Genomic DNA, 72089 nt, shown 5'->3' with positions numbered 1-72089 from the left:
GTCTCCTCGGGGTCACTTGAGTAGTGCAAATGGGTGTGGAGCCTTCTAGGTATTTCCTTCTTGGTACGTGTGCAAGCCATTGTATTTCTTGTGGCAGTGTATGGAAGTGAAAGTTGAACTTTGAAAAAGCAGTACAGGAAGAGTACTGTATTGAAACACATCAACTTTGGTGGTGAAGACTCATGAGAATACCATGGACAGCTAAGAAAGCCAAGAAAATAATTCAGTGGATCATTAAACAAATCAACCCATCGTTGTCACTCAAGAAACAAATGACCAGGCTCAAATTATCCTATTTCAAGCATGTTTGCCAAAGACCTCTGGAAAAGGCGATAATACTAGGAAAGAGGGAAAAAAAGAGACTAGGAGGACCGGTAGCCAGATGGATGGATTCAGTTACAGTAGTGATAAATGTACCATTGGGAGACCTGAAAGAATAGATTAAGGACAGATTATTATGGAGAAAATCTTATCAATGTGGTCACTAGGAGTTGACCATGGCTTGGTGACACATAATCAATCACACTAAGGTGAATTTTAAACTTGTGTTCCACATTCTGCAATGGAATATCACACGTGTCAATATGTCAGGATAAGAAATGGCAAAAATAGTTGTTTTGATATATCATGCATGGCTCAACATATTGTTTGTTTGGCTTCCTTTCTCTAAGGCAAGGGTGTCAAACTCAAGGCCCAGGGGCCAGATCCAGCCCACAGGGTGCTTAGATCTGGCCCATGGGGCTACCCTGTAAACAATGAAGGATTGGCCCACGGGGCCTCTGCTGGTGAAAAAGGGCTCCTGAGCTCCGTTTTCACTGGCAGAGGGTTGCAGGAAGTCGTCGCAGCCAAAAGTGGAGCTCAGGAGCCTGTTTTCAGCGGCACAGCACTCGGGCCACCATAGGCAACCTTGACACAAGTGACATCAAGCTGGCCATGCACCCCCAAAGTCAAACATGACCCTGATGCAGCCCTCAATGAAATTGAGTTTGACACCCCTGCTCTAAGGCCACCAGAACTACAAAAATCCAAGCAGAGCAGAGATATAGAAACATCTGTGGAGTTTCATCAATATTTTAATACCTTTATTGTAAAGAGTAGTTCTGTTTGAGTCTGTACATGTGGCTTCAAATCAAACCACAACATAGCATTATTGGTGAGGAGGGTAGGGTATTCTAAGAGCTGATAATTCAACAGGAAAGCAGTTGAATATTTATGTGCTCTAGTAAGCAGTCAAAATAATCTCTAATTGGAAACCTGAGAAATTCCAACTTCTTCTTCTTTTTTAAAGAAAATGCTTACTCTTGGACACATTGAAGTTGGATATTACTCAGGCTGCTTTCTACAATTCATATGCAGAACGATTTTCCTTTATCTTGAAGCGAAGAAAGAGATAATTCTAAACAAAAACAAATCTTTTCCATTGCCTGCAGGGTGCAGACCTTTCTGTAACAAAAGCCTTCGCTGCTCCAGCTTTTTCAAAGCCTCAGATACTTGATGAGCTTGTGAGATCACGGAGAGATAATTTTCTCACCTGTTCCACCAGGCCCACTATATGGATTTTAAATTTCACAAGCTGTTTCTATCACGTGAGTTCTTTTTCTCTTGATATTACCATTTGAGGGACTTTTAGAAGAGAAACCGAGAGATCGCTTTGTATGTAGGGTTTTACGATGAAGCACTTTAAGAGTGGCTTTTCTGTGGCATTTGCAGTTGCTCTGGAAAGGCAAATTAGCCAGTGCAGCTATTTTCCTAAAACAGAAATCAAGAAGATAGCAACTGATGTAAATACACAATGCTCTACCTTCGCTACCATTTTGGAACTGGGAGCGTGCGCGCATACACGCTTGCTTTGCTTGAACGCAACGCTTCTGCATATGCACAGAACCTTCTGCACATACGCAGAGCATCTCTGATTATGTCTGGGTGGGCGGGTGGAGCTTCCCGTCGCAGCCACTACCGGTTCTTCTGATGCTGTGCATATGATGGGGGGGGGGGGGATTCGACTATGATTAGTTATAATATTCATTACAGGATTAGCTGGGCTTAGTCATAGATTGATTAATGGCTCAGAAACATAAATTGCTTACTATCCTCTAGAGGTTATTTTCTGCTGGATGAATTGTGCTCAAATAGACTTCCTATTTTCATTCATTCATTCATTCATTCAATTTATATGCTGTCCATCTTGCAATTCAAGGCAATTCTGAGCAGAAGCAGAGGGTTCCAACTATATTTATGGCCATATCGCCAACATTCATACTGATTGTGAGTCTTTTTTAGGAGATCTTAATATCAAGTCTCTAGATCAGGGGTGTCAAACTCGATTTCATTGAGGGCTGCATCAGGGTTGCGTTTGATCTCAGGCGGCTGAGGTGGGCGTGACCAGGCTGGGTGTGGCCAGCTCAATGTCATTTGTGTCGGTGGTGCCTGTGGTGGCCCAAGTGCTCCGCCAGTGAAAACAGATTCCCGAGCTCCGTTTTCAGCTGTGATGGCCTCCTGTGCCAGCAAAAATGCAGCTTTGAGAGGGCCATGTGTGGCTCTCCCAAGCTCTGTTTTCACTGGCAGAGGGACCACTGGCTGGTCCTTTGCTGTTTCCAGGGTGGGCCTGCAAACCAGATATAAGCACTCCACGGGCTGGATTCAGGCCCCAGGCCTTGAGTTTGACACCCCTACCCTACATCCTTAAAATATCTTGTATGTATCACTCAAATTTCTAATGCTACTGATTACACACCCATGCCCAAGGCAGGATTAGCATTGTCCAAAGCTTATGCATACCTGCCACCTCAACTGCTAGGTATCACAATGCCACCACCCCCATTGGCATCCAACCCCCCTCCCACACACACACACACTTCTGGCTTGTCAAAATGCAACATTGACGACCGATCCCAAGCTAAGTTGTGTTTTAAAGTGAGTGTGGAAAACTTGACAAACTGACGTGCTACCACAAAAAGCTAAACCGCTCCAAAACTGCCATGATGAGATGCCTTCCCCAAAGGGATTTTTCTTGTGGGAAAATTGTAACATGATAGAAGAGCAGTTATTAAATTATTCTGACTGCATTGCATCCTAGAATCGTTTGCATGAAAAACTTTGATATATATTATGTCAGGTGGCCAAGAATTGACTTGGCAAATGAAAAGAGTATTAAGACTGGGCTATTTGACATAATCTCTCCAAGGGCCCTGGAAAATAACCAAAATTATTTGATTAAGATTCCTTATTAACTTACAATATTTCAAGGAATGAACTTCCTAATTGCAGAAGACTGTCCTTCAAAACAAAAGAGATTTTAGTCATCTCACAACCATCGCTGCGCACCAAGACAACTAGACACAAGGACATTTTTTTCCGAACGCCATCACTCTGCTAAACAAATAATTCCCTCAACACTGTCAAACTATTCACTAAGGCTGCATTATTATTACTATTAGTCTTCTCATCGTTCCTATCACCTATCTCCTCCCACTTATGACTGTATAACTGTAACTGTGTTGCTTGCATCCTTACGATTTATATTGATATTGTTTCCTGATTGCTTATTTGTACCCTAAATGAATGGTTGCAAGTCAAGGATTACCTGAGATGGGTCTCTATTCATATCAAAGAAACTTAAGGGTTTTACCTAGACCAGTGTTTCTCAACCTTGGCAACTTGAAGATGTCTGGTTGAAGTCCAGGCATCTTCAAGTTGCCAGGGTTGAGAAACACTGACCTAGAGGGAGGCTTCAAAATTTTTAGCAAGGATTTGTCTGTCCAGTTGCTGGGTGGGTGTGGCCATGGTGGGTGTGGCCTAGTCGGCCTTCTGTATCTTGGGGGGGGGTGTTTTTGCCCTCCCCAGGCTCCGGAGGCTTTCCTCGAGCCTCCGGTTGGGCAAAAACGGCCTCCCTAGGCTCTGGAGGCCCATTTCCGGTCTTCCCAAATTTCCAATAGGCTCATTTTCCACCCTCCCCTAGCCTCCGCATGCACCTTGCACTTACCTGCCTCCAAAATGGGCCATGTGGGTACTCCTGGAAGGGGAGGGGCCAGCCAGGAGTGGGATTTGGGGGTTCTCCGAACTGTACAGAATCTTAACTAGAGGTTCTCCCGAACCCCTGCAAACCCCCAGCAGTCCACCCCTGGTTTTACCTGAGCCCTCACAATTGCCTCCAAGAAAATGGCCAAGCACTTTTTAACAATTTTTTGGAAGTTTTTGGTTTTTAATCTGAAGTGAGGACTCTTCCTCTTTTGGTTGAATCAAATTGAATTAAATCAAATCTTTATTATGCCTATAGACCAGGCGTTTCTTCTCTATAGGTTGGTTGCTGGGGATTTCTCTTCGTTTTTGCTTTTAAAAACATGGAGGAGCAAAAAATATATTGCGTTTTAATTGGATACTGAATGTTGAAGTGGCTTGAATTGAATCACCGCACTTTGAAATCGGCAATTTAAATGAAATCAAGGCTGAATTTCACCAGTCTGTCATCTCTCTTATGCTCAGCCAAATTGGAATTGTCCAGATTTCATATAAGATTAGGTCTCTTTCTCAGCTTCTGCACGGAGATACTTTCTTTTTTTTTTTTTTAATATATTTTTTATTATTTTTTTATCTGTTTTCCACCTAGCCTGTAGTTGACCATACTGAAACCACGTTTGAACTACCTTCTCTTCTTTAAGTACCTCTAAAGATTTTAGTTGCATCACCCCTCTTTCTGAGATAAGAAGTTGTCTATAGGTGGTTCTATCGTGTTTTTGTTCTACATTCATATTTTCAATTGCATGTCTAGGAATTGCCCACATGCCCTTTCATTTAATTTATGTTGATATTTTTTCCAAACCCACAATAAAGCATTTCTTAAGATGTGATTTTTAAATTTCTTATCCATTTTTTTGTTAAATAACAGGTAAGCATGCCAACCATATAACAAGTCATATCCCTCGATATTCAAAATTCTGTCATTAGTTAGATGAATCCAGTCACTAATTGCAGATAATGCCACTGCGTCGTAGTATAATTTTAAGTTAGGTGATTTCAATCCTCCTCTTTCACGTGCATCTTGCATTATTTTCATCTTTACCCTCGGCTTCTTTCCTGCCCACACAAATTTGTTGATACCCTTCTGCCATTCTAAAAGATTCGCATCTCTTTTAAGTATTGGTAACATTTGAAAAAGAAATAAAATTTTTGGTAAAATGTTCATTTTTACTGCCGCTATTCTACCCAGCAAGGACAAATGCAGTTTTTCCCACCTTTTCAACTCCAACTGTATACTATGCCAAAGTGGTTCATAATTATGCTTATATAATTTCCCATTTGAGATTAAAATATTAACTCCAAGATATTTAACTTTTTTAACTACCTCACATCTTAGCATCGCCCCCAGTTCTTCCTTCTGTTTGATAGTCATATTTATAGCTAATATTTTGGTTTTCCCTAGATTTATTTTAAATCCCGAGACTTGACCATATTGATTGATCGTATTCAATAATACCCTACTAGATTCCTGCGGTTGTTCCAATATTATAACCAGATCATCCGCAAATGCACGGACTCTATATTCTTGCTGTCTAATTTTAATCCCTTTTAGACCGCCCAAGCCCCGTATCTTATTCAACAGTATTTCCAAAGTTATAATAAACAATAATGGGGACAGAGGACAGCCCTGTCTTGTACCTTTTTCAATTTGAAAGGAGTCTGTCAGACTTCCATTGACAATGATCTGGGCTGTTTGCTGCTGATATATTGCACCAATTGACCGTAAAAAGCCATCTCCTATCTGCATTTTTTGCAATGTCTTCAGCAGGAATTGCCAATTAACTCGATCAAAGGCTTTCTCCGCATCCAAAAATATGAATGCGGCCGGGATTTGATTGTTCTTTCCCAGGTATTCTAAAGCGTTAATAATTAATCTAACGTTGTTCTTCATCTGTCTGCCCTGTATAAAACCAGTTTGATCGGTATGTATCAGTTGTTGAATTACCCCCATTAGCCTATTTGCTAATATTTTAGTAAAAATTTTATAATCTACATTGAGTAATGAAATAGGTCTATAATTTTTTGGTTGGGTAAGGTCTTGGTCTTCTTTGGGTATCAACGATATGAACGCAGTCTTCCACGAAGGGGGCACTTTCCCTCCCGATTGAATTTTATTGAATAGTTCTCTGAGGGGTTCTACCATTTCTAACTGTAAATTTTTATAATAAACAGCTGTTAAACCATCTGTGCCTGGTGCTTTCCCTAACTTTAATTGTTTAATTGCCTGCAAAATTTCCCCAGAGGTTATAGGTTGATTCAGCTTATGCCTATGTTCTTCTCTAACTAGGGGGATTTTCTCTTTATCTAGGTATTTGTCTATATCTCCGTCCTTAATTTTATCCCCTTTATACAACTCTGTAAAAAATTCCCGAAATACCTTTTGAATCTCTTCCTGTTGAAACACTTCCTTCCCTCTGTAACACAATTTGGATACATTTCGAGCTTTCCTTTTTTTTCTAATCTGATAAGCCAACCACCTACCGGGTTTATTTGCATTGCAGAAAGTATTATGTTTAGCATATAATAAACTGGTGGCTACCTGGTCAGAGATCAGCATATCAAACTGAGATTTTAATATAGCAATTGTTTCCCTAATCTTTGTATCTCCTGGATTCAATGTTAATTCTGACTCTTTCCCTTTAATTTCCTCTTCCAATTCTTTTCGTTTTTGCCCTTGTTTGTGTCTATGTATATTGTTTATATTTATTAATACTCCTCTCATATACGCTTTGCTTGCATCCCATACATATTCCAAAGATGTACCCTTATTCATATTGAGAACAAAATATTCCGATAGCAATTTTTTACAATCATTAACATACTTTTCATATCTAAATAAGTTTTCATTCAACCTCCAGGACCTTCTTGCCTGGGCTACCCTTCCCAATTCCATCCAGACTGGATTATGATCTGAAAGAACTCTCGCCATAATCTTTGTCTTCTTCACCCTGCAAAGTAAATCATTTGTAATTAGTATAAAATCAATCCTTGAAAGAGATTGATGTCTGTTGGAAAAAAAGGTAAAGTCATATTCTTCTGCATGCCTCTCGCGCCAAGCGTCTCGCAATTCAAAGTCATCCAGCATGTCAAAAAAGGGTTTGGGTAACTTAGCTCGAAATTTGGTGTTCGGGCAAGCTGTCTTCTTATCTCTTTTGGTGTCGATCACGCCATTCCAGTCACCCAATAATATACAAGACTCAAAGTCCCACTGTACTAATTTAGCATGGAGATTTCTATAAAATCCATCTTGTTGTTGATTAGGAGCATAAATTCCCAAAAGTAACGTCTTTTTCCCTTCTAAGATTAAATCTAATGCAATATATCTTCCAAAGGGATCTGCTTCAATTAGCTCAGCTTTAATGTCTTTTCTTAAGTATACTACTATGCCATTTTTCTTTTCCATGGCTGAGGTCGCAAAATGTTGGCCCAGTTTGGGGTTAAACAAATATTTTTGATCGGTTGATTTGATATGAGTTTCTTGCAAACAAATTATGTCATTCTTAAACTGTTTGAGATAATGAAATATTTTCTTTCTTTTCTGTGGAGAGTTCAGTCCGTTAACATTCCATGTCAAAATCTTAGTTGTCATTTTTGGTTGCCTGAAGCTTTTTTAGAGCCTCCCGCAAGGCCTGTCTCACCTGTGGTTTGGCTCCTCCCACAGCTTCTGAGCTTGTTGCAGTAGCTCCTTGATCAGTGGCCAACGATTGTTGAGATTGTTGCATAGTAGCTTGTTTATCCGTTTGTCTGGTGGTCTTACGATTGGATCTTTTTTCCTTGACTCCTTGCCCTTCCGGGAGAGGGAGATGATACATTTTATCTGATGGTTGTGTGGTTTGCTGTTTATCTTGTTCGTCTCGTGGTTTTTCACCATATCCCGAAGGTTCAGGGTATCCCATCTTCAGAATCTTATGATAGAAATCACGAGCTTTCCATACAGAACTGAGACGATATCTTTGTTTGTCCATTGTAACTATAATACCGAATGGGGCATCCCATCTGTACTGTATCTGACGCTTTCTGAGCTCTTCCACCAGAAAAGCATAATCTCTTCTGGCTCTTAGCATCTGAGGTGGTATTTCTTTCAAAACAATCAGGTCCTGTCCACCAATTTGAAGCTTAGTATTATAAGACTCTTGTAATATCATATTTCTAGATTCTCTTGTAACAAAGTATATTACCACATCTCGGGGAAGTTGCCTTTGTTTTGCCGCCCATGAGTTAACACGAAAAGTCTTGTCAATCTGCCAATCAAAATTGGATCCCGGTTTTCCCACCAGACGGTCAAAAGCTTCAGAAAACATTTGCTTTAAGTTCTCCTGCTTTTCTTCACGCAGCCCCCTCACTCTTAAGGCAAGCTCCATCTGCTTATACTGTATCATAATAATTTGTTTTTCAGCATTATCAATTTTTTGTTCCACCACTTCAGTTTTGGATATCAGGTTAGTTTTAGCTTCATTGAGAATTTCTAAATTATCTTCCATTCCAGAAATATATTCTGTTATCACATTTACAATTCCCATCATATTATCATTCATTTTAGTGACCCTAGTATCAAATTTGTCATATAGAACTTCCATCTCATTCCTTATTTCATCTTTGAAATCTTTAAGCATTTCTAGATTCTGTTCTCTGAATTCTTTAAACATTTCTAAGTTCTGTTCTCTGGATTCTTTGAACATTTCCAGAAAAAAATCTTTTGTTAGTACGTCTCCACTAGGGGGCATAGATGGTGGGGGCTGCAACTTTGTGCCAGGTATGGGAGACGTTTTCGGAGGTAATTTCACAGAGGTTGATTTGGATGCCATTATATTTTGGTTTTAATTATTTATTCTAAATTGCTAATCCACTGTGCTATGTGGAGAAAAAGAAATTCCTCCCCCCCTTTTTTTCTTCTTTTTTTACAAAGGGTTTTACAGAGGATTTCAAAAGAGAAAGTCCGTTTGGAATGTTTGGAATGTCTCTGTATCAACAACAAAGAGTCTTTGAAAGCTTTAAGGGAGTAGCTCTAATTAAATTATAAGAGGTTGTTTCTTTGATTCTGTAGCAGGAAGCCGGAGATAACAAATGCAGAAGCTGTAAACGCCATTTTGAAGACAATTAAACAAAAGAGGTTTTTATAACATTGAAGCTGGTATTTCAGATAGAGAAAGGTTTTAAAGTTCACAAGTTTGGTCTTTGCTCGTATTGATTTTTAATAGTCTGTTTTCTAAAGATTGTCCTAAGGGGGAGGGCTTCCTGTCTTGTGCTGTAAATAACAGCTGCGAAGTTCAGGTCGGAGTTGAATGACTCAGCTTTGGGTTGATCCTCCCCCTCCGTCCACAGCCCACAAAGAAACAAACTGTGAACTTCAAAGAAGATTCTTACCAGCTGAGATTCCTCACTGCTTTTTTCTTGTCTGAAAAAAGAGTTATCTTCTTGATATTGAGTAGATAACGAACCTGAACTCTGGGGGCAGCTCTGTTAAGCTGCCGACAGCGACAGGCCACTCCCTGGAAGCCCACGGAGATACTTTCTATATTTGACATGTAAAAGTTATTCCATTGAAGTTCATGATCAAACATCTTCCAAATTTGCTGGGTTTAAGATGCATGTATTTTTTTTTAAAAAAAAGGGAAGTGTTTTTATGTAAGAACTCATGAGAAAAATATTTGTGGCATGGGACTAGGGGGGAAAGTCTGAAAGGAATACACAAATATAGTTTATGTGAATATTGTAGGCTTGTTAAACTCAAGATCTTATTTCACCAACATAACTAGATTGCTCTTTTCATAATATTCACTGTGGGTTCCTTTGAATAATAACTGGTTAATCTTTCTTTGTATATTTTTAGAAGCTCTGCTTAAATATTTGTAACATGAACCATGATAATCGTTGCTCTGACAATTATTCAATTTGCATTCACTTTTCATAAGAGAATGCAAATCTCAATTTCATATCTCGAGGCAGAAAATAATAATACTAAAACAAAATAAATTATAACACTGTCAGAACACAGCAGTCTGATAAGGCAGCAGTGGGCACCACGCAACCTACAAGCAGGGGTGGGATTGAAAAATGTGAGCAACCGGTTCTCTGCCTGGTTGCTGGGTTGGAGTGGCCATGGTGGGAGTGGCCTACTTGGCCTCCTGCACCACGGTGGGGATGATGGGGGTGTTTTTGCCCTCCCGAGGCTCCAGAGGTTTTCCTTGAGCTTCCAGGAGGGCAAAAACGGCCTCCTCGAGGCTCCAGAGGCCCTTCAGAGGCCAAAAACAGGCCAATTTGTGGACTTCCAGTACTTCTGGTATGCCCATTTTTTCACCCTCCATAGGCTCCAGAGGTTTTTCCCAAGCCTCCAGAAGGGTTAAAACGGGCCCATTTCTAGACTTCCAGGAGGCCCATTTTTCGCCCTCCCAGAGCCTCCATACAGGCCCTGCACTTACTTGGCATGATGAATAGGCCACACAGAGACTCCTGGGAGGGGAGATGCAGGGTGGGTGGGGCCAGCCAGTCCTTGCAACAACTAGTTCGGCGAACCAGTGCGAACCAGCTGAATCCCACCCCTGCCTACAAGCCATAGGTAGTCTGTCTCTATGGTGCCTATCTCTGTGGTAGAATCTCCAACTAGACTGGAAGGAGGTGTCAAGAGAGGCCTGTGATTAGAATCTTTGCACTGCAGTAAGTGGTACAGGCCAGAGCTCTCCCAGAATCCTTAAAAGCTTATCTTGCTGTTGCCAAGGGAACGCAGTCAGTCTGGTGAGATTCTCGTAACACAGTTGACTAGCAATAAAACTTCTGTTGAGACTCTTCACCAGTGGCTCTGGCTGCTCTTGCCTGACATTATTCTTGCCATGCTGACTACATTTCTTTGGGAACCATAAGAGAAGCCTTCAAGGGTTCTGAGGGAGTCCCAACCTGTGCCACTTACTGCAGTGCAGAGACTCCAAACTGGAGTCCCCATTGACATTGTTGGAAGAAGAATCCAGATCCAGTTCCAAGCCAGGAATAAAATGGAGGCTGATTGGAAAGTAAGATTCTGTTTATTGCTAACAGAACCAATATACGCACAGCGTGGAGTTCTGGGACAGCTGACAAAATGGAGTTGAGAGTGGGTGGGATTTATACCTTTGTTGAGCTTTGTATTTGAGCTTCCTGTTCCTGTTCAAGAACATGTCCTTTAATATTCTAATGGCTGTTGTCAGATTCCTATGTGGTCATGACCAGTGGTGGTATTCAGACTGTTCGGACTGGTTCAGGTGAATCAGTAGTGGCACCTGCCCGGCTCTATGTCGTCCTTTTTAACTACATTTTCTAAACTGTACGCATGCATGCAAGCTGCATGCGTGAGCAAAGCACATATGCGGAAGACCACGCACATGTGCTCACAATTTCAGTGCTGGGCAAACCGGTGGTAAAATTATGTGAAACTCATGACCCATGTCTGGTCATGACTGGCTCTCTAGGCAGAAAGGGAAATGCAGGGGTGTTTCTCTGAGTTAAACTTGCCAACCTAATTGCTTATCTGGAGTTTCTGTCTGGCCCAGTCTTTCTGAATGGATTACCAATTCTGCATTTTTAAATCAATTTCTGCTTGGGGCAGGGAAACTGGGGCTGTTTTCTGCCTCCCTCAAGATTATTTTTTTCATTTCTCCTTTAGGGGAGATGTTCTATCCTGGCTTTTTAATATCCCCCAAACTATTTCATTTTCTAGGAGGATGGGTGGGAGCTGACTCTCTACAACCCCGTTTCCAGTCCTGCTGGAGATTTTATAACAATTTAGCGGCATTAATTTTTGGAAACTTGTCCTTTTATATTTTTAGCAAAACAAACATTAATCACTACTCAAAATATCTGCTCCCTGAAAGGAAAAATATGCCCACCCTGATCCCCTCCAATGATATTGCTGCAGAACCAAGAAGTCCCTAGAATCCTTAATTAGAAGATGGTATGGTGGTTAGAGTGCAGTGCTGCAGGTGACTTCAGCTGACTGCTAGCTGTAGTTCAACAGTTCAAATCTCACCGGCTCAAGGTTGACCCATCCTTCCATGCTTCCGAGATGGGTAAAATAAGGGCCCAGATTGTTGAGGAAAATATGCTGACTCTGTAAAACCTTTTAGAGAGGGCTTAAAAGCACTATGAAGCAGTATATAAGTCTAAGTGCTATTGCTATTGCTAATTATGCTCCAAAAATGCATAAAAAGTTGCCTATCAATAAAGTCCTAGTAAAAATATTCCTGGCTTGTTACAGGCCCCGAACTCAGATTATAGTTTTATTTTCTTCACATATAGTAACCATGGTGGAGTGGATGGTGCACATATCTTACTACAACGAATAATGACCGAGTGTGAGTAAAACTTTGCTTGCGCCAAAGAATTCGATGTTTGTATCTTTAAATCTGTTGAAGAACTCCACCGTTTAGAAAACAGACATAAGTAAATACCACAACACGTGGAAGTTGCTAAAAAGTTACAGGAGGTTGACTCACTCTGTTCTATGTTGTGCTCCAATTAAAAGACTATAATTTGGCTGAGCTGCAGCCATCTCCGTGGTTACCTTTAGCTTGATGGCTTGTTTTGAAGCAGCAGCGAAAGTTTACCCCAACGGCCTACGATCCTCGGTCACGCCTCAAGGGCCGTGTGCTCTCAACATTGATTTCTTTGCTCAGTGATTCATACAGGTGACTAACTCCAGTGTCTGTCTAGAGCACAGGTTCATTCTTGGTGTTGTTACTGTCAATACCGTGGATTTTAAGGAAACAAGTGATGGTGCGTAGTCTGGGAACTATTTTATATATGTTTGGGCCATTTTTTAATAGCTTGTTTACAACCTTATCCAGAGCCTTCCAAATTGTAGAAGTGCTGATTCCCATCACTCTGACTAGCCCTGATAGATGGGGATGATGGGAACTGTTTGGAGAAATCTGGAATATGCTATCTTGAGAAAAGTAGGATTAGCACTGTGAGGGCTGTCACGTCTAGTTGCAAAAATATCTGTATATAATAAAAATTTTCATTCTTTGCTGTCGTGCAAGGATCAGCTGGCTTTTAATTGCCCAGACACAGCAGCCATAAACCATGACAATCTGGCTGAAGCCACATTATCACATTTTCAGTGCTTCCTGGTGGGAATAGTTTAGAGTTTAGCTGCTCACGTGATTACTATTTGTATTATGAGTGCTTTTTAATCCTTTCATTGGTCAAGCACAAAGCAGTTTACAAGTAAGTCTTCTTTGTTGTACCACAGGGTAGCTGTTTTTTCCCCCCACTCAGTCACACAACGACATCTTAATATGCTTTCTATACAGCTTCTTAGAAAACATATCAAGATGTCATTGTGTGACTGAGGGAGGGGTGATCATTTTTTGATATACTTTCTATTCAGCTTCTTCCACAGTGACACGGTGGCTCAGTGGCGAAGATGCTCAGCTTGTTGATCAGAAAGGTTGGCAGTTCAGTGGTTCCGAATCCCTAGTGCCACATAATGGATTGAGCTCCTGTTTCTTGTCCCAGCTTCTGCCAACCTAGCAGTTCAAAAGCATGTGAAAATGCAAGTGGAAAAATAGGAACCATTTTCGTGGGAAGATAACAGCGTTCCGTGTGCCTTCGCCGTTTAGTGATGACAGCCACAGAACCATGGAGACGTCTTCAGACAGCGCTGGCTCTTTGGCTTTGAAACAGAGATGAGCATGGCCCCCTAGAGTCAGGAACGACTAGCACATATGTGCGAGGGGAACCTTTACCTTTACAGCTTCTTGGATATTGCCTCATCAGTAATTTCGGGATGCTGCATCTGAAAGCATTTCCACACAAATACACACACACACACTCACACACACACAAATGCTTTTTGTGGTTCACTAACGTATCTTCATTGTTCATTTTTTTTAGCAGATTTTTTTTATTTTTTTCCCTTCTACACCACCTTACAGTCATTACATCAACATTGTCAGGTCATCATATCTGTACATGTATATAATATTTCGCTTCTATATTTACATACTTTTTACACAGTTCTACATATATTTATATATATTGTTTTTTGGCTTGATTAATTTTATTCTTGTTTTGCAGCCATTTGTACCAATTGTTCCAAATTTCATAATATTCCGACTCTTCTTTATCTTTTAATTTCAGTGTTAATTTGTCTATCTCTGCACAATCCAAAGTTTTGTTTTTTTCATTGTTCATTGAGAGAGATTTTATTGATGTTAAGTCCTTACCTTCATGTTCAAACTTTCTGAAGTTAATCCACCAATCTGACATGGCAGGAGGCTGTTCTGCTTTTCTCCTTTAGTCAAGTGAGGAATTTGCCCATCATTCTAATATTTCCCCTTCCTCACTACAACCCCAGTTAAATTTAGCTTAAAGGTAAAGGTTTTCTCTGTCCAGATATTCCCAGGGCAGTGTTCATCTCCAATTGGTAGCTGATGGAGCCAACTTTGTCTGAACACATTTTTGTGTTCCTGTGGCCAGCCCGCCTATACACTGAGGTGCACGGCACGCTGTTACCTCCCCACCAAAGTGGTTCCTATTCTACTCGCATTTGCATTATAGGTGGATTGCTGCCGGTTCAGCCTGGTTCAGCCGAACCAGTAGTGGCAGCAGCGGGAGGCTCCGCCCACCTGCCTGGACGCTTCTGGGCATGTACAGAAGCGTTGCAATCACAATTATGATCAAACTAGTAGTAAACTAGTTAGCAACCCACCAGTGATTTGCATGCTTTCGAACTGCTCGGTGGACAGGAGCTGAGGCAGGTAATGGGAACTCGCCCCATCATGCAGTGCTCGGGTCTCAAACCCAGGCTGCCAACTTTCCAGCTGACAAACTCAGCGTCTTTAAACACTGGGCCATTGTGCCCCCTTACAATAGGCAAATAATTGTTGGGAAAAATAAACAGGAATGGTTAGCTTTCAATTCCTTTCAGTTGTGGATTGTGTGGTTGCCTCCTCATTCATTCCCCAATGAGTGATCAATCAATTTTGTACCCTCCTCATTCACAAACTGTGATGATGGCAACTTAATACAACACATGTTTTACCACTAGCCTCCTTGATCTCTTGCAAACACCAAAGTAGATACAGTTGGTCCTCAACTTACGACCACAATTAAGCCCCAAATTTCTGTCGCTGAGTGAAACAGATGTTAAGAGAATCTTTGCCCCATTTTACGAATTTTCTTGCCATGGTTTGATCATCTCAAAGCAAGAAGTTAAGAGTCAACAAAATATGGGAGCCAAAATGTTGTGATTAATTAACAGTGATTTATTAACAGTGATCTGTGTGTATGTGTGTGTTTATATGCACCTTAAAATGCTACCACAGAGGATAAAAGCAACCTGTTCCCAAGGAACCAGTCACTACTAATTAAGTCTGCATTAATGATCCCAAGAATGCCTGTCAGCCATGTGCTGTGTTGTGTTGTGTTATGCTGTGGTAGGTATCCCATTGCCCACACATGCTGAGAAAGACTCTGTGGGTTGTTACTCATAGTGGTTACAGTGAATACTCCTTGGAGGGGAACACATAAACATGTCTAAGAAATTCTTCTGGGGGCTGAAAACATTCTTCTGCTGTGGTTATTTATGAAGAACGCAAGAGAGCAACAGTAGTTGGTTCCTGTTGATGTGAGGTAACAATCAAAGTCCATGTTGGGTGAATATCAGCACTTGACAGAAATTGGTTTAGCATGCTAACATGGAGGTTTTACATTGAGCTGACGTATGTGGGCATTGCTTTGGGACAACTGAGGAAAAAATCCAAACCCCAAAATGTACTGTATTTTTCGGAGTATAAGACTCCTTCGGAGTATAAGACCTTTTCCCTCAAAAAAGAGGCTGAAAATCTGGGTACGTCTTATACACTGAATACAGCATTTTTTGCTTCCGAAACACCACCCCCTTCACCAAAATGGTTGTGCAGAGCTTGAAGGAGGATTTCAGAATACTCCTGGGGCTGGGGAGGGCAGAAATGAGTGAAAAATGGGCCATTTTTTGCTCAATTTTGCCTCCCCCAGCCCCCAGGAGCACTCTATGAGCCTCCTTTCCATGCCCTTTTTTTGACAAAAAATGGGCCCATTTTCGCAAAAACAGGCTTTTTTTGCTCGTTTCCCCCCCCCCCCCAGAGCACTCTACAAGCCTCCTAAAGGCTATTCATGCCCTTTAAAAAAAAAAACACAGACCTGTTTTTGAGAAAAACGAGCTGTTTTGGGGAGGTTTGCAGAGTGTAAAAACTTTTTTTTTTAAATTTGCCTCTTCAAAACCTTGCTGCCTCCAAGCCTTCCAGCTGATTTTCTTTTTTTGCCCTGAACAGGTGGAAAGCAGGTTAGTGGGGTGGGGAGGGAATGGGGATTTTGCAGTATCCTTCCCCTGCCATGCCCACAAAGCCACGCCCACAAAGCCACGCCCCCAGAACCAATAGTAAAAAAAAAAAAATGAATCCCATCACTGGTTTATTTGTTCAAAACAAACTGTTACCTCCCAGAAGCTGGGAGTCTTAACTCTGCCAGACTATAGGTAGTCCTTGATTTATGACCACAATTGAGCCCAACATTTCTGTTGCTAAGCAAGGCAATTGTTAAGTGAATATTGCCCCAGTTTACAACATCTTAGGACCTTTCTTGCCACGATGTTAGGTGAGTCACTTGAGTTAGCAACATGGTTGAAAGCGGAATCTGACTTCCCTTTTGATTTTGCTTGTCAGAAGATCATAGAACAGGGGTGGGTTTCTCCCAGTGTTACTGCCGGTTCACTGCATACTGCCGTTTTGCTATGTGCCTATGCGCAGTTGCTGAGAAATCAAAAGCGAAGTAAAAACCATGCCGGCAATGGAACTGGTTTGTGGGTGTGGCCAACCTGCTGTCCTACTGATTCAGCGACCCAGTTGCAATTTTCACTATCAGTTCACCTGAACCAGTGCCAACAGGTAGCAACCCACCTGGTATGATTGTTGTGTTTTTTAACTATGTATGGCTTTTTATGTTTTTTGTAATTTTGTTTGTATTTCCCCTCCCTTTTGAGTTGTGAGCCGCCCTGAGTCCCCTTAGGGAAAAGGGCGGCATACAAATAAATTAAACCATAAATTAAACCATAACCATAAACCTCTGTCGAAGGCGATCAGATGACCCCAGGACACTGAAACTGTAATAAATAGATGCCAGTTGCCACATATCCTAATTTTGACCATGTGATCATGGGAATGCCGCAATGGTCGTAAGTGTGACAAATAAGCCATTTTTTTTCCAGTGATGTCTATGGAGATTCTCAGTCCTCCAGGTCATGATTGTCCCAAAGGTGCTTTTCTAAGAGGCTGCAAAAGGTGATGAGTCCAGACCTCTGCAGCCATCATAAATACATGCTGGTAACCAAATACCCAACTCTTGATCACATGACCATGAGGATGCTGCAATAGTCATTAGGGGGACGGCCGGTTATAAGTCACTTTTTTAAAGTGCCATTCTAAATTTGAATGATCGGTAAATGAATAGTTGCATACCGAGGACTGTGTGACTCTGAGCCTCTAAATTTCAAAACTGAATAAAAATATAGTTTAAAAAACCCAAGAGATTTGTTAAAAAAAAAAAACACCCCAAAATAACATAGAATAATATAGCAGGCAACACATCCAAGGCAGTGGTGGGTTTCAAAAATTATTGGAACCTACTCTGTGGGCATGGCCTCCTTTGTGGGAGTGGCTTGCCACCCATGTGACCAGATGGGAGTGGCTTGCCACCCATATGATTGGATATGAAATTATGAATTAGTACTTAGAAGCAATCGTAAAGCAAGATATGGAATTAAAACCAGAAATATTTTGTTGGCTATTTGAAAGGGAGTATAATATATATTTAATTTTACACATGTTAGCAGCTGCTGGAATTGTGTGGAAAAACAGAGATATGTAAATGAATAAATATTACAATGTGCAGGAATAAATAAATTGACAATTAAAATCAAGAAGGCTTTGAATACTTTTTCATATGGGATTGGTTTTAGCAATTGCCAACTAACAGAAACAGAAATTAGAAATCCAAAAGTATGAAAGAAAACACCAATTATGTAAGGAAAGGTCCCTAAAATGTATAAGGAAATATTACTAGATCATTATTAATATAACTGCAGGACATTACACACACACACACACACACACCAGTGGTGGGTTTCAAAAAAATTTGGAACCTCTTCTGTAGGTGTGGCCTGCTTTCCGGGTCCACTGGTAGAACCTCTTCTAACCAGTTTGGTAGATTTGATGAACCGGTTCTACCGAATAGGTGCAAACTGGCAGGAACCCACCTCTGATCCAAGGTCAAGAAACAGTGTCAGCCTCTACTTCGCTTGCTTGCTATCAGCTGCCATAGAAACGGAGAGGGAGGGAGCTTGGGGTATTTGGGATGGGAAACTTATGGTGCTGGAGGGAGTTATCAGGAGGGAGTTTGGTTCTCACCATCTTCTGCGCATGCTGATGGCCTGTGTTTGGACTTGGTCAAGGTCAACCGTCTCTGCATACCAACTGAATGAAGATGCACCCCACATGACACCTTTGGGAGTTGCAGATTGGTCATTGGGTTGGGGGGATTGGGGGGGAGGGTGCTGGGTAAACATTTGATATGTACATGCTTGTGCCTTTTTGGCTCAGATCTTGCTTTACTTTTGCTGCTCTCTTTTCATAACCAGTAAAAGAACCTTTAATTCCACAAACCATGGAGTTGGGAGTTTTCTTTCTTGGTTATTGAGGGAGGCACACATGACAAACAAGCTCATCCGTACCATCAGGAATCCAAGCTTGATGGCAAAATCAAGTTTTCAATGTCTTGTGAAAGGCCAGCAGCATCAGAACAAGTAATGAGAATGATGTTCCAGAGTACAGAGCTATGGCAGAAAGGTTCTCTTCTTAGACTCTGCCCAATGACACTCCTTTATGGACAAGGCTCAGAACATGCCTCTGTCAGAGTTTGTTGCAGAAATCACGTTCAGAAAGCACACACAGATAACTGATACAGCAGGATTCATTTAGCTTCTTTATATACATAATAACAGATGAATAAATGTACAATACCAACAGATTCTTCCAACATGATAGAGAGTTACAAGCAAAACACAGGCAGAGGAGAAATTGGTTTCCAGTTTCCAATTCAGAGAGCAGATTAGATTAGTTCTCTTGCACAGACTCAGAGTTACATAGGTAAGCCACGCCCAGGCTCTGAGCCGCCTGGCATGGCTCTCAGTCACCAAATAGTTCCCATTGGCTGTCTCGGTTGCCATGCCTATACATTGGCTGCAGAGGTGGGTTTCTGCCGGTTCAGCTCGGATCGGGCAAACCGGTAGTGGTGGTGATGGAAGGCTCTGCCCACCCGCCCAGATACTTCTGTGTGTGTACAGAAGCATCGGGCACGAGCGAACCGGTAGGGGAAAAAAATGGAAATCCACCACTGATTGGCTGACCTTGTTACCATGTCCTATTCCAGTTGATGAATATTCTGACAGTCTCTTGCACTCAAATTCACAGGGCTGGTAGAGAAACACTCTGTACATTTGTAGCCTCGCCCAATGGTTCTTAATCTATGGTCCCCAGACCCTTGGGGGGGGGACATGATGTCATCACAGGGGGGGGGGTCCGTGAAGGCTTGAAGAAATGTTATGACTTAAATCTTAAGTCTTGGGAGTCCGTGGCTACAGACAATGGCCACAAAATATATTTAAAGTGGCTCCATGGCGAAGAAAAGGTTGAGAACCATTGCTGTGGCTCAAAGTTATAATGATATAACCCTGTTAGGGGTTTAGGGGATATACATGGACATCCAATATGGGGGAAATATTTGTGTCTATTGAATATACAAGCTAGCTCACAATTCAGTGTCCCCATGTACAGTCTCCAACTCAGCAGAAACTACCTTCCGGCGAAAGATCCTGCCCTTAAAGCTTGCAATTACCCTATGAATCACTCAGCTATGTTGCTTCATAGTTACAGAAAGTCGGGGTTAGTTGAACGAGAGAACAAACTCTTTTGGGGCTAACTGTATGCGTCATTACCATTGGGTCATTCTCCCCTCTTCGACGTCTGCAACAAGCCATAGTTTGGTCAGAGTGAAATCCATCTGAAATCCTGCCTTTTGCTTACTTGCAAGTGATGCTGCAATTCCAGCACCACAAGGAGCAGAGTTTGTTGACATCACAATGTGTGTTTTTTCACTCACCTCTCCACCCCACCCCGTTGCTCTCCTGCAGACGTGTTCTCATTTAACCCCGTTCCTCTGTGCCAGCATGTCAATCATGTGTCTTATGTTAGCATAGTGCTGCGTCCTTCCTTCTCTTTCTTTGCTGCCTAGGATGAGGTGACCAGCCTTTAAGTGTGGCCGGCAAGCGTGATCAGAGACGATGCCATGCTGCAAATCTTTTCCAAGCTAATAAAATAGAAGCAAAAGAAATAAATGGGGTAAAATATTTGGACCAGCACCGTTAAGACAAACTGAACTACTGTAGCTTTGCTTCCACAAATTGTGGTTGCAACTGCAAGAGGGAAGTTGGAGTCTTAGTGGACAATCACTTAAATGTGAGCCAGCAGCGTGTGGTGGCAGCCAAAAAAGCCAATACAATCCTAGGCTACATTAACAGAGGGATAGAATCAAGATTATGCAAAGTGTTGATACCACTTTTAATGCCTTGGCAAGACCACACTTGCAGTATTGCATCCTGTTTTAAACAGCAACCAATCACATTTTACAGTGTGGTTTAAAGAAACAGGTACAGCATTGTTACATGATTTATATATTGCCAATCCAACCGTTAGAATTATATTCCTAACAATGCGATCACCTTTTGTGCCCTTCTGACAAGCAAAGTCAACGGGGGAGCCAGATTCACTTAACAACCATGTTAATTACTAACTTAACAACGGCAGGGATTCGCTTAACAACTGTGAGAAGGGAGGTCGCAAAATGAGGCAAAATTAACTGAACAAAGGTTTCACTTGGCACCAGAAGTTTTGGGCTCAATTGTGGTCGTAAGTCGGGGACCACCTGTAATGGGAGCTCATCCAGGCATCACTCGGGTCTCGAATCTGGCCTGTCAGCTTCTCCAGTGGACAAGTTTGGCTTCTTAACCCCTGAGACATTCGTGGCCCTGTCACAAGTATATAAAAAGTAATTAAACCATTAACACATCCTGGTCTTAAAAAGCAACCAAGATCATCCCATATCAAAAAACGTTCACACTCCCAAGTTGGGGAAGGCTGACTGGCTGGCTTCCCCAGTCATAAGGGAGGGAGGGTGTGTGTGTGTGTGTGTGTGTGTGTGTGTGTGTGTGTGTGTGTGTGTGTGTGTTCCAGCATAACTCTGAAACCCCTTGAGCAATTTCAACCAAACTTGGTACACAGATAACTTAATCTCTGGAAAAGAAATACTGTAGGGAGTACGACACCCCTAACACCCCTTGGGGTGTGTGTTCTGTTAAGGTACAGCTTGTTGTGCCATCCTTCTGTAATGGCTTCTACTGTACAGCACAGTGGAGTTGCCAGGGTAACGGCTTCACAGTACTCCACAGGGGGGGGCTCCCTCTGATAAGGGGGAAAATCCAACATTAGAAATTAAGTTTGGTCCAGACATTTTCCCCCTATAAATAAATACCCAGGCAACGCCGATAGGGTTATCGGCTAGTAGATATATAAATAATAGTAATCATCATCAGGGTCTCTCTTCATTATTTATTCCCAGCACAATCTCCACCATTCACTTCTCTGCCTCTATAAATTCATCCGGACACAATCTATCCAAAGTGCCATTGGCATTGGCTCCTAATCTTTCCCTGATTAAATGAACCATTTGAAAACAGCTATGACAGGAAACTCAATGTTCCATTTTCTTAAGACAACATGCACTCCAGAAGGAATTGCATGAATGTTTACTAAAAAATTAAGCAGGAAATACTTTCCCAGGGTAGCTCTTGCCTTCTGAGTTTTATCGGGTCAGGGAAGTTAAGATTTATTTTAAGCCAGAAGTTAACAGCTCTCCTCTCGTTTCCTGTCTTCTGGCAAAGAAAAGACACATTTTGGAAATTCAAAAGGGACGTATTTACACTAACATAAAGAATGCAAATTTATGTTCTTGCACTCTGATAACAACACATTGTCACCTACTGTTTGTTGATATGGTACTAAGTAGACCTTGAGTTGAGCTGGTTGTCCTACATTTTTTCATTATATGCTACACAAAAACGATGACATGCTTTGAGTTGTGTACCTACATGACAACTTTCTAGGACTCTCATGTCAGAATTAATGAGTAGAGTAGAGTAGAGTAGAGTGGAGTGGAGTGGAGTGGAGTGGAGTGGAGTGGAGTGGAATAGGAATAGGAATAGGAATAGGAATAGGAATAGGAATAGGAATAGGAATAGGAATAGGAATAGGAATAGGAATAGGAATAGGAATAGGAGCTGAAAGGGACCTTGGAGGTCTTCTAGTCCAGCCCCCTGCTGAAGCAGAAGATCTTATACCATATCAGATAAGTGACTGTCTAGATTCTTCTTAAAAGCATCCAGTAATGAAAGGGTGGCTCTGAGCTTCATCTCACACATATTGCAGATAATATGGTTTAAGTCACTGCCGAATTTTAAGAAAAGATTGAACTTGTCTTGAATAGTATAGGACAGTGATGGCGAACTTTTTGTGGCTCGCGTGCCATAAGCTGGGGGGGAGTGCAGGGGGATCGCGTGCAGGCATGCCACGCCCATAATGCTATGCGCACGTCCCATGTGCATGCGCACACGACCAGCGCTCCCCCTCTATTTTTGGTGGTTTTTTTCACCCTCCCCAGGCTCCAGAGGCTTTATCTGAGCCTGGGGAGGGCGAAAACAACCTCCCTCAACCCCCCGGGAGGCCCTCCGGAGGCTTCAGGAGCTTCCCTGAAGCCTCCAGAGTGCAAAAAACTTGCCCTATGGGCAAACCGGAAGTTTGGGAACCGACTTCTGGTTTACTTGTATAGGGTCATTTTTTTGCCCTCCGGAGCCTTCAGAGAAGCCTTCTGAAGGCTCCAGAACGCTCTGGAGGGCTAAAACCAGCCCTATGAGCAAACCAGAAGTACGTTCCTGAACTTCCGGTTTGGCCCTAAGCCTGGTTTTTAGTGCTCCGGAGGCTTCAGGGAAGCACCTGAAGCCTCCGGAGGGCAAAAAATGGCCTCAAAAAAAGGGCAAAGTCAGCTGGTCAGCGCACGCATGTGTTCTGGAACTGACAGGGCAACGCCTCACGTGCCCAGACAAATGGCTCTGCTTGTCGCCTGTGTGCCATAGGTTCACCATCTTGGATATAGGATCTCCTGCTTGAGCAGGGGGTTGGACTAGAAGACCTCTAAGGTTGCTTCCAATTCTGTTATTCTGTTAAGCCTTCGCTAACTTTCTCTCTGGATTTGAGGTGCATGAATTCCCACCAGCTGACACTAGAAGCACCCTCCTGTTTACAGCTTTCCCTTGCAATTTGAAAATAGTCCCAGCTATCTGAAGTCATCCAATATTCCCTATTAAAAAAACATTACCCTACAGTTGAGGCCCTTAGGGGCATACCTGGGAAGTGAGGGGGTGACATGCTACCAGACATATACTAAGAAAGGACAAATGAATCTTTTTTTTTTTAGTTTCGTCCATTTTTCAATTTTGTTCAAGTTTCTCATTTGTGCCAACGTCGGTGCATTTTGATGCAGATGCCAACGTGCATCACACAGTGTTGTATTTATTGTACTGTCGTTGCAATTTTTGCTTGTGACAAGCCTGCTGTTTTAGCAAACGTGATACAGTGCATGTTTCTACAGTCTTTCCCTCCTATATTTTTATGTGGCTAATTTCACTATTAAAAAAAGGGAGAATTTCAAATAATAAAGCTTTGAATTATGATGTGGGTTCAAAAAGGAAGAAATACATACGGTTGCAGAGAAAATGCAGGCTAAATTAATATTCCCCCTCCTGCCTGATTGATGATGTGCATCAAGTCGGTGACAACCCTTAGCAGCCACAGGTAGATTTTCTCCCGGAATCATCAATCATTTCATAATTTTTGTCCGTGTGTGTGTGTGTGTGTGTGTGTGTGTGGTTTTGAGTGAGTAGATGTACTTCTATACAATACAGGAGTGATTTACTATTGCTTTTTTATGCACAATAGCAATGGCACTTAGACTTATATATCACTTTACAGCCCTCTCTAAGCGGTTTACGGGGTCAGCATATTGCCCCCCAACAAATGGGGTCCTCATTTTACCCACTTCGGAAGGATGGAAGGCTGAGTTAACCTTGAGCCTGGTGAGATATGAACTGCCAAATTGCAGGCAGCCAGCAGTCAGCAGAAATAGCCTGCAGTACTACACTCTAACCACTGCGCCACTGTGGCTCATGCTAAATGATGCATTTGCTGTTGTCACTAAAAGGATCTTTTGCCTCCACTATGTAATAATATGACTATATCAATATAGGTGGGCAACCAAGATGCCCTTCAAACTTTGGGCAACTCTGGTGGGAGCATATACAATTTGTATAGGTGCCTAGCAGCTTGTGCTCATCCAGGACAGAAACCTCCCTTTCACCATGAAGCATCAGAGCAGGGTTTGGGGTAAGGGGAGAATCTCTACGATTCCAATAGCAATTAGACTTATATACCCCTTTACAGTGCTTTACAGCCCTCTCTAAGCAGTTTACAGAGTCAGCCTATTGGACCCAACAATACCCACCTCCGAAGGATGGAAGGCTGAGTCAACCTTGAGCCTGGTGAGATTTGAACTGCCAAATTGCAGGCAGCCGGCAGTCAGCAGAAGTAGCCTGCAGTACTGCACTCTAACCACTGCGCCACTGAAGCTCATACTGGTAGTTTTAGACTTACAACCACACAATTGGCTCCAGAATTTCCAGTGCTAAGCAAGATGATTGTTAAGTGAGCGGTGCCTGATTTTGTGCCATTTGTATCACTATCGTTAAGTGACTTGCTGCAGTTCTTAAGTGAATCATGCAGTCATTAAACGAATCTGGCTTCCCCCATTGACTTTGCTTGTTGGAAGCCACAAATGACATTCGTGGATCCCCAGGATGTTGTAATCCTCATAAATAACCTTTGCCAAGTGGAAAATTTTTGATCACATGACTTTAGGGATGCTGCAACAGTCATAAGTGCCAGGACAAATCTTAAATCACTTTTTTCCCAACACAGTCGTAACTTTGAACTGAATAGTGGTAAGTCAAGGACTGGATGTTTTCTTGCTATAATCTTCTTTCCAATGCAAACTGTCCATGGCCAATGTCTTAATAGTGAGTCACAAAACAGGTTTACTTGGAAGTAACTTTCATTATCTTAGTCATTAATTTTCAGCAACTTACAATCACAATTAACAAATGTGTTAAGTGAGTTTTGCCCTATTTACGTGCCACAGTTGTTAAGTGAATCACCGCAGTTGATAAGTTAGTAGCCTGATTGTTAAATGAATCTGGCTTCCCCATTGACTTGGCTTGTCACAAAAGGGGATCCCTTGACCTTGGGAACCAACAACGGTCGTAAATATGAGCCAGTTGCCAAGCATCTGAATTCTGATCATGTGATGATGGGGTATGCTACAAAAATTGTAACTGTGAAAAATGGTCATAAGAAGGGGTGGGATTCAGCCGGTTCAGACTGGTTCGCCAGAACTGGTAGCCACACCCACCTGTCCCAACTCTACGGCATCCCATTTAGGTCCTTTTTTTTAGCAAAAAACTCACGCACGGAACGCGTAGCACATGCGTGGAGGTGGGTGCATGCTCACATTTGCCGAACCGGTAGGGAAGGTAAGTAAATACCACCCCTGGTCATAAGTCACATTTTTCAGTGCAGTTGTAACTTTGAACAGTCACTAAATGAACTGTTGCAAGTTGAGGACCAATCTTTATTTAAAATTCATGCTTTTGGTAGTGTACTTGCTCAACAAACACAGAGAAGAAATTGGTCCTTTGGACAGCAGGCAGAGACAGAAGAGAGGGAGGCTTAGACATTCAAGAACAATCTTGCAGCTTGCTTGCTCTTAAATATTTCACAGCCAACTGATAAAGTTTAATAAACAACTGTCAGTGCTACATAAATCTGCTGGACAACCACTAGATCTCCACTCACGACTCCTGGCTTTTCAAACCCACATCAACGCACACCCTAATAGGCCTCTTTCAGTGCCTTCCTAAAGCTGCAATCAAAGGGAATTTTCAATTTATCTTGCTCTCCAGAGTAATATGGGAAAATCTTATTTTAGCCATTATTGAGAGTGAAACAACGAAGGGCATTTCCTGTGGAGCTCAGCGGTGGACGACATGGAGAAGCTATGGTGGAAACATGAAACTTTCTTCGTGCTGTTTCTTGTGTTTTTTGGCGTTCAAATATTTGGCTTAGAAGATGGCAGCCGACAGACAACAGAGATCTGTTCCACCCACACCATTTTACCTGGACCGAAAGGTGAGGCACTAGAAAGATTTTTGAGGTAAAAACACAAATGTCTTTTCTGTGATTCTTCTTTCTCCTCCTCCTCCTCCTCCTCCTCTCCCTCTGCAAGCTCTTATGCCATAAGAAATGGAAAATAAGGTTGCCAGCTTTCCAACTGCTTCCTGCGGTGATAATGTTTGCTGACTCGCTTATCATGTAAGCTTTCAACCTTATTTTTAGTGCAAAAGCATGAAAAGGGTTATTTGTGGAGCCGTCCAGCACATCTACAGACACAGAATGAACCAGCCTAAGCTGGTTAGAGGAAAATTGGAATTTTCGACTGAGGAATTAGGGCACGAATTAATGAATATTTCAAACGTCAGTCACATAACTTCCTGCTATTAATCGATGCAATTAAGGACCCAAATATTTTTTATAGAGCTGGCTGTTGTCATCACCCAATGGGCCTGTAACATTTCCTGAGGGTGTTTTTTTGGCAAAGAAAACAAGTGTGCAAATGTTTTAATTTCAATGAAGGACAGCCATTAGCCCCAGCATGTTTACTTAGAATTTCTGATTGATAAGTTCACATTTAACAATTCTGGAAAGATTTTGCTTTGAATTAAATGCTATGTGGGTGGATTTTGGAAGGTCCTGTTCTATGTAACTTTTATCTTGCAAAGATTATTTGTCTTGATTACTGTAGGAATAGCAATAGGCCTATGAATTTATATATCTGCTTGCCTGCCTGCCTGCCTGCCTGCCTGCCTGCCTGCCTGCCTGCCTGCCTGCCTGCCTGCCTGCCTGCCCGCCCGCCCGCCCGCCCACCCACCCACCCACCCACCCACCCACCCACCCACCTACCTACCTACCTACCTACCTATTCTATCCATCTATCCATCTATCTGCCCGCCCGCCCGCCTATCTATCTATCTATCTATCTATCTATCTATCTATCTATCTATCTATCTATCTATCTATCTATCTATCTATCTATCTATCTATCTATCTATCTATCATCCATCCATATCTATCTATCTATCTATCTATCTATCTATCTATCTATCTATCTATCTATCTATCTATCTATCTATCTATCTCCCACACATCTTAGCACAGGCACAGATCCATGCTGTTCACGTGTTTAAGATTGAGGCGTTCAGACTATTCGGAATGTTGCCCAACTTTGCATCCATGATATGTATAAAGTATGACCGCAACTTATGACAGTTTTTCTGGAAACCTGTATTTACTATTAGTTTACAACAGGGGTAGTCAACCTTTTTATACCTACCGCCCATTTCCACATCTCTCTTAGTAGTACATTTTTCTAACCGCCCACCGGTTCCACAGTAATGGTGATTTATAAAGTAGGGAAGTAACTTTACTTTATAAAATTTATAAAGCAGAGTTACAGCAAACCCCTAACCGCCCACCATGAAAGCTGGAATGCCCACTAGTGGGCGGTAGGGACCAGGTTGACTACCACTGGTTTACAACAACAAAAGTATCCCATAGCAAACAAGAGGTTTGCTTAACAACACAGCATTCACTTATGAACTTCAGCTTTACGACCTTCACATTTGCTTAACAAACTCCAGAAAAACAGTTGTAAAATTGCTTTATGGCTATCACAACTTATGACCATAATTGTCAGGCTGAGATTATAGTTGTAACTCGAGGACTACCTGCGGCATCTCTCTGATCAATGGACAATCTCAGTGGCAATATTAGGCACACTCTTATTGTTACAATCTGATTGTAATTGATGGAATTTGCACCCAAAGATTCCAAGCAGAGCAAGTTCTATAATTATAATTATAAACTGCTTGAAGTGAGGATTTGTCCCTAAGCTGTTCTGCAAAATATCAAGTTAGCTAAATAAACAGATTAAAAATCCAGCATTGACATTTAAACACAAGCACATAATTCATCGATTCTAGTAAAAGTTTATTTAACTAAAAACTTTATCTGTCAAGAGTTGAGGACTAAAATCCTGTGGCATGGGCAAGCTGATTATCTCCACAATCCATGCTGACTTATAGCAAAGTTTCTTATAGCAGAAAATGCAATAAAAATAAAAGTAAAATCTCTCTCTCTCTCTCTCTCAAGTAAAATTTGGGAGTCCTCTCCTAGTATACAGAATCGTATTCCTGTGGTTGATCTTGAATGATAAAACATTACGGTAGTAAGGGCTCAAATAGAGGGTTTGAGGCTGCCCCCTGGTGGCTATGAATAAGAACTTCTAAGACTTTAAATGATGGAAGTAAATTGAAAAAGCATATGTGAAAATGTGTTCTCCACTGTCAATTAAAAGTTCAGCTTTGTTCAGGTTGTCACACAAACCTGGAAAATATGTTGCTGCTTTTAGGAATGATCTAATTCAAGCACATGTGACATTAAAATCTAATTTGCAGAACTGCAGTATTCCATTCCAATATTAAATATGCAGTGATCCTTGTTTTCCTTCTGAAGATTTTTAAAAGCAAAAACAGTTCCTCATAATAGAACAGAAAGGACATATATAAGCTTTTTCCTGTCATGTTTCTTTTGCAAGGTGGATACTCAGAGGTCTGTCCAATAAATACACAGGAGCCTTCTCCAGCACCACAGCTCAAATGAGTTGATTTTGCCTTGCTTTTTCAAGGCCCAACTTTCACAGACAAGGTAGCTATTGGGGGAACACAGTAGAGAAGACTAACCTACATTTGATTGGCAGCCATCCAATCAGGTTCAGCTCCTGGTGAATACATCAGCAAATCCCAGTCACCTAGACTTGAGGCAAATCATAAATTGCATTTCTTTCCAGTACTTTCCTTTGATCTGAGTTAGGATAGTGTTAGATTGGGTAAAGGAGGCACACAAAGGCTTCAGTAACAACAGCTCTTTATTGCAAGTCAACTAAACATCCGGCTGAAAACGGATCGGACAGCATCCCCTTTTAAAGGGATCTGTCAGACCTCTTGACCAATGAGAATTGCCTTCTGTTCCCGCTGGAACAGAGGGCCTTGGTGGAAACCTCTATCTATAGGGGGGGATATCTAACAGATAGGATAGGATAGGATAGGATAGGATAGGATAGCATAGCATAGCATAGGATAGCATAGCATAGCATAGGAGAGAACAGAACAGAACAGAACAGAACAGGAGAGTTGGAAGAGATCCTGGAGTTCTTCTAGTCCAACCTTTGCTCAGGCAGCAAACCCTATACCAGGGGTGTCCAAACTTGGGAACTTTAAGACTTGTGGACTTCAACTCCCAGAATTCCCTAGCCATGCTGGCTGGGAAATTCTGGGAGTTGAAGTCCACAAGTCTTAAAGTTCCCAAGTTTGGACAGCCCTGCCCTATACCATTTCAAACAAATGGTTGTCCAATCTCTTCTTAAAAACTTCTAGTGTTGGAGAATTCACAACTTCTGGAAGCAAGTTGTTCCACTGATTAATTGTTCTAACTGTCAGGAAATTTCTCCTTAGTTCTAGGTTGCTTCTCTCCTTGATTAGTTTCCGCCCATTGCTTCTTGTCCTGCCCTCAGGTGCTTTAGAGAATAGGTTGGCCCCCTCTTCTTTGTGGCAGCCCCTGAGATATCGGAATACTGCTATCATGTCAACTCTATTCCTTCTTTTCCTTAAACTAGACTTACTCATAAAGTTGGTTCTTTATGTCTTGAATAGAAACTTAATTATTTCCCAATTGATTTGATGGGAAGCAACATGTTTTCCCATAAAACCAGGTGCCACACTCCTTTTCTCCCTAACTATAATATCCAAAGAGATTTTGTCTTTGCTACAATAACCCAACACACTGAGTTATGTGACTCCAACAAATATTCAGACTGTAATTTTCAATGCCCTTGCTCCACTGCCCCAAGGATATAGGGACGTCCAATTGGGAAGATCTATTGATGTAATTGCACGATTGGGCCTCCACATCAAAAATGATGGGAATATTTTGGTGTGTTGGGAGGGGGGGAAGGAGGAGGAATGGCAACGTGCAATGAAATTTAATAGGAACTTCAAAGGGATTGGAATGGAGTTTTAAGTGAAGTAAGCAAAGGCATTTTGGAAGGGATGAAATGGGAGTACACCATACCAGTGTGGTGTGTTTGGAGGGTTTCTCTTTCATTATTCTGACAAATGTCAATTATAAACTCCTTGACATCAGTCGGCACCTCGGAATCCTGTTTCTTGTGGTCACTGCTGCTTTCACTACCCATCTAATAATCATAGCTGCAGAAATTCTCTTCTGAAAAATGATACTGCCACATTCCAAATTCCTTGCTAGAAATGGAAGGGCTTCAACACCACATCCTCAAACCTGGCAGGACTGCTTTCCTGTTGTCTTCTCCATCTCCCCCTTCTTGACCAGGCTGTGTGATGGCCATGCTTTAAAGAAATTAAAAATCCTAAAAGGTTCCGAACCTTAATCCAACAGACAGAGGAACAAATTAGGTAACTTGTGTTCTTTATATTTCTATCAACTCACATGTGGCAAAATGAACTGCATTACATCTAGCATCGAAGAGCAACAAGAAGTTGTGTGTGGTTCTGTCCCAGACTATACTAATCAAGAACTTCTTTAATTGTTAAGATCTCCTTCTCGGTACACATTTGTTGGACGAAATATCCATCTGGTTTAGTTCCAAGCCGGGAGAAAGGCACTGGAGACAAAATGGAGGCTGGAGGCTGATTGGAAAGAGGGTCCATTTATTGATGAAGCAGAACTGCCAAGCATCTGTGAATTTGGGTAGCTGACCACATGGAGTTGAGAGTGAGGGGCTTTTATACCTTCTCTTGGCTTTGCACTTGAACTTCCTGTTCCTGGGCAAGAACATGTATTTTATTGGCTGTTGTAGGGGTCATAGCTGGCTCTGTAGGTTGTCTGAGCTAAGTTTGGTTGAAGCCTGGAGGGTGATGCAATGTCCCCAGGAGATTGTGCAATGTGGTGAGCTCTGCTGCCAGATGGTAGAGGGTTAATCCTATTATGTCCTGAGCAGAGGTGGTATTCAGCTGGTTCTGACCAGTTCTGGACAACCAGTAGCGGAAATTTTGAGTATTTCGGAGAACTGGTAAATATCACCTCTGACTGGCCCTGCCCCATCTATTTCCTGCCTCCCGAGTCCCAGCTGATCGGGAGGGAATGGGGATTTTGCAGGAACCTTCCCCTGCCATGCCCACCAAGCCACACCCACCAAGCCATGCCATGCCCACCAAGCCACACCCACCAAGCCATGCCATGCCCACCAAGCCACACCCACAGAACCAGTAGTAAAAAAAATTTGAATCCCACCTGAGGGATCATGTCTTAATCTCATCATTCTGGAGGTGGAGATTTTTTGTTTTATAGATAGGCTGGCCCAATCTTTCTCCATGGGTCCAAAATATCTGCTGGGGGCTATTAGGAAAGACTTGGGGGCTGCTTTCTGTCCCCAAGAGCACGTTTCTCTATTTCTCCTTTAGGAAAATACAATATTCTGCCATGTCTGTGGCCTAGGTCAGCACTCAGCAGCCTAGGCAATTGTCCAGGCCAATGGTTGATGTTAGGCCGGAGGCATGCTTTACAAAAACAAACAAAACCCAGTTTACTGCTCTGAGCAACATAACTGCCATTTAAACTTTCAATGGTGGCCCAGAGTAATGTCCTGTCAGGTCATTGTGGTTAGAATCCAGCTGTCCAGCACTCCACATGGTTGGGCTCTTGACAAATGAGAGTGAGAGAGACAGAGAGAGAGACAGAGACAGGGACAGGGACAGAGAGACAGACACACAGACAGAGACAGACAGACAGAAACAGAGAGACAGAGAGAGAGACAGAGAGAGAGAGGGAGAGAGAGAGTCAGAGAGAGAGAGATGGAGGGATGGATAGCAATAGCAATAGCAGTAGACTTATATACCGCTTCATAGGCCTTTCAGGCCTCTCTAAGCGGTTTACAGAGAGTCAGCATATTGCCCCCAACAATCTGGGTCCTCATTTTACCCACCTCGGAAGGATGGAAGGCTGAGTCAACCCTGAGCCGGTGAGATTTGAACCGCTGAGATTTGAACCGCTGACCTGCTGATCTAGCAGTAGCCTGCAGTGCTGCATGGAGAGAGACAGACAGAGAGACACAGAGAGAGACAGAGAGAGAGACAGAGAGAGAAAGAGGGAGGGAGAGAGACAGGGACAGAGAGACAGACAGAGACAGACAGAGAGAAACAGAGAGACAGAGAGAGAGACAGAGAGAGGGAGGGAGAGAGAGAGTCAGAGAGAGAGAGATGGAGGGATGGAGAGAGACAGACAGAGAGACACACAGAGAGAGAGACAGAGAGAGACAGAGAGAGAGAGACAGAGAGACAGAGAGAGAGACAGAGAGAGAGAGACAGAGAGAGACAGAGAGAGACAGACAGACGGGGAGAGAGGGGGGAGGGAGGGAGAGAGACACAGAGAGAGGGGGAGGGAGGAAGGGAGAGAGAGAGAAATCAGATGAGAGCAGGAAGTGAAGGACAAACAGGTTTACAAACAGTCACTTAGCAAGCATTCAAAGCAAGTATTCAAATATTATACAAAAATGGCAAAAAAATTAAAATGGATGAATTTGTATACTGTAGTAGAATGTTTCCTACTGATGGAAAACAGATGGAGAAATTCTAAGATGTGCAAATGCGAGTGAAAGGCAAGTGGGTAATATGTGGTCCATCCAGAGGCATGAGACAGACATACAGTATATACCCAAAACATGCACAATAAAATGGTTGTGAATAAGATCAGGCTTCTGCCCCATTTTCTTACAAGGAAGTGAGAAGTGGAATTAGGAATGGATTGCTTCTAAATTTGGTCAAGCAACCCAAAATATGGTTAAGAATGAATGAGGGCTGAAGTAATGTAGATGGAATATTCGCAAAAGGGCAGGGGTGGGTTTCTCGCCCCGTTCCAACCGGTTCGGTTGGAACGGGGCCGGCGGCATCCTCGTGTATGCGTGCGGTGCATGCGTGCATGCGCGCGGCACACGCATACATACTAGCATCTGTGCAATGCTCCAGCTGCTCCTGGAGGATCGCGCAGGCGCTGTATGCGTCCTGCGCATGCGTGCAAGCGCAGAACTCATCAAAACCGGGTAAGGAGCGCGGGCGGGCGGGTGGGCCCTTCGCCGTTCCCGGAAGTTACTTACTTCCGGGTTCGCCGACCAACCGGTTCGCAGGGACCGCCATGAACCGGTTGAAACCCACCCCTGCAAAAGGGACACTTAAATGGGTTGGTTGCACAAAGAGAATGAATGAAGACTGAATTGCAAATTATATTTGAAGGAGCGTGAATAGATGCAACAAAAAGAGGAAAAGTGGGAAAGTTGAGAGATGAGAAATGCCACAAAGAAGAGGGGGAGTCAAACTATTCTCCAAAGCACCAGAAGGCAGGACAAGAAGCAATGGATGGAAACAAATCAAGAAGCAGAAATTTCCTGACAGTGAGATTCCTGATTGATTAATTAATCAGTGGCACAACTTGCCTTTAGAAGTTGTGGGTGCGCCAACACTGAAGGTTTTTAAGAAGAGATTGGGTAACCATAGAGTTTGCTGCCTGAGCAGGGGGTTGGACTAGAAGACCTCCAAGGTCCCTTCCAATTCTGTTATTTAAAGGAAAATGGAAAATGAGGAATGCCAAGCCTGTCAAAAAAAAAAAAACCCATTTTTTTTAAAAAAAATTAAACATCACAACACAAAGCACCACAAGGGGGCAACAAATTGCAAATCTTGGTATCTTTCCTTATGATGTTTCTTATTTAGCAGCTGAATATTTAAGGAAATGGACTTTCATCCAGCTTCCTTCAAAGGGGCTTGTCCTATGTTGGATCCCAGAACAGGTGTGGTTTAGGCCTAGTTTGCCAAAAAAGCCATAACCATCAGATTTTACATCCTGATGAGCCCTAAAACTGGGTTTATATCAGGGGTGGGTTCTGGCAGTCACTACTGCCAGTTCCCTCATGGGTGTGCTGCACATGTGCGCTTGATGTGCACTGCACGCACATGCGCAGTGGAATAAAAATTGTTCTGTGTTGTGTTCTCGACTTGCAACCAGTCTTAAGTCCTCAACTTACGATCGGCTGCAAGTCCTCGACTTGTGACTGATAGCCGGCAACAGCTGAGCTGCGCCTGATTGGCTGGGGCGTGGCTGGCTGAGCACGGGCTGTTTCCTGCAATCTCATTGGTTGCCCTGCCTGACAGCTCTAGTATAAATAGCTGTCAGGCAGGGCAAGGTTCCATCTGTATATAGTTGATGTTGATTCTTGTCTGTTAACAATAAAGCTGTTCGAATTACCTCAGCCGCTCCACGCCTCCTCTGTCCATCGCAGCTTTTAACATTCTGCGCATGCACAGAAGCAAAAAACAAGATGGCGGCACTTATGACGCCACCCAGAGAACCAGTTTAGGGCCGTGGCAGGCCTGGGTCGCTGCCTGTTCCAGCAACCAAGGCCACCAAACCACTATCGGTCTGAACCAGTAGGAACCCACCACTGGTTTACGTACCAAAAAGGCTGGGAGGCAAATATCACCAAGCCAAAAGTAAACGAACAACATTCTGGCTTATTATTATGTGATGGGAATCCCCACCGCAGATACTGTTCTGTATGAAGGACTCTGTTGTGGCACAAAAATCCTTACAGGTCGGCTCTCCAATATATGCATCTCACATACCTATTGTTCATTCTTCCCAGAAGAATGAAATATTTTGAGGAATATTTTTAAAAGGCAGGGTAAAATATTTCCCCTAAAAGAGAAATAAAAAATCTTAAGGGAGACAGAAACTCAGAGCCCCTGCTCCCTCCCCTCAGCAGATATTTTGTGCCATCCTATCTACAAAACCTTCAGCTCAGGATGATGGGATTAAGACATGAGCCTCCAGGATATAATAGGATTGACCCGCTATCATTTAGCAGCAGAGCTCACTACATTGCATAATCTCCTAAGGACATTGCATCCTCCTCCAAACTTCAATCAAACTTAGCTCAGACAAACGCCTAGGATTTGTACTTTGCCTATAGAGCCAGCTATGGCTCCCATATAACCCCTACATGGCCCCACGGGAGTCTAACAACAGCCAATAGAAGACATGTTCTTGCACAGGAACAGGAAGCTCATATTTAAAGCCCAAGAGAAGATATAAAAGCCACCAACTCTCAACTCTATGTGGTCAGCTACCCAGAATCACAAACCCCTGTGGTTCTGCTTCATCATGAAACCATTTTTCCAATCATCCTACAGCCTCCAGTTTGTCTCCAGTGCCTTTCTCCCAGCTTGGAACTGAACCAGATAGATATTTCTTCCAATACTACCTACCTGTTCTGACCGAAGCTTCCCCAGCAGCATGAAGCCGAGTCCTCGTCACGATAAACCCCTTTTATTTAATTTACAGTGAATTCCTTGCCAGCAAAATCCCGGTCCACAGTCTTTCAAGATAGTTCACAATTACCAACCTTTATCAGGCTTCAGATGCTGCAATATTTGGCAAGAATGCAGGAATGAACTAATTGTCTCCTGCAAACACCTCGCCTTTTTGCTCCTCTTTTATTCCTTATGGGAGGGGCCATTCACCATCCACCTGTGGCCTTACTCCCAAGTTGACTCTTGTTCCTTAGCTGTTCCCTTTGTCTGGCAACTCTGTGCATGCGCACATTGGGAATAGGCTCTAGCTATTCGTCTGCCTCACTGATGTCTGACTTCAAAGGAAGCTGATAACTGTCAGATGGCCCTGGCCCCATCTCTGCCTCCGACACAAAGCCCTCATGAGACCCTTCCCCAGACTCCAGGACTGGCCCATGTTCCTCCCCAACCTCCTCACTTTCGGAATCTGCTGTGGGCCAAAACCCCTGCTGCCTATCTACTTGCCTACCTTCCTACCTTATTTTAAGGGCCATCATAAGAACCATCTTCCCTAGTTCATTATTATTCCAGAGAAGATCTCAACAACAGGAATTATAGCAAGATAGGCAAATTTCATGTTCAGTACGAGACTTTCCATCTACGGCCATCAACTTAGCTTTTTAAAGCCTGACGTTTCTTTCAAGTTATTGGAAGTCATTGACTTTATGAAAGAGAGGGAAGGCAAATCAACAAAAACAACCTCAGTTAAATAGCTAAACATCAAATCTGTAGAGGAAGAATGTACAGAATGATATTAATTCACATGTGCACATACGCCAAGCATTGCTTTACATCAGCAATCTATTACAGTATCAGTTACAGTCATTTTTGTTCCCATGGATACCAACCATGGACACACTCCCTGTTCCTCTTGATTTTAATGATAAATTCTTCAAAGGTGTGTGTGTGTGTTTGCTTTCGAAGACAGCTGGCATATCGCTAATGCAGCATTTCCAAGGTTGAACGAATTTCAGATATGTGGAGCTCAACTCCCAGAATTCTTAGCAAAGGCCATGCCAGCTGGAGAATTCTGGGAGTTGGAGTCTACAAATCTGGAAGTTACCAGCCTTGGAAAACTGCCACTTTAGTATAATGGATGTTTGTATTTAGAGAACTGTGTCTGGGCTACAGATAGATTGAGTTTGGCATTGAGCAGGGACATAGAACATTTTCTCTTCTGGCAAATTGATGTTTTGACCACTTCTCCCCGCTATTCTGAGAGGACACACTCAACATTACACATAAATTTAGTATCCTAAATATGAGAGTGGTGATGAATATATGGGTTCTTAACTAGGTATTTTCTTTTTTTTTAAAATATATTTTTATTCTTTTTAAACAAAACAACACATACAAAACAAAGCAAGAGAGGAAAAAAAGAACAACTTTCTTCCATTTCATCAAGCATGTTGTTTGGTTACAAGTTTTTGTGCATCAATTCTTAAATTTAGGATTAACATCATTGGTTTACATTAAACATAGCTAAATGTTTCGCTGTCATTGAGCATTATACATGCAGATTACCATTAATATTATTTCATTTGTAACAATCCTTATTTCCTTAAATTCATAATTATCTATCAAATAACAATAAGTCTTTGAACTATTATAGTATCACCTATCTCTAAAGAGAAAAAGCGAAGATTGGGACAAAGAATTCCCATTGTTTTATAATAAAGCATTCATAGTTTCAATTGACCATAATGTCTCCAATCGTCCAGACTTCCAAGAATGGTTTCCCATTATTAATTATTTGTCCATATAGTAATTAAGTATTTCAATTCATGTAGATATCAGTTATTCCTTACATCATCATTAATCTGTTTAATATACAAAGATCTTTCTAATGTGAAATGGTCACTACATATAATTATACCAAAGTATTCCAATCATCCCACTCTTATACATTAAAAAAACATTATTGTCCTTTATATATCATATAAGTAGTACTCTATATCATAACAAAAAATAAATAAAAAAGACAAAAAATAGGAAGTTATTACAACATAAGTAAACAGTTTCATTCCCAGGTTTTTTTTTTCTGAAATGGTATAGGGCAATGATGGTTAACCTCTTCTGGACTGAGTATCCAAAGCGCACGCACAAATGCATGCATGCGTGCCCAACCCCCCAAAAATTCAATGTGAGTATGGGCTGGTCCATGCACCCCGTCACCCACACTTGCTCACACAGCCTTCCGCATGCACCGCGCCCCCTGCGCATGTGCAGCAGAGACCCACAGACCAGCTGGCTGGTGTGAGGTGCACGCGCATGCGCAGCAAAGCTAAACTGGGGCAACGGCTCGCATGCCCACATCACCATCATGGGTATAGGGTTTCCTCCTTCAGCAGTGGGTTGGACTAGAACACCTCCAAGGTCCCTTCCGACTCTGTTATTCTGTAATTTAGGTATTATGATGGACCCGGCATATCAAAAAATAGGAGTTGAACCGACAGACATCGCATCTTCAAAAATAAAATCAGATCAGCATTTCCTAAACTTTGTTGTTATATCTCCCCTTCTTTTTTGTTGCTTCTGATTGAAGGAGATGACGGTGACAAAGGAGACCAAGGAGAAATGGGAAAAACTGGGAAACTTGGCCCCACAGGATCCAAAGGTAAAACAATTTACAATACTTTCTTAACAGTTAAAAGCATAGGGACAGCCCCTTACTACTTCAGAGTTACATACCGGTTGCAGGCTTAACCTGGTTCTAAATCGGCCCAAAATGGGCTGGATTGGGACAGGGCAGTAAGCCAGAAATAGGTTGCTCCCAGTTCCAACCGGTTCAAGTGAATCGGTAGTGACGGCTGGGTGGCTGGCCACCCCCCCAAACCAGCCTGCTCTGACGCTTGCCCTGCCTCGCCATTGCCACGTGCATCTACAGAACTGCCTCCTGCCTACACACAGGTAAGCATTAGCGCTAACCTAGTTCCCCCCTCCCCATCAGCCAGCATCTCCTGAAGCCGCCGGGGATGGGGGTTGGGGCAGGGATGGGGTCCCGCATGTTGGAGAGGGTGGCGTGGTAGGGCAGAGCCAGGAAAAGCCATATGTTTCCTAGAAGGAATCGAAGCATTCAACTTTGCAGCCCGGAAGCCACGCCTGTGTTTATAAATTCGGCAGGCGAGTGGCGGGGAAAGAGAACAACAGAAGGAAGGGGTGAGAGATAGGAAAAAATGCAGGCACAGGCACTGGACTGTGCAAGCAGGGCGGGAGGGAGGGAGGTAAGTTCACCTGATCCTGGCTCAGGACAATGGGGGGAGAAGGACCCATCTGCACCCCTCAAAAACACACCCAGGTGCTGCAGGAGCCGTGAGAAATCGCAGAGCTCAGATTGCACATGTGTGCTTGTGCCCTGCAGTCACCCATGGTTCCCCCACCCCACCCTGTGTTCCTCCTTTTGCATTTCATTTTCATGCCTTCGGGTAGAGGGAAGCAGGCTCTGCACAGCATCCTGGTTCTCCATTCCACAGCCCGCCTGGGCCCTGTTTGGATGGGCGCCTCTGGTTGCCACCGCTCAATTTACCCATTGCAGGAATTTTATGAAGCCGAGCCATTCCTTTGCTCCACCCAAAGGCAACAAGAACGGAACGCAAAAGGAGGAACCCAAGGTGGGGTGGGGGCACCACCCACGACTACAGGGCACAAGTGTGTGCATGCAATCTGGACTCTGTGATTTCCCACGCTCCACCCCACCCCGCACACCTGCAAAGTTGAATGCTTCGATTCCTTCTAGAAAACTTATGGCTTTTTCACACCCTAAATTCTCTGCTGGTCTATTTTTGGGACTTTTCCCCCCTCTCTTCACCTTCCCCCTTCCTTTCGTCGGAGTCCCGTTTCGGTGGGCGTGGATTGGTGGAGGAGATCATGTGACTGAGTGTGCATAAATGACATCAAGTTGGCCATGCCCACTCAGCCACATGCTCCCCCACCTAGCCATGCCCACAGGACTGGTAGTAAAAAAAATTAGAACCCACCACTGCAGTAAGCCCTGGAAAAAAAATCAGGTTTATCCAAGTTTAGTAGGTAATAACAATGCAGCCATTAGGCCTTAAGCATACTGCTTTTATCCTCTGACAAGCTTATCTTGCTTCTTAATCACAGGAGAAAGGGAACTTTTTAAAAGGAAGATTCTAAAGAAAATGTATTTTTTTTAAAAAAAAAAGTGTAACCTTCAGTGGATGTTGGTGGCTGCGTGGTCTAATCTCTGGAGGCTTAGCAATGTTTCAGAAATTGTTTGATTGATTGACTGACACAGCCATCTACCTCCCAAATATGACTCTGGTGGTTTGTAATAAAATAGATAAAAACAAATAAAACACGTAATATAAAATAAAACCCCATAGCAGCTGAGCATCGTAAAATAACCATCAACAAAGCCAAGAGACAGAGTCTTATTACAATTTCCTGAGTTCAGACCTGGGCAGAAAACCAGGTTTTTCAGGGGCTTCTGAAAGGCCAGCAAGATCTGGGCTAACCTAATCTCAGGTTCCACAAGATGGTCCTCATGGGTCCCACCCAGAGGTGGGTTCCTACCAGTTCAAACCAGTTCAGCTGAGTAGGTAGTTACTTGGCCTGCCACGCCCCTGAACCTATTCTATCAGCAGCGCCATAAGCGCCTCCATCTTGTTTTTTGCTTCTGCGCATGTGCAGAAGCATTTTAGTATTATGCATGAGTGCATAGCGCACATCAAGAGTGCGCATGCAGCTCATCTCTGAGCAAACCTGTAGTAGCAGCAGCTGGAACACACCCCTGGTCCCACTAGAATGACCCTCTTTAGCTGATGGCATCCACAGCATGGTCCTCTTGTCAGACCAAGTGGAACAGAATGTAGCAGGAGTAGCAGGCACTAGGGTGGAGTCAAAAGTGAGATCAGCCTAGAATCCCTACGTAGCCACAAGCAGACTAAGTCCAACCTCCCTTGAATTCTGTTGATCCTTATCAAACTCAACACAGGTGCCCACTGTTAGTTGGGAAGATTCTACGCATAAGCATAGATTCTAAACAGCAATAAATCAGTTTAATTGGACCAGTGGTGGGTTCCGGATCCTGTTGGAATGGGCCCGGCTTGGTCCGCAAGCCTCAGGGACACTTCAGCTGCTTGGCGGAGCATCACGCAGGCATTGTATGCACCATGCCCATGTGTGGAAGCATCAAGGCTTTAAAGGACAGGTAAAGAGCTCGGGCAGGCGGGCGGGCCCTCTGGAGCACCGTACCGGAACGGTACCCAGTGCTCCAGGCAGGCTCCGGTAAGCCCGTACTGGGGCGTACCACCTGCAACCCACCACTGAATTGGACCTTCATTTATGGATCTGGTCTTTTGCACCTGAGTAGAATAGAAGCAATTGGGGAGAGATGATCCTGCTACTAAGAGCCCTGGTAGCGCAGTGGTTAGAGTCCATTACTGCAGGCTACTTCTGCTGACTGCTGATTAACTGCAATTTGGCAGTTCGAATCTCATCAGGCTGAAGATTGACTCAGCCTTCCATCCTCAAAAAAAGAGGACCCAGATTGTTGGGGGCAATAGGCTGACTCTGTAAAACCCCTTAGAGAGGGCCATAAAGCACTGTGAAGTGGTATGTAAGTCTAAGTTCTATTGCTATTGCTGATTATGTTCGTCCATTGTGTTCGAAGAGGACCTTGACACCTAACAGGTTGTGGGGCTGTCCACAATGTGTCCTCAGGTGGCTAGTAAGGCTTATACGAGCACGAAATCAGTCCTGCCTGCTACTTTTGTAAGTAGCTGTATCTTTTCCCAGAATGCAGAGGAAGAGCCGAGGTGGCACAGTGGTTAGGGTGCAGTACTGCAGGCCACTTCAGCTGACTGTTATCTGCAGTTCAGCGGTTCTAATCTCACCGGCTCAAGGTTGAGTCAGTCTTCCATCCTTCCGAGGTGGGTGAAATGAGGACCCAGACTGTGGGGGCAATATGCTGACTCTGTAAACCGCTTAGAGAGGGCTGAAAGCCCTATGAAGCGGTATATAAGTCTAACTGCTATTGCTATTGCTATCAAATCCAAAGTATTGTACTGCCCTATTTGTTACCTTCCGAATCATCAACAGTTTACTCAAAATACTGGTTGCTGGGAAACAAAATGGAAGGGGACTCTTAATTTGAATTCTAACTTGTGAGCTTCCCAGATCAGTAGTGGTATTCTGCCAGTTCTTATCAGTTCGGGTGAACCAGTAGCGGCGGCAGCTGGAGGCTCCACTCACCTGCCCCGATGTAATCCGCGACCTTCTGTGCATGCAGAAGCTAGCGCGCTCACATTTGCGAACTGGTAGCGAAGATAAGTGAATCCCACCACTGTCCCAGGTGTATCTAATTGTCACTGTGTGACCGAGAATGATGGCCTATATAGGGTTTAATCCAGGTGAGTTTTTTTATAGGCTCTTAATTACTCTGTTGACATGCATATCTTACCCATCAGTGTATGAGAAAAACACTGAGGGAGTTGCACAGACATCTAAGGGCTTTTTTTTTTTCCTTAGTCATCATTTAAGAATATTTTTCAGACCAAAACATAACTCCTACAAGCATCACAGCAGGGAGTTTTGAGTGATGCAGATAAGCTTGGAAATGTCATGTTGTTGTTTTTTTTTCCTACAAGACTGCAAAGAAAGGGAGAGGCAGCCATCTGTTACCTGACAGCTCAGCATGATACATTCATGTAGGCAAATCAAAGTCAAACTCTCTTCAAAAGGGGCTCCACTCTGTTGGAATGGACAAGAAAAGCATATGTAACACCTTTTAAGTGGAGTAGCAAAGAGTATGTGACAATTTTTTTAAAAAAAAAATTGGGTTCTTACAAAAGGTGCTATCTAGAGGTGGGATTCCGGAGGCGTTCCTTCCTCCCGCGGGCTCTGGAGGCCCAAAACCAGCCCATTTCCGGACTTCCAGAACTTCCAGGAGGTTCGTTTTTTGCCCTCCCAGAGTCTCCATGCAGGCCTGCACTTAAAATAGCATCCAAAACAGGCTTTGTGGAGACTCCTGGGAGGGGTGAAGCAGGTGGGCAGGCCCAGTCACATTGCAACTACCGGTTTGGCGAACCAGATGTAAAATTAGCATCCAGTTCACCTGAACCGGTCCGAACCAGCTGAATCTCACCCCTGGTACTATCCTAATCCTCTAGATGTATCATAAAACATATGATGAACAGTTAGGGAGCTAGGTATGTCTAGCCTATCAAAGAGAAGGATTAGGGGAGACATGATAACTGTCTTCCAGTACTAGAGAGGCTATCACAGAGACGAGGGGACCGACTTATTCTCCGAAGCACCAGAGGGCAGGACAAGAAGTAATGGGTTGAAGCTTGTTAGAGAAAAATCCACCCTAGAACTAAGGAGGATTTTTCGGACAGTGAGAACAATTGGAATAACTTGCCGCCTGGAGTTGTGAGTGCTCCATTGCTGAAGGTGTTCAAAAACAAACTGGACTCGGACGGTGTAAGCTCCTGCCTTGACCTGGGGGTTGGAAGACCTCCAAGGTCCCTTCCAACTCTGTTGTTCTATTCTATTCTAAACTCCTATTTATTATATTTCTGATTCAGGAGACAAAGGAACAATTGGAGATATTGGTGAACAAGGAATGATAGGCAAAATCGGACCAATTGGCAGAAAGGGTAAGTATTAACTGATCGCATATCTTCCCTGGATGGTCAACCTCAGTATAAAATTAAAAATAAACACCTGCTATTTATGTTTCCAAATGAAACTGAAGGCTTTTATTTTCAAAACACAAGTACTGTTAACTTATGCTTCCCGTTCCACGGCTACCAACATGAACCCATTCGGACTGTTTTTGGTTATTGTCTTATGTTTTTGGAAAAGCTCTTCATAACCACACATTTCAATTTTCCTCAATAATGCTCTCGGCTGAGTTCATTATAATTTAGAGTCTGCACACTGAAATGCAAGAGCAAAGTACATGGAAGGAGGAGGAAAAAAAATAACTAAAGGGCTTCTTTTAAAACAAGCATTTGACACACTTGAGTTCATTTCACCAAAACGCTGAAAAATGTAAAAAGCAGAAGAATGGTCAGCGGGCATCAATGAAGGAAAGACCATCATTGAGTTGCAGTTCTCCTCAGTTCCCAATCAAGGATAGGACCTTCTTAGTCTGTGCTGGGACAACTGTAATTCATTAGGGTGCAAATGCAGAAGGTCATAGATTCAAACCCCATCCTTTCCAGTAAGATTAATAAAAGTCTCAGTCAATCTATCCAAATTCCTACATCCCCTTCAGTACATCCCTATCAACCACACATCCTGGAAGCTCCAGGGTCAACTTTATTTCGAAAGCAGCCTTTTTGGGGTGCAAATGGAAAAGGTCATGGATTCAATCCCCGTCCCTTCCAGTAAGATTAATACAAATTCTCAATCTAGCCATGTTTTTGCATCCCTCTTGAACAGCTATCCCCTTCGGTTCATCTTTATCAACTGTTGTTGTTGTTAGTTGTTAAGTCATGTCTCAGTCATCGCAACCCCATGGACAACGTTCCTCCAGGCCTTCCTGTCCTCTACCATCCTCTGGAGTCCATTTAAGCTCACACCTACTGCTTCGGTGACTCCATCCAGCCACCTCATTCTCTGTCATCCCCTTCTTCTTTTGCCCTCAATCTTTCCCAGAATTAGGCTCTTCTCCAGTGAGTCCTTCCTTCTCATTAGGTGGCCAAAGTTTCAATGCATGGCTGTGAAAGTTGGACCCTATCAACTACACCTTCTGAAAGCTACATGGCCAACTTTATTTTGAAGGGAACCAAAGTGTGGATATGGGATTTCCTTATAGAAGCAGGAATTTTGGAGTTGACTAGTCATAATGCAGCTCTGTTGGGAGTTTGGCTAATAGGCATTTGGGAATTCATGTTATGAGGTAGGCAGACATTATCAAGTTCACATACACATTCATGAACAACATACACATTTCTATGCAATTCTCAGATGTTTCTAGAATAAAAATGTTCCAGGGGCATTATCTAATTTGGCAACAACTGTTTCACTTTTCTTTGTATCCAAATATGTGCTTTTTTTTTTTTTACTCTTAGTTGTATATTTTCCAACTGTTCCTTGCAGAACTCTTCTACCTTAGAAATATTGTTGGAAATGCACTACATGTTTGATATGTCCTCACAGATTTCCAGGAATATTTACATCCAGGAATTGTAAAAGTCATTCCAAAATTTGATGTTTCTTCCTTGCGAAAATGTCATGGTTGCTTTGGAAGCAAATTTCAGATTTTTGTTTGTTTAAATGCCCTACCTCTTTTCAGCTTCAGATTCTTCACCAAGTGTGGAAGATATGTAAAATGCAAAGCAGATTGGGGGGGGGGGGCAAAAATAAGAATGGAAAGACTGAGTTTGTTACAGAAAACATATGCAGATGGAGATGGAGGTGGCAGCCATCACATATATAATCCTTCCTCCCACTGGCTGATTATTCCCTTAATGCTGAATATGGTAGTGAATGCAGAATTATAAACATACACTGCAAACAATGCAGAAATACAGAAGATTGCTTTCTTTCCTTTCCAATTGTTCTATTGAAAATTATCTCTTTTCCTTTCAAAACAGAAGTTCCACTGAGCTTTTTGTCCTGCCAGGGGCTAATAGCAACTAGGGATGGATTGTCATAAAATGCAGTGAGGGAAGGAAAGTTAAACCTCCTATGTATTGCACCTCCTATATACTGCAATCCCATTTAAAAAAAAATCTTCCACCTTCAGAATTCCCGTTTATTCATACAATAATATCCTTAAGTGCCTCCCAAACCTGCAAAAAAAAAAAAAAATTCCACATTCCAAAAGTGAAATGCATAACCTACCTGTATTAGGTATATTCACTTATTATATCATTCACTCTCTTCAGTTATTGTCCGTCTCAGTTTTTGCTGCAATTTCCTGAAGAAACAAAAGGTACCAGGCACATCCAGCCACTGAATCTTTAAACTTTTAATGGATTATCTATTAAACTCTGAATTTTACTATCAGGAAGCAAAAGCTTTCAGAGTCTGCCTTGGGAAGTCTACAGTAGACCAAAATAGATTCAATTGTATGCAGTAGGAACTTAATTCAGTGTACAGGATGTCCTTGACCTATGAGCCAAAAATTTCTTTTGCTAAGTTTGTTAAGTGAGTTTTTCCCCATTTTACAAACTTTCTTGCCACAATTGTTAAATGAATCTGGCTTCCCCATTAACTTTGTTTGCCAGAAGTGATGTCACCCACGAGCTAACACTTCCCATGACCCTTTACATGTAGGATTCACTTTGGCCTAGCCGGGTGACCCACCATAAGTTTTCAGAAGAAAAAAATTCTGGGAAGGACTTCAAGTCCCTCAACGAAGTATTCGGCCCCTTTCCTCGTAGGGAATTTTGCTAAGGTTTTCCGGATCCAAAAAAATGATCCTGGAAGGACCTCTGCCTCTCTGCAGTGAGTACCAGCACCCCCTCTTTGCTTTTTTGCTTTCACAGGACAAAAGCAACAACAACAATAAAAATTTCATTCACTTTTCCATCCATTTTCACACACACACTCCTTTCCCTAACCGAAGGGTCTGTGCTCTGGCCTCACCCTAACACTTTCCAGGCTCTCTCGGTAAAACACACAGAGGAACCAAGATCCAGCTATGATTGGGAGAAAGATTTCATCATCACTCACACACATGCAGGCATACACACATTTCCCATGCTTTGCCATGCTTTAAAATTAAATTTTAGGGAATTAAAATTTAGAGGTACTCACCTTCTTTCAAAGCAGCCTTTGAACTCAAACTCAGAACCTCTTTAAAACCTAGATCCAAATGGCTAAGGCCAAGATAAAGTCCACCCACAGACTCAATGGGGTCTGTGCCGGCATGGGAGGCTTACCTGGGCCATATCCATTGGTTAGGCTAGCTTGGAATCCCATCTGTGGGGTGCCAATTGATGAAAGAAATGTCCTTCTGGGTTCGGCTCCAAGTGGGGAAAAAGACACTGGAGACATGGAGGCTGCTTGGAAAGATGGTTTAATGGTGGACAGGACCACATGGCTTGAGTCGTGAACAGAAAAGGGGATCACATGCTTCAATGTTGGTGGAGAAAAAGAGAAGGGCCAAGGGAGGGGCTTGCAGGGTTTTTTATAATCTGTTCGGTCCCACCTCTCTCTTTCTTGTTCCTGTGTAAGAAATGTATTCTGGTTGGTTGTCAGACTCCCATGGGGCCATGCAGGGGCAACTTTCTAGGCTGTGTTTTGAATCCAGGTTTCTTTGAGTTCTCAGATGCCATGTGGTGAGTTTCTGTGAAAATCTAATACCACCTTTATTATGTAAAGTGGACTAGCTCAGGCTTTAATGGCTCATTGACAAAGGGGGTGGGGGCAGGAAGCTGCAGGGAGTTACTTGGTCTTTAAAACATGTTTCTTCCTTTACACATCCATGGAAATGTAATATTCCGCCTTTTCAATATTTCCTAGGATACTTCATTTTTCTAGGAGAGGGGTGGGTTTTAACTTCCTATGGAAGGTTGCACAAGGTGATCACATACCATATTTTTTGGAGTATAAGATGCGCTTCCCCCCCATAAAAGAGTGTGGAAATGTTGGTGTGTCTTATACACTGAATACAGCCATTTTTGGCCTCCCGAAGCCCGGCCCCCGCACTCCATTTTTGTGAAAAACTAGCCATTTTTTGCAAAAAAATGAAGGCTTTTTTGCCTTCCCTCAGCCCCCAGCAGCCCTCTGCAGGCTTCAGCAGGGCTGGGGGCAAAAACAGGGGCATTTTTGCCTTGCCCCAGCCCTGCTGAAGCCTGCAGAGGGCTGCTGGGGGCTGAGGGAAGGCAAAAACTTTTTTTTTCTTACTTACCTCTTCAAAATCTTGGTGCGTCTTATACACTGGTGCATCTTATAGTCCGAAAAATATGGTAACCCAAGGACAGTGCAACTGTCATAAATTCCTGCAAATTCCAAAGCACCCGAACCTTGATCGTGTGACCATGGGGACGCTGCAACAGTTGCACGACAAACGCCAACAGCACCATTTTCCATGCTCTTGCAATTTTGACGTCACTAAACAAACCGTTGTAAGTCAAGGACTACCTGTATTCTGTAGAACCTAATCCGGCGTATGTAAAATTGAACTATTTACCTTGTCCATCCCACTTATGCGCTCTATCCATTTCTCAAGTCCTGTTTTGTGAATGTGCCTGCAACTTTCCAGTTGAAGGCAATTTATTTTCTTCTTCATTTAGGTGACAAAGGAGTCAAGGGGGAATCTGGAATCGTTGGAGGGAAGGGCAAAGCAGGTACACAATTGTTTGTTCTTCTTTTGCATTCCTGATGCCTTTGTTGTCTTCCAGATCAGAGGCAATCAAATTGGTATTGGTATTGGTATTTTATTATTTGTATGCCGCCCTTCTCCGGGAGGACTCAGGGCGGTGAACAATTCAAAGGGGAAAAAAGGGGGGAACATAAAAGACAAAATACAAATAATAAAATTGTAGCCACTGTGTACCTTAGCACGTTGGTCCAGAAGGCAAGGAGGAGGAAGGGTGTTTCATTATCCTAGCATGTCCCATCACCATCACAGCAGAGGGCAGTAGCAGCCAAATCTGACTGATCTCAGATAAATTAAACAGAATCAGACCTGACAAGATAGCGCAGACATCCAAGGGGCTGAAGGCTAAACTGAGAATGAAAATCAATGGAAATAAGAAAAAAAAAAACGATGAAGTGGGCATGATGAAAAATCTCTGGAAGTTCACTGTCGTTATAAGCTTCTGAAATATCAAGGAGTCAGAATCAGAATAGAGATGAAAGGGAGCTTGGAGGTCTTCTAGTCCAGCCCCCTGCTCAAGCACTATTTCAAACAAGTGACTGTCCAGTGTCATCTTAAAAACCTCCAATGATGAAGCCACCCACCAACAGAAGGCAACTTCTGTTCCACTGGTTGATCATTTTCACCGTCAGGAAGTTTCTCCTCAATTCCAGGTTGCTTCTCTCCATCCATTGTTTCTTGTCTTGTCTTCCGGCGCTTTGGAAAATAAATTGACCCCCTTCTCTTTGCGGCAGCCTCTCAAATACTGGGATACTGCTATCATGTCCCTGCTAGACCTACTTAACTCTAGACTAGCCAAACCCAAATCCAGCAACTGCTGTTCATGTTTTTTAGTCTCCAGGCCTTCAATCATCTTAATTGCTCTTCTTTGCAATTTTTTCCCCCAAAGTCTCAACATCTTTTTTTTTTAAGTGGTGACTAAAACTGTTTGGGATTAGGTTGGGAAAAGGAGACTTATCTGATCTCTCCTGGAGGCTGTTCCTTTACCCCCAAAAATCAGCCCCTCCTTGTTTCATTTCCTATCCAACCCCCAGAAGACCTCCCCCAAATGTGGGGTCAGAAACAGTTTTCCTCTGCCAGATTTAATTCCCTGCGCTAATTCTGGTTAGATTCATTAGACAGGCAGGTCTTTAAACAGAAGTGCCTAGAAACTACATATAGTCCTCAGGGGGTGGACTTCTGGGGGTTCGCACAGGTTTGGGTGATCGTCTAGCTAGGATTCTGCCCTGGCGAACCCCCAAATGCCATCCCTGGCTGGCCCTGCCCCTCCAGCCCCTCCCAAGAGTCTCCATGTGGCCCATTCATCATGCCAGGTAAGTGCAGGGCCCGCGCAGAGGCTTGGGGGATGGGGGGGAACGGGCCTACTGGAGGTCTAGAGGTTCCGGAAGTGTAAAAACGGACCTGTTTCCAGCCTTTGGAACCCTGGGGAAGTAGTTTCCACCCTCCAAGAGCCTTGAGGAGAGCCTCCGGAGTCTACGGAGGACAAAAAACACCCCCGCCATGGTGCAGGAGGTTAAGTAGGCCACGCCCACCCTGGCCACACCCATCCAGCAATGGGGCAGCCCACCCCTGATAGTACTCTATTTATGATTGTTGACTTAGTGACTCTTTGAAGTTACAATAGGCTACCCCAAGAGTATTTACAACTGGGTTATGAAGATCCAATCTCCCAGCAGTCACATGACTGCACTTTATGATGTCTTTGCTTAAAATTGGCATTTACGTCTGATTTTCAGAAAAAACACCCCGTAGCAAACCGTTGTTTCACTTAAAAAGACCGCTGCAAAAAAACCCTTGTAAAATAGGGTCGGTCACATAGGTGACTTACTCTACAAATATTACTGGTCCTAGGTTAAGAGCTACCTACGAAAAGCCAATTTTCTGAAAACATTCTTAATAAACAGTGTTTTCTTAAGCTAGAGGTAGGATTGCTATTTTTAAAACAGCCCCATTAAGAGGTAGCCAAGAACTCAGTCTGGATCTCTGAGTCAAATATTGTTTGCCAAGGGATTGTTTGAAGGGAAGGAATAAAGCCTTTCCTGCCCTTTGAAATGGCACAGTCCACTTCAGTCAGAATTATTAGGCCTGCACCAATTAAAATGCCACAGTGAACCAGCCCTGTGCCCTCAGCCATTTTCATTTAATTAAATCTTTATGAAAAATATAGATTCAAAACAACGTTTTTAATGTTACACCTAATGACTGTAGTCACTCAACGTATTTAATGAGGTCAGTTAAAAAACAGAATGTGTGTTCATAGAACAAGATAAGCCTGGTTAATTTTAACTTTGGCTTGGTTTTTGCGTCTTCGTAAGGGATGCAAAGCCAGCTGGTTTAGTAAGTTTAGGATTTGATCCAGTCTTTCCCAACCTCAGGCATCTAAAGTTGTGGGGACTTCAACTCCCAGAATTCCCCTGCCAGCATGGGTCAAACAACCACCATCTTGCCCAAAGGGTCGCTTTTTAGTGTTAGTCCTTGACTTAGGACCAGGTGGCTGTAACCAACCTCATTTTACATTTTTTGCAGTATTGGGCCAGTTTTCCCTAAAATCCAAAATAAATTCTGGTTTTCAGCGACATCACAAAATGCAGTCATGTGAATATAGCCATTAAATGGCCATGCCTCTATCCTAGTGCTCCTTGACCTCTCAGCGGCCTTCGATACCATCGACCATGGTATCCTTCTGCAGCGGTTACGGGAGGTGGGAGTGGGAGGCACCGTCCTTCAGTGGTTCTCCTCCTACCTCTCGGACAGGTCGCAGTCAGTGTTGTTCGGAGGGCAGAGGTTGACCTCCAGGCCCCTCAACTATGGGGTGCCGCAGGGTTCGGTCCTGTCCCCCCTCCTATTTAATATCTACATGAAGCCGCTGGGTGAGATCATACATCGGCACAGAATAAAATACCACCAATATGCGAACGATATACAGCTGTATCTGTCCGCCTCGTGCCAACTCAGTGAAGCAGTTGAAATTATGTGTCAGTACCTGGAGGCTGTCAGGGTCTGGATGGGAATGAACCAGCTTGCACTCAATCCCGACAAGACTGAGTGGCTATTGATGCTCCCTCCCAAAGATTGGCCATGTACTTCATCTCTCAGGCTGGGGGGTGAAATTATATGCCCCTCAGAAAGGGTTCGCAATTTGGGAGTCCTCCTGGACCCACAGCTGACTTTAGAACATCATCTGTCGGCTGTGACCAGGGGGGCATTTGCCCAGGTTCGCCTGGTGCACCAATTGCGACCCTACCTGGACCGGGAGGCCCTTCGAATAGTCACTCACGCCCTTGTGACCTCAAGACTGGACTACTGTAATGCGCTCTACATGGGGCTGCCCTTGAAGAGTATTCGGAGACTTCAGCTTGTCCAGAATGCAGCTGCGCGAGCGATCGTGGGTGCACCTCGGTACACCCACGTTACACCTATCCTCCGTGAGCTGCACTGGCTGCCTATTGGGCTCCGGACACACTTCAAGGTGCTAGTCATTATTTTTAAAACCCTGCATGGTATTGGACCTGGGTACTTGAGAGACCGCCTCCTGCCAATTACCTCCCTACGACCGATCAGATCCCACAGATTAGGCCTCCTCCGAATTCCATCGGCTAGCCAGTGTCGACTGGCAACTCCCTGGGGGAGGGCCTTCTCTGTGGCTGCTCCGGCCCTCTGGAACGATCTCCCCGTTGAGATCCGGACCCTCACCACCCTTCCGGCTTTACCGCAAAGCCTCTAAGACCTGGTTGTTCCGGCAGGCCTGGGGCTGATGAATTTCCAGCCCCACTGGAATTGTTGTGACTGTTGCTTTGTTTTAATTTGTCTCTCTTTTTGTTTTCTTGTTTGTATTCCCCCTTCCCCTCTGCTTGTTAGCCGCCCTGAGTCCCTTGTGAATAGGGCGGCATACAAATTGAATAAACATTCAAACATTCAACTCTACTTTTTATGATGTTGTTAACTCCCATAAATCTACCAGATTTTTATTTTTAAAAAGCAGATTTTAAAATATATATATATACAAAATACTTAGTGCATATATAAATGATGTGGTTCATTTGCAAGAGAGATTACCTAGAAAGGAACAGCAAGAATTTCAAATCTCCCCTCTTACTTCAACATAGGATCAAATTCAACTTCTTTTGGCCTCTTCTACTTTGCAAAATACAAGCAGCAACAGAATTGCCTCTGGGTTTTGTAATAGGTTAGTTCTGGAACTCAAAAGAAGCCCCAGCAGAAGATAATGGCAAACATTTCCACAATACAGAAAGTCTCATTTAGTGATCACAACTGGGACTGGCAAATCGGTCATTAAGCAAAGAGCTCACTAAGTGAAATCGTAATTGTGCTTATGATCTTACTTCAGCTGCCAGGTTTCCCAAAAATATGCCCTAATTGATTCTTGAGTCTCGAGCCAAATTTCAAAAGAAAATTAGTCATCTATTAGGAGCATTTATTTTGGCAAGACCTTTTTGCAGTCAGATCCGAGCCTTATGTGTCATAAATCACATTCCCCAATGAGGTGCACCCCTCCCAGGTCTGCTGTGGTAATCTGAGATCCGATCTGCCTCTAGTATGCGTGGAATGCACGCCCCCCACTTTCCTCACCATGGCAACTTTAGGAGTTGACATCAGCTTTTGTTTGTTTTCTGTACCTGTGAAGGTGATAAATACGAGGACCAGTGTTGTTGTGGGATTTTTTTCCATCACTGTTGTAAGTTCAAGCAGTTGCTATTCAAGGCAATCACTAAACTAAAACTATCTGCAAGGCCAAGGCAATTCCTCCGACATCATCAACTCAACTTAAGGCTTTGTTTATTTTGAGGACAAAAAAAATATCTGTATATTTTGAATTATTTGTGAGAAACTGAGATACGTAAATATAATAAATCCTCATCATCGTTTAACGACTCTATAATCCCTTGCGGGGTAGAGTCTGAGCAACTGAATGAAGCTAGCAGAGTGTTTACTGGCCCGGATGCCTTTCTTGTCGCCAATGCGGGGTTTTGTTCAGCGGATATATTCTCATTGTGCCCAGAGAGAGAAATATCTGCCTCCTCCTAGGATTGATCTCACAACCTCCTGATTGTGAGGCGAGAGCTCCCCCTCTAGGCCACCCCACCACTCCTAAACATAATAAATAACTACAGTTAACATATTATTAAGATGGAAGAGGAAATAGAATTAAAATTGCTTCGGACACAAATCTCACAGCATCACGTTGTTCATCTTAATAACTAATGCTTCTATATTTATACTGAGTTAGGTGGTGTCTGTGATTGTGGGAAATATCGCAAAGTTGTCGGACAACTGGACATCAACGTGGCCCGACTCAAAAATTCCATTACCTTCGTAAAGAATGGTAGGTTTCACATCCTTCGCTTTTGTTGGCTTCTCTTAAATTGGGGGTTCACGTGGGACCCCCTGGAAGTTGTACAAATTTTGTGTCTACCAATTTTGTGTGAGGGATTTTTTTGTGCCCAACTCCATCAAAGACTGTGCCATTAAAATTCAGGGGGAAACTGCCAATTTGGGGTGGCATACTGTTTCCTTCTTTCTGATAACAATTTTGACATGAGCCGATAGCAAAGGGAAGTGGGTGGACTTCTAACTATAGAAATGGCAGAGTTTGGGGGCAGAATTACTAAAGTAGATTATCAGGGTGCATAAGATGGAGATGTGCTACAAACTCAAAAACATCTTTCCTGAAGATTAGAAATCCCTTTGGATTATATATAAAGGTTAATTAAAAAAAGAAACAAGTTAGATACAGTTAAAGTTTTTATTATTAGGGGGGGAAATGTTATGATACAAGATATAGTCAAATAAAGGAGGGATAAGAATAACAACGTATATATAGACATGGGTATAACATAAGGACACTAGATGTAAATTTTAAACAGTGATTTGGAAAGGAGGATTAGAAAACTTTGTTATTAAATATTATGGATGTTTAGCTAGAATAGGACATAAGGATTTAGTGTTAGTGAAGGATTTTAGAAATAGTAATTGAAAGGCCAGTCTGTGGTTATGTATTAAATCTTGGTATATTTTATGATGAAGGACGCTTAAACAATTATAGTCAAATGAAAATGGAGATATGATGATGGTGACATGTATAAATATTTGAGTTAAAATGCTTGAGTTAATACGAATTATGTTTGTTGACTGTGGAAGAGATGCACGAAGTCTTTTTGTAACCAACTGATACACTTTCTACAGCGTGTAAAGAAGGATGTTGTGTTTGTTTTAAATAAAAAATAAAAATAAATTATTAAAAAAACATATTTCCTGTATCCAAGTTGTGCTTAGCCATTGCCCTAGCATTTAAGATTACATACCGCTCCCATAAAGCTTTACAGCACCCTCTGGGCAGTTTGCAATGTAAACATATTATTTGCTTCTTGCCCGCAACAATCTGGGTCCTCATTTTACCAACCTCAGAAGGATGGAAGGCTGAGTCAATCTTGAGCCCCATCAGGATCGAACTCCAGGCTGTGGGCAGAGTTAAACTGCAGTACAGGTGGTCATCAACTTACAACACTTCATTTAGTGACTGTTGGAAGTTACAACAGCACTGAAAAAAAGGTGACTTATGGCCGTTTTCCACTCTCGTGACCATTGCAGCGTTCCCATGGTCACATGATCAGTCTTGGCAACTGACTCATGCAATACTCTAGGCCCACAAAGGCGAACCTACGGCATGCGTGCGACAGATGGCACGCGGAGCCATTTCTGAGGGCATGCCAGACATTGCCCTGTCAGCTCCAGCGCGCATGTGTGCCCTGGCCAGCTGATTTCCAGCTGTTTTTCACCCTCCCCAGGCTTCCCTGACAAAAAAAACACCCAATATGCAAGGCTTCTGAAGCCTCTGGAGCAGTGGTTCTCAAACGGTGGGCACAGGGGTCGCCTGAGACCATTGGAAAACACATATTTTTGAAAAACTACGGAAAACATAAAACAATTTTAGGTTTGAGGGTCACCACAAGATGAGGAACTGTATTAAAGGGTCGCGGCATTGGGAAGGTTGAGAACCACTGCTCTGGAGGGAGAAAAAAACGGCCCAACAGGCAACCCGGAAGTCTGTTCACGAACTTCCAGTTTGTGTGTTGGGCCATTTTTCACCCTCCCCAGGCTCCTAGAAAACCTCTGGAGCTTGGGGAAGGCAAAAAACGGGCCTACCAGGCCCACCAGAAGTCAGAAAATAGGCCATTTCCAGCCTCCGGAGGGCGTCATGGGTAGCGGGGAGGATCATATGTGCATGCACAGGTGCACAGCACATGGGGGACACTGAATTATGGGGTGGGCACATGAGGTGTGCTTTTGGCACCCGACGCGAAAAAGGTTCACCATCACTGCTCCCAAAGTAAAGTCAATGGGGAAGGCAGATTCACTTAACCATCAAGTTACTAACTTAACAACTGCAGTGATTCACTTAACAAATGTGACAAGAAAAGTCATAACATGGACCAAAACTCACTTATCAAATTTCTTCCTTAGCAACATAACTTTTGCCTCAATTGTGGTCATAAGTTGAGGATTACCTGTACTGCAGTGTAACCACTGCACCACTAGGGGTCTTCCATGTTTTATATATAGACATCTGTGTTTATAGACTTAGGCACCCTGAAATGGCTATTGTTTAAAAAAAAACCGCAGGGTTTTATTTGACTTTATATTTCTCTTTCTAAAAGTGTTAGCAGGCATCAGAGAAACAGAAGAGAAATACTACTACATTGTTCAGGAAGAGAAGAACTACAGGGAAGCCCTCGCTCACTGCAGGATTCGAGAAGGAATCTTAGCGATGCCGAAGGATGAAGCCGCTAACACGGTGATTTCGGATTACGTCTCCCAGAGTGGCTTCTTCCGAGTCTTTATAGGCCTGAATGACATAGAGAAGGAAGGCCAGTTCATGTACGCAGACCGTACACCATTGCAAAGCTACAGCAATTGGAAGGAAGGAGCACCCCAGGACTCCGAAGAGAATGAGGACTGTGTGGAGATGCTCAGCACTGGGAAATGGAATGATACGGAATGCCACCTCACCATGTATTTCGTCTGTGAATTCCCAAAGAGGAGGACGTAGGCTGAAGGAGACACCTAAAGCGCACTGTGGAATCGTTCTCTGTCAGCTACCGGGTTTAGGACTGTCTTCCCCCAGCATGCGGTCGCTCAGGCTACTTGGACTTCAATTCTCATCATCCTGAACAGGGCTGGGCTTCAAAAATTTCAGCAACGGGTTCTCTGCCCGGTTGCTGGGTGGGCGTAGCCATGGTGGGCATGGCCTAGTCGGCCTCCTGCACCACAGAAGAGGGGGGAGTGCATTTTTGCCTTTCCCAGGCCTCTGGCCTCTGGGAGGGCGAAAACTGTTTCCCCTGGGCTCCGGAGGCTCTCCGAAGGCTGGAAACAGGCCTGTTTCCGGCCTTCTGGAACTTTTGGGAGGCCTGTTTTTTCCCCTCTCGAGCCTCCATGTGGGCCCTGCACTTACCTCGCATCCAAAACAGGCTGCATGGAGACTTCTGGGATTGGGCGGCCTATAAATCTAATAAATTGAATTGAATTGAATTCTGGGATGGGCAGGGCAGTGTGGGCAGGGCCAGCCAAGGGTGGGATTTGAAGGTTCTCCAAACCAGCCATAATGTTAGCGATAGGTTCTCCCAAACCTGGTCGAACCTGTAGCAGCCAACCTCTGATCCTGACCCCACACAAGCATAGAAAGATGAGGAGTGGAGTTCAAGGTATAGGGAGGACACCACATTAAGGCCTTTGGAAAGAATCTGGTTCGCAATGAAAGAGAATATCCATAGCTCAGGGTTGAACCGTGGGATCCTTGGTGCTTTATGAGCTTGGTGGTTTGCTTGCAGATGTTTCATTACCCAACTAGGTACCGTGTTTCCCTGAAAATAAGACAGGGTCTTATATTTTTTTGACCCAGGAAATATGGCCTTGGGCTTATTAAAAGGGGAGGGCTTATTGTTTTTGGGTTTCCGGGCTGCTGCTTCCTTGCGACCGGGCTCCCAAAGAGCCTGGCACAGTCTCAGGGTCGAATGGCTGTGTTGCGCTGTCGCAGCAGCAACACATCAGCCATGAGGTGAACACACTCGTGAGCAGCCACCCAGCAACCCCGCTTTCCAGCCAGGCACAATGCCGCTGACCGACCTAGCGCTACCCAGAAGGCACCAAGCAACGCGAGCGCCTGTTCACCGCCCTCTGCCTCCCGCAGCTCAGCACCTTCGGAATGCATCTAGGCGAGTGAATGGGGCTCTGCATGGCTGGAGAGGGGGGGTTGCGCGAGCGGCTTTTCCGCTCCCCGCTCGTGCAACTCGCAGGCTCACGATGCCCTTAGCTAACTCTACAGTACCTGCAGAGCCAGGGCATCTCTGCTGCTGGCGCCGCCAGCCGCTTGGGGGGAGGGTGTTGCATCTTTCAAAGCACAGAGGACGGATGCCACTCTAGAAGTATACGCTCTATGGTAGCGCACAACTATAGAGCGTACTCTCAGAGCGGTATCCTATCTCCGTGCTTGGAAGCTGCAACGGAGGATGGATGCCGCTCTGGGAGTAGGCTCTATGGTTGTACGCGCTGCATGCTGAAATATTTCTACTCATTGTAGAAATTACACTGCACTGAATTAGATATGGTCATTCATATATTTTCTATTATTCGGAATGTTTACTACTGCATTTTGTGTGATTTTCTATTATGGTGTATTGTAGCACTAAAACACTCAGAAAAGGATATCAGTTGCTGATACTGCCAAACCATGGCATTTTTGCACTCTATTACAGTAATATAAAAATTGTCCAGCAGAAAGAGCAGAGGGCATTGAAGCAACTAATTGCACACTGATACCCAAATGGCATTTGGCAAAATCTTTCCTGGGTTGGTTTCCAAGCCTACGTATGAGACTGTGCAGGATTCTATTATTGTATTATGCAAATGTATCTTTGCCTAAAAGGAGAACAAGCAACTTAAGACCCATAAATTCCCCGATCTTGTTTTGCCATTCTTAAGAGCGTTTCTACAATTGCACTGCCAAAATTTAGTGAATACAAAGGCAGTTTCTCGTAGCATGTTGGGTTTTACTTTTCCATGGAAATAAGAACAAAAATGAGTGTGTTAAGCCATTGTTAAGCTTAAGACACTTGTTTTCTTTCAATGCCATCCCCAAAAAGGACTTTAAAAAAAGAAAAGATTCTTCCTCTCCAGGAATCTCTCTGAAGAAATTGGTAATCTCAGAAAAAATTGAAGTAGCAACATATACAATGGAATGGAGTGTTCATTGTATATTGCTATAGAGAATTGCACTCCTGAACAACTAGACACAAGGACAGTTTTTTTCCCGAACGCCATCACTCTGCCAAACAAATAGTTCCCGCAACACTGTCAAACTGTTCACTAAGGCTGCATTACTATTACTAATAATTTTCTCATTGTTCCTATCACCCATCCCCTCCCATTTATGACTGTATGACTGTAACTTTGTTGCTTGTATCATTATGATTTATATTGTTTCCTAGTATGATTTGATTGCTTATTTGTACCCTATAACTATCATTAAGTGCTGTACCTTATGATTCACGACGAATGTATTTTTTTTTTTTTTTTGTAGACTGAGAGCATATTCACCAAATTTGTGCATCCAATCACACTTGGCCAGTAAAGAATTCTATTCTATTCTATATATACGTTTGCTTGCTCTCTCTATGCACACATGGATTAATGCATGCTCTCTCGCACATACATACGCCGCACACATACATACAATATATATTAACCATACTGTAGTTTACATCTTCTCTACTCTGCATCATAAATCAACATTATATGGTATGTGTATCCTTTGAGATTAAAGTAAATACATTCAAAATTGGGTTTCCTATCTTATCATTCTGCATGATGAAAAGAATCCTTTGTCAGGTAGAAATTCTTGTCAATTTTATACTTCATGATGTAGCACAAAGTGCCAACACAAAGCCTTGCGCATCTCCAAGGATGCGGACCCAAGAGGAGATTTTACGGTGCCTATTTTTCATAAAAAAAGGATTTGGTCTTCCTCTTTTCTGAAGCATGTCTGCTTTAATCTAGCACAAAGAGCAATTTCCTCGCTTCTCAGAAGTCTTTGGTTTGCAATCAAGCACAGCCATCCTATTTCGATCACCAGTGTGACAGAACACGCTGGCTCTGAAATTATAAAACACAATTACAATATTATAAGGACTACTGCATTTCAGCAAGTTGTCAGGAAGCAAAACTAGGCAATTCATGCATAGGACGTTTGTTAGGCATATTTCAACCAGAGGCCTGCCAGCCATTTGAAAGAGAGGCTTTAATTTAGATTCCTACAATAAAGAGACTTGGATTTTATCAAATTGCCCTGTGATTCTAATCCTCTAGGACAGGGATGGCTAAGATTTTCTGGACCGAGTACCTGAAGCGTGCATGCAAGCCTGAATGCCCAAAATGCAATATGTGTGTGCTCCTGCTTCTGCCCCCCACGCAGGCATGCACCCCATGCCACCCCAGCACATGCATGCACTCCCCACATGTGGCCACCACATGCGCAGGCACGCGTGCCCTCCCACACGTGCTCCGCCCCATATGCATGCACAGCAGAGACCCGAAGAGGCTGGCAGGAGGAGCACATACATAAGCAGCGAAGCTGAACTGGGGCTCGCGTGCCCACAGAGAGGGTGCTGTGTGCCACCAGTGCAGTGGTGGGATTCAAATAATTTAACAACCGGTTCTCTGCCCTAATGACCATCTGGGTAGGTGGAGCTTGGTGGTCATGTGACTGGGTGGGCATGGCCAACTCAAGATCACTCAGGTCGATGGACTCTTTGCCTTAGCTGTTACAATGTAATAAGTGTTAATCAGAGAGGCAGTTTCTGTAAGCAGAGCAATAAAGATTAGGCTAGAAACAACACCAGAATGTTTCCTTCCTGCCTTCCTTACAGGATTAGCCCTGTAAAGTAGAAAAAAACAAAAGGAGATTTCTTCCAACAACCGGTTCTCTGAAGTACTTAGAAAGTTACCAACCGGTTCTCCCGAATAGGTGCGAACTGGCTGAATCCCACCACTGCACCAGTGGCACACGTACCATAGGTTCACCATCACAGTGCTAGGATAGCAGTTACAGGTTGTCATTGTTTAGGGATAATTTAGAGTGTCTACGGAGATTATCAGTCATTCCAAGTCATGGTTGTCCCAAAGGTATTTTTTTCAAAAGGCAACTGAACTTCGTTTGTTTTTCCTTGAAGACATTTTGCTTCTCATTCAAAAGCTTCTTGGAAGAGAAGTGAAACGCCTTCAAGGAAAAATAAAGCAAGTCCAGTTGCCTCTTGAAAAAGCTCCTTTGGGAACAGTTACAACAGCGATGAAAAAGTATCTTTGCCACCAATTCTTGCATTTATGACCTTTGCAGGACAGCGAAGGGAAGCGAAAGATCATAAGCACGGTGGTGGTTTCACTTAGCAGCTACTCTGCTTAACAAAGTCACTAAAAGAGGACTGCCTCTAACAGAATTCTGACAATGGAACCCACTCCCCAAGAAGTGATGCATTGTCTTTCCTTGAATGCGTTCAAGAGGCTAAGCCATCCTCTTCCTGGAGTGCTTTGATTCGGATTTCTGCACTGTAACAAGGAGTTGGTCCTGATGACATAGGCCAGTGGTCCCAAACCTTTCTGACTCTGTGGACCCTAACCCTAACCCTAACCCTAACCTTAACCCTAACCCACTGCTTGTTCAAATGGAGGTTTGTTCAGTTGACTACTGCTTTCCTGAAGTCAGGTTCCCAACAAGTTACAGCCCGGGACCCGCAGGGGACACCCTATGTTGGGGACTCCCGACATAGGCAACCCTCTCCAAATCGTATGGTTCTATGCCAAAGTACCTCTTGATAATTAGTAATACTAAAAATCCATCATTGATTACTTAAAGACCAAAATAGGTTCATCTGTACCAAACACTGACATCCTCTAACATCTGTGAATTTCTGCTCACACACCTGCCCACAAAGCAGATATTTTTTTTAAAAAAATGTATCTCTTTTCCCAACATTCTTATTTATCTTAGAATATAGAATAACAGAGTTGGAAGGGATCCTGTAGGTCATCTAGTCCAACCCCACCGCCCAAGCAGGAGATCCTACACCATTTCTGACCAAAGGCAGTCCAGTCTCTTCTTGAAAGCCTCCAGTGATGAAGCTCCCACAACTTCCAAAGGCAACGTCTGTTCCATGGGTTGATTGTTCTCACTGTCAAAAAATTTCTCCTTTAAGATCCTATTTGGGGGGGGGGGTTATATTTTAAAAGCATAGAAAAAGTTGCATAGGAAACCATAATTTTTTTAAAAAAATCAACAGACTAACTGGAAAGGGATGGTTCGCTATTCTAACTATCTACTAAATATGAAAAGACTGTGCTGATTTACATTATCTGTGTAATGAAGTCAGGACAGAGGGCATTATATTTGCATAATGGTGCTATTATTCAAAGGAAGCACATCAGGGCAACAATGAATTTCTGAATTTTTGGAAACTACCCTGGAATACTTCATTGAGTCGCTTATTTTATTTCAAAAATGTATATTCAAACACCATAACTCTGAATGGATTACAATAAACCCCAAATAAGCAAAACCATATAGTGTAGTGACCAGTGGTGGGTTGTAGGCGGTCCTCCCCCCCGGTACGGGCGTACCGGTGTCTGCCAGGAAGACCGGGTACCGTTCCGGTACGGTGTTCTGGAGGGCCCACCCGCCCGAGCTCCTTACCTGTATTTGAGCTCTTCAGCGCTTCCGCGCACAGAGCGTACGGCGCCTGCACAATGCTCCGCCGAGCAGTTGGAGCATTTTGGAGGAGTTGTGGAGGTGTTGCAGAGGCATCACAGGAGGTAAGAACGCATGCACACACTGTGCACGTATGCTACGCACTTGCATGTGAGGGATGCCAGGCCCCGTTGCACTGTACCAGTTGAAATGGGATCCACCACTGGTCATGACCCAGGACACTTTCAGTTTTCAGTTGGAAAACTGCTCCAACTGAACCTGTGAAATGCCAGTTCAGGAGATGCCAAGCCGGAAACCACCTGAGACTCATCAAACACAGGCAACATTCAAACACCTGGAGCAATCAGGTGATAACAGACAGTCTTAAAGCCCTTGAACTTGGGGAGTGGAGCAGAGAGCAGAGCAAAGTCACTGAATGAGGCTCCTTTGCAAGCAAGGAAGTAACTCTTGATTAAAGACAACTTGCTATAATCTGATTTAAGAAGCAGCCCTGTCTGATTTCCTGCTCAAGTAGGTCATTCTTGTAAAACTCTGACCTTGGATTGACAAACTCTGACAAGCCTGACTTGGCTCTCTGAACTTTGGACTGAATTTTGACTACAGTATAGTATTCTTCTCTGTGCTTCTATTGAAAGTGAAACCACTCTGGGAGGCATTTTTCTCCAAAATACTCTATTTACATTCCTTTCCTTGTCAGTGATCTATTCAGCCTTGAGTAAATTGCTATTTTCACCTAGCAACTGAGTGTGTATGAGTTAAACAGGTTAGACAGTTCTGATACACTGAAAGCAAGCCCTTGATAGGCAATCAGGGACTTCCCATCATCCTAACCACAGTGCCTGAGTAGCTAACTGGGAGAGGGCTTGTCACATGACCTAATTTGAGGAGGGCAAAGGCCAGAATCAGCAGAAGAAGCCACTCCATGAACTCAAGTCAGTGTCTGAATTTGCCTTATGCCATATTTTTCAGACTATAAGAGGCACCCGATTATAAGATGCACCATGATTTTGAAGAGGTAAATTTTTTAAAAAAAATTTTTGATCTCTGCAGGCATCCAAAACTCTCTGCACGCCTCATTTTTTGCAAAAAAAAGAGGGGACATGCAGAGATTTGGGAGGCTTGTAACGTGCTCCTGGGGGCTGGAGGGGGGCAAAAACAAGCAGAAAATGACTTGTTTTTCACAAAAACAGGTCACGTTTTGCAAAAAAAAGGAGGGGCATGAAGAAAAAGGTTTTTTTTTGATAGGCCAAAAATGCTTACTCAGTGTATAAGATGCCCCCAGATTTTCACTCTCTTTTTTTGGGGGGGGAAGGTGCATCTTATACTCCAGAAAATATGTAATTCATAAGCCATAAGGAAGATACAGTCTGTATTCATTAGGAAGATGAAGAAAGAGCCTATCATAAATCCCCCAAGTCAGACACTATCATCTCACATACTCCAAGGAGTAGCATACAGGTAGTCCATAGCTAGCAACCATTCATTTAGTGACGGTACAAATTTACACCACCACCGGAAAAAGTGACATATTGGTTTTCGGCCAAGCATAGCAGCATCCTCATGGTTGCATGATCAAAATTCGGCCACTTAGTAACTGACATATCACAGTTGCACTGTCCTGGGGTCATGTGACCACCATCTGTAACTTTCCCAGCTGCCTTTCGACAAGCAAAGTCAATGAGGGAAGCTAGGTTTAAGCCCATTTCTGGCAAAAAAAAAACCAAACATAATCATGTTCACGTGACTTTGGGATGTTGCAAATGGTCACAAATGCAAGCTGTTGCCTAGCACCCAAATGGTGATCATGTCACGAGTTTGTGGGGCATCAAAACTACAAATCTAACCTGCAACCTCCTGTTTTGGAGTTTGTTGTAACTTTAAACACCGCTAAGCAACCAGTTGTAAGTTGAGGACTACCTGCACATACCTTGTATACAGTAGTGGGATTCAAAAAAAAATTTACTACGAGTTCTGTGGGTGCAGCTTGATGAGTGTGTCATGGCTTGGTGGGCATGGCATGGCTTGGTGGGTGTGGCAGGGAAAGGATACTGTAAAATCCCCATTTCCTCCCGATCAGCTGGGACTCGGGAGGCAGAGAATAGATGGAGGCGGCGCCAGCCAGAGGCGGTATTTACCAGTTCTCTGAACTACTCAAAATTTCACCTACCATTTCACCAGAACTGGTCAGAACCTGCTGAATACCACCTCTGCATACCTTGTATTTATTTATTTTTATGCAGGAAACGTACTGTTCTAAGTGTACAATGTTGTTGAGTTTCCTTGTCAGTCTTCCTGTAAATAAATTTACTTTTTTTGGCCATCTGAAGAGACTTGATTGTAGATCTTGGATTTAACCCTGCAGATGCCACATATAACTGAATAGATTACACAATAGTATTACAGTGGGGAAGAATTAGAAAACACCCATATACCTACACACCCCTCTCTTGCCTTCCCTTTCTTGCTCATTCTCTAGAGCAGTGTTTCTCAACCTTGGCAACTTGAAGATGTCTGGACTTCAACTCCCAGAATTCCCCAGCCAGCATTCGCTGGCTGGGGAATTCTGGGACTTGAAGTCCAGACATCTCCAAGTTGCCAAGGTTGAGAAACACTGCTCTAGAGTACAATATACTCAGATATTTTGAAGAACATTCAATGATTGCTCAGGTTAAAACTTGCATTAGCATTGAGTGGTTCCATATCTTGATGTTACCTATAGTTCACTTATCTGAAAAAGAGATGAACCATGGCAAAAGATTATATCCACATGGACAAGCATAGCATTGAAAATGGTGGGCATCTCCCCCCCCCCCCCCCGCATTGAGTGCAAGTATGTCTCTTTCATTCAGGTTTTGGTTCTGCTCCACTTTCAGAGAGCCCCAAACTATTTATCCAGCTTGAAAGTTTCACCACACAGCTCCAAAGCCAACGTTTTACTCATTAAAAAGGGTGGAGTTCATCATAACAAGTATAGTCCTGTTGAGCAGAGAATAACATAGCAGGAAGCGGAGAAATCTTATGAATAGCATAGCAGGAAGGAGAAATCTTATGAAGTCTTGCAGGATATGGTCTATGTCTTTAAAGGCACTGCCCATGCTTGGTAATGATTCAGCAGGGAAGCTTAGGGTTAATTTCAAGCCCAATTCCCCAAGGCTACAACCACACAACAATGGGCCCAGTCTAGATTTTAAAACCCAGCTGAAGCTGATGGGATAATTAAAAGCTAGCTTCCAAATTGGTTTGCAGACATTTTATTATCCGACTAGGTGACAACATCAGCGCCTGGTCAGTTCTCTTCTATTGGATTCTGAGAACGTTTCGGATTGCATTTATTACTATAAAAGTATATTTAAAAAGAATGAAGGGTGCAAACCAGTGTCTGCATTTCCTGCGTCGGATGAGGAGAGCACATCTGTCTCCTTCTGTCCTGGCCACTTTTTTACAGAGGCACGACTGAGAGCATTTTAACAAACTTAGCATCACTGTTTGGTTTGGGGGCAGCAGTGCCTTAGATAGAAAGCCCATACAGAGTGGTAAGGACAGCCGAGAAGATTATAGGAAGCTCTCTTCCTGTTATTCAGGATACTGCTTATAAGCACAGTGTGCTTAAAGCTCAAGGCATTGTTAGAGACTCCAAATGCCCACTTCATGGTCTGTTTCTGTTGCTCCCCTGTGAGAGGAGGTTTCATAGTATCTACAGCAAGATTCCGTAACAGCTTTGTTCCCTATGCCATCCTTTGGGAAACTCACAAGATTCGTTTTTCTCACTATGTGGATGTATACATCCGAACTAGACTGTGTTATTTTTCCGTAACATATGTGGGTATATGCATATTTGTTTATTTGTTTATTTTGTTTTGTTTACGTAGTGTATATTGGATGTGGTAACCCTTTGAGCCAAGGTGGCGCAGTGGTTAAATGCAGCACTGCAGGCTACTGCTAGATCAGCAGGTCAGCGGTTCAAATCTCACCGGCTCAGGGTTGACTCAGCCTTCCATCCTTCCGAGGTGGGTAAAATGAGGACCCAGATTGTTGGGGGCAATATGCTGACTCTCTGTAAACCGCTTAGAGAGGCCTGAAAGGCCTATGAAGTGGTATATAAGTCTACTGCTATTGCTATTGCTATTGCTATTGAGAGCTGCATGCAACAAAATTTCATTTTAATATATGTTGATTAGTATGCATTCAAAGTAACAGTAAAGTTATTCTAAGTTTAAGTCTAAGTCTAAGTACGGTTCTTTTTTCCATATTTCTTCCAAATGGATAAAAGAATTATCGTGTTAACAAGTCATTTCTTTAATGAGATGTTGAATATTTCAAGGGGTAACAAATTCTACATTTTCAATTTACAGGATCTACATATTTTGACCCAAATCCCACTAGAATAATAGAATTCAGTTGTAAGCCTACAGCATTACTTCTGGTTTCATGTACTTAGTTTCTTAAAGAGAGGAATTGATTTTAAGATGACAAGTTTCAACTCCTTCTAGGTGATGCATGACTTTTACTCCTCCACAAGAAAGAAACAAGCAATCCAGAAGAATGCAGATAAACTGGCTTACATTTTGACAAAGGAATTGCAAAAAAAATCAAACCTGCTTGCTTTCTTTAAAGGATCCTTGATCAAATGTTTTGGATTGTTAATCCCATTTATATCAGAGGAAGAGCAGAGAAACTGATAGTCTGAACTCATTTTCTGTATCGTAAATAAAGAGAAGGACTAGGAATTGTTAGCAGTCTTCCAATATCTAAGGGTATCGACAAAGAAGAGGTGTTTAACCTATTCTCCAAAGCACCTGAAGTCAGCAAAAGAAGCAATGGATGAAAAATAATCAAGGAGAGAAGTAAACCTAGAACTAAAAAAAAGTTTCCTGACTGTGAGAATAATTACAGTGGAATGGTTTGCTTCCAGAAATCTTAGGTTCTTCTAGAGCAGAAAATGAAGCTCCCTTTTCACTGGCAGAGGGCTTGGCCCACCACAGACACCCCTGACACAAGTGATGTCGAACTGGCCATGCCTACCCTGGCCACGTCCCCACTGCGGCCCTCCCGAGGTCAAACACAACCTTGATGCAGCCCTCAATGAAATTGAATTTGACGTCCCTGTAGTGGTCACCAACTAGTGGTCCATGGACCACCGATGGCCCGTGAGAAAATTTTGGTGGTCTGCAGAAAAATTATTGGCACTTTTTATATTGCACTAAATCAGGGGGTCCTCAAACTACGGCCCCTGGGCCAGATACATGCAATGAACGTTTGTGTTGCTGCTGGGAGTCTTCCCCTTCAGGGTCTTTTTGTGTGGGTCGGAGGGGGACAGAAATTCCGACTTGGGGCCTGCTTCAGCCTCCTGGTGTGGGACGCTGGGCAAAAGCTGGAGGGAAGTGCCGCTGGTGGTGAAGAACCAAGGGCCTTATTCCAGTGGGACTGCATCATGGCCTGGATCTGTCTGATCATCTCAGCTTGCTGAGCCTCCAGGCGCAAGTACCTGGCCTTGCACTCCCGCGGGTCTTCCCTCTGCTTGGAAAGCCTACGCTCGTAGTCCTCAGTGAGGCGTTTCTGCTGAGCCTCCTTCTCAGTCAGATCCAATTTGAACTGAGCCAGCTGTTTTGCCAACTCTTCCTTGTGGTGGCTGCTTAGCTCCAACAACTGCTTCCTGTTGGGGCCCTAAGGAGTCCGGGAGGGGAGGGGAGGAGTGGCTGGCAGGAGGGGCATGTAGAGGCTGGCAAGGTGCCCCTCAACATGAGTGACATTGAGTTGACCATGCCCACCCAGTCACATGACCACCTAGCCACACCCACCCAGCCAGTCAATAAGCAGATTATATTAGTAGTCTGCAGGATTTAAAATTATGAATTTAGTGGTCCCTGAGGTCCAAAAGTTTGAGGGTCCCTGTTCTAGAGTTTTCAAGAAGAAAAAACAATTTGTCCGGAATGGTATAGGGTCCCCTGATCAAGTTGATGATTGAATTAGGAGGCCTCCAAGGTCCCTATACCCGTGATGGCGAACCTATGGCACGCATGCCACAAGTGGCACGCAGAGCCCTCTCTGCAGGCAAGCGAGCCATCGCCCCAGCACAGCTCCACCACACATGTACGTGTGCCTTCCACCAGCCAGCTGATTTTCAGGTCGCTGCCATGCATGCACGGGGGACAAGGCACATGTGGGAGCCGTGCACACATGTGTGGGGGTTGTGCATGCATGTGAGGGTGGCCATGGGGGAGAGTGGGGGGGGCGGTCATGCACACATGTGCAGGGGGTGGAGTGTGTGTATCACATGCACATTGCATTATGGGGGTGGGCACGCATGCATGCTATCGGCACATGGCGACAAAAAGATTAGCCATCTCTGCCTTGCTCTGTGTAAATGTAGGAACACAAATGAGTCTAAAATCTGGAACGGGTTGCTTTACTTTACCGAAAATATTGGACACTCTCTCAACCATTCTGGAATTGATTCGGATTGGAAACAACAGTCTGGGCTACAGAGAACATATTTCAAGTTTAGAGCACGCCCAGAAGGGTCAGAGCAGTTTCGATCACTCCCAGAAATTCTGGAGTAGCTCTATGTTATGGAGTGCTCCAAACTCAAAGCAGAACGTCTCAGACTTAAATGCTTGAAAATTCTGCCCACCACCATGCAAAGCCAGGTTAAGGCATCACGCTGGAACATTGGGAAGCCAAGAGTTCTAGTCCAACTTAGGCACACAAAACCGGTTTAGCGATCTTGGCCCAATACAGGTAACTGTCAACTTAACCACCGTATTGGAGCCTTTTAAGTCATAGTGGTCATTAAGCAATTCACCTGGTGTCCAGGCCTGATTTTACTATCTTTTTTTGCAGCAGAAGTTAAGCAAATGCCACAGTCGTTAAATGAATCTGTTGCCTTCAATGGGTGGTTTTTGTTGGAAACTAGAAAAGAAATGCCAAAAATCATGGTCATATGGCCATAGGATCAGAGATGGGCTACTGGCTACAGGTTTGGGTGATCCTCTAGCAAAGATTCTGCATGGTTCGGAGAACCCCCAAATTCCACTCCTGGCTGGCCCTGCCCACCTTGTCCACCCCACCCCACCCCTCCCAGGAGTCTCAACATGGCCCACTTATAAGTGCAGGGCCCACACGGAGGCTTGGGGAGGGTGGAAACAGGCCTACCAGAGATTCTGGCCTCCAGAGGGCCTCGGGAGTCTGGGGGAAGCAGTTTTTAACCTTCCCAGAGACTCAAGGAAAGCCTCTGGAGCCTGGCGAGGGTGAAAAACACACACCCCCGGGCCGTGGTGCAGGACCCAACTAGGCCATGCCCACCCAGCAACGAGGCAGAGAACCCGTTGCTGTAATTTTTGAAGGCCACCCCTGCATAGGATTCTGCAAACAGCCATAAATGTGAGCCGGTTCCCAAGCATGCAAACTGCAATCATGTGATGAAAGGAGTACAGTTGTCGGAACTCTGGAAATACTTTATTCGAAGTCTGTTATAACTTTGAATAGTCGCTAAATGACTTGTTGTTAAGCAAGAACTACTGCAATTCTCAGCTCTAAAAAAGTGGCAAAACCACTTCTGAAATTTGCCAAGAAAATTACAGGGCTCTGTCTAGGAAGTCATCAAAAGACACATGGAAGAAAGCCCACCACTATAATGAATGTTTAATGAAAAGAAGGACTGGGGGTGACATGATAAGAGTCTTCCGATATCTAAAGGGTTGCCAAAAAGAAGAGGGGGGGGTCAACCTCTTCTCCAAAGCACCTCAAGGCAGAACAAGAAGCAATGGATAGAAACTAATCAAGGAGAGAAGCAACCTAGAACTAAAGAGAAACTTCCTGACAGTAAGAACAATCAGTGGAATGACTTGCCTCCAGAAGTGGTGGGTGCACCATCACTGGAGGTTTTGAAGAAGAAATAGGACAGCCATTGCCTAAAATGATGTAGGTTTCCTGCTTGATTGGGGAGTTAGACTAGATGACTTCCAAGGTCCCTCCCAACTCTATTATTCTGCTGTAATCATATTGTGTGGTTTTGGCTCCAGATGTGGTTGAATAACCAGTTTTTAAAATCTATTTAAGCTGTTGATTGTGAGTTCTGGGAGGTTGTGCCAAAGGCCAAGGGATACTTGTTTTTGTCAAGTCTGAGACACTGTCCAAAACAATATTGGAGAGGGCTAGATTTAAATTGCCATTCTGCCATGTATTTCAATGGATGCATGTAGGCCCCTTATTTTGACCAATCTCCCGCACAGTATTGTTATGTGGAGAAAGAACTGGGTTTTGGGAGACCCAGGATATGCCTCTTGAAGACAAACTGGGCGTAATATGCATATAACTAAACAAGGAGAACTATGCTGGAGAAATTTGATTACGAGTGCCACAATATATGGGGCCGACGTTGATCATTCTGCCAGCTAAACCTCAGTTTTTATTTCCGTTCAAGATTCAAATATGAAAGCAACATTAGTAAGTTAATTTTTCATCAGAGGTTTACAGACACCAGATCTGGCATAACTCGCTGGTAAGATATAATAGCAGATGATTTCTGCGCAACATCACAGGCTGCGATAGCACACCATTATCACAGGATGGAACTCCTCCTTGGATAGAAACCAAGAAAAGCAAATGTTCTGTTTGTTTAAGCAGCTAAAAATTACACCCTGAGCTAGCAAGAACGAACATTCCTGATCTACTCTATGCATATTTTGTGCAGGGTTAAATATGCAGTACACAAATAAGATAAAAAGTTAGTTGGTTCCTCAGGAGTTTCTGTAATTCTAATGGTGATGTCTACTCATTGCATATATATTTTATTTTTAATTAGTTGGCTGTCAGGGATGAGGGGGGGGGGAATGAGTGGGAGGGAGAAAAATGCTAAGATTGACTAAGCAGCCATTAAACTTCATCCTTACATGACCCTCCTCTCCCTGTGTACCTGTGGCACAACAGTGAAATTACACAACCGCAAATCAAAAGACAAGAAACAGACTCTGCAGCACCTAACAACTGATCATAAGAAAGTGTGTTTCTAAAGTATTACCCAAACTACCTCAGAGAGGTTTTATAACCTAAAGGTGCCTCAGAACTTGGTTGTGCCATTAGGATGAGGACCCAGAGGGATTATTGATGATTCTCCTATGATTAATCTTCTTGCCTAAATATTTATTTTCAACTGTATCTTATAGTTTTTAATATGTTTATAACAATATTGTTTTACTATTTATTAATTTAACCGGGGTTTTTTTTTTTAGCTTTGCTGTACGCTGAGAGTCACTGGTCTGTGAGATTGGGCAGGTATATAAAATTGACAAATAAATAAATAATGGGATTAAAATAGGAAAAGGAGATTACAGAGTGCTTGGTTTTTGGATTCAAGATGGGATGGTCTAACGCAGGGGTGTCAAACTCAATTTCATTGAGGGCTGTATTAGGGCTGTGCCAGAGGTGGGTTCCTACCAGTTCGCACCAGTTCAGTAGAACCGGTTCGTCAAATCTACCGAACCGGTTAGAAGAGGTTCTACCAGTGGATCTGGAAAGCAGGCCACACCTACAGAAGAGGTTCCAAAATTTTTTGAAACCCACCACTGGGCTGTGCTTGACCTGGGGGGGGGGGGCAGCTCAACATCACTTGTGTCGGGAGCACCTGTGGTGGTCCGAGCATTCTGCCAAGTGAAAATGGGCTCCTGAGCTCCGTTTTTGGCTGAGAATGCCTCCTGCAACCCTCTGCCAGTGAAAACAGAGCTCGGGAGGGACACACACAGCCCTCCCGAGCTCCATTTGCACTGGCGGAGGCACCGTGGACCGGTCCTTCGCTGTTTCCAGGGCAGCCTCGCAGGCCTAACCTAATCAGCCTGGATCCGGCCCATGAGCCTTGAGTTTGACACCCCTGATCTAACTCCATGGCTCCTGATCTCAGATACTTAAGAGATCAAATGTCCTTAATGACCTAGATCTGTGTTTTTGCTTGAAAACTCACAAAAGTTAGTGTCCCTGTTCTAATATCTCAGAAGATCTTCAACAGAAACACCAATGTAAAATTCAATGATCTCGCACACATTTCAATAATAATAGCAACAAACAGCTGTGGGACCCCTTAGGTATCAAGTTGGGAGATGCTCCAATAATGCTCCAGATGTTTTTTTCCCCTCTTTTCTTCTCTCCTCTCCTTTCTTTTCTTCTTCCTCCTCCTTCTAGGAATCGACTGACTGTTGATCCATTGGTTGCAACAGGAATTGACTGATCAGCTT

General features: G+C 43.4%; 1 protein-coding gene and 1 long non-coding RNA gene across 2 annotated transcripts; one reads left to right on the top strand and one right to left on the bottom strand.

Moving 5' to 3' along the window:
* Positions 1 to 19402: 19402 nt before the first annotated feature.
* On the bottom strand, positions 19403 to 42487 carry LOC148049138 (uncharacterized). The gene is made up of 3 exons (XR_015695600.1): positions 42434 to 42487; positions 21004 to 21106; positions 19403 to 20388 (listed from the first exon to the last, which is right to left on the bottom strand). It is a non-coding gene; the product is annotated as an uncharacterized LOC148049138 (long non-coding RNA).
* Positions 26174 to 56831, top strand: COLEC10 (collectin subfamily member 10). The gene is made up of 6 exons (XM_087706748.1): positions 26174 to 26429; positions 38334 to 38405; positions 43339 to 43410; positions 48007 to 48060; positions 53341 to 53436; positions 55769 to 56831. The coding sequence occupies exons 1-6, from the start codon at positions 26288 to 26290 to the stop codon at positions 56158 to 56160; spliced, it is 828 nt and encodes a 275-aa protein (XP_087562874.1). The 5' UTR covers positions 26174 to 26287; the 3' UTR covers positions 56161 to 56831.
* Positions 56832 to 72089: the final 15258 nt, after the last annotated feature.

Source organism: Thamnophis sirtalis, unplaced genomic scaffold (assembly GCF_051295495.1).
Source record: "Thamnophis sirtalis isolate CommonGarterSnake01/CBP01778 unplaced genomic scaffold, rThaSir2_p1.2 scaffold_2, whole genome shotgun sequence".
Lineage (NCBI taxonomy): Eukaryota > Metazoa > Chordata > Lepidosauria > Squamata > Natricidae > Thamnophis > Thamnophis sirtalis.
This window is presented reverse-complemented; position numbering and strand designations above follow the sequence as displayed.

Excerpts from the sequence above, each read along its gene's own strand:
- COLEC10 (XM_087706748.1), top strand. The coding sequence starts at position 26,288 with ATGGAGAAGCTATGGTGGAAACATGAAACTTTCTTCGTGCTGTTTCTT. Across the intron at positions 38,406-43,338 it reads TGGCCCCACAGGATCCAAAG|GAGACAAAGGAACAATTGGA; the intron begins GTAAAACAATTT and ends TTTCTGATTCAG. Across the intron at positions 48,061-53,340 it reads TGGAGGGAAGGGCAAAGCAG|GTGGTGTCTGTGATTGTGGG; the intron begins GTACACAATTGT and ends ATACTGAGTTAG.